Source organism: Zea mays, chromosome 5 (assembly GCF_902167145.1).
Source record: "Zea mays cultivar B73 chromosome 5, Zm-B73-REFERENCE-NAM-5.0, whole genome shotgun sequence".
Taxonomy (NCBI): Eukaryota; Viridiplantae; Streptophyta; class Magnoliopsida; order Poales; family Poaceae; genus Zea; species Zea mays.
The window spans coordinates 223,017,203-223,089,291 of record NC_050100.1 but is presented as its reverse complement, the minus strand read 5'-3'; the positions used below and the strand labels follow the sequence as shown (position 1 = coordinate 223,089,291).

Below are 72,089 nucleotides of genomic sequence, written 5' to 3'. Positions count from 1 at the left end.
ATACACGAATAATCGAAAGAAAAGTTCGAGTTAACCGTCTTTCGTTTGTCGTAGTCGTTGTCGTCGTTGTCCTTGTGGGAAGAAGTGGACTCATCACGGTCGTCGTAGTAGACGATCTCCTTAATGCGCCTTGTCTTCTTCTTCTTCCCATCTTTTCGTCTATGACCCGAGCCCGAGTCGGTAGGCTTGTCATCCTTTGGCTTGTTGAGGAAAGACTCCTTCTCTTTATCGTTGATCACAATACCCTTCCCCTTAGGATCCATCTCTTCAGGCGGTTAGTCCCTTTGCGAAGAGAACGACTCCGATACCAATTGAGAGCACCTAGAGGGGGGGTGAATAGGTGATCCTGTAACACTTCAAAAACTTAAGCCACAAAACTTGGTTAATTGTTAGCACAATAATTGCCAAGTGGCTAAAGAGGAATCCTCAACAAAACACAATAACCAACAAAGATCAATCACAAAGATGGCACGGTGGTTATCCCGTGGTTTGGCCAAGACCAACGCTTGCCTACTCCACGTTGTGGCGTCCCAACGGACGAGGGTTGCAATCAACCCCTCTCAAGCGGTCCAAAGACCCACTTGAATACCACGGTGTTTTGTTTGCTTTACTCAATCCCGTTTGCGAGGAATCTCCACAGATTGGAGCCTCTCGCCCTTACACTTAAAGTTCACAAAGAAGCACGGAGCAAGGGAGGGATTAGCAACACACTCAAGACAAGAAATCACAGCAACACCACGCACACAAGTCGCAACGAGAGCTCACAACACAACTCAATGAGTTCACCACTCAACTAGAGCTCTAATCGCTATTGCAAAGAATCAAAGGCGCGGAATCGATGTCTTGGTGCTTAGGAATGCTTAGGAGATGCTTGGTGTGCTCCTCCATGCGCCTAGGGGTCCCTTTTATAGCCCCAAGGCAACTAGGAGCCGTTGAGAGCAATCTAGGAAGGCTGATCTTGCCTTCTGTCGACTGGCGCACCGGACAGTCCGGTGCACGATTTCTTTCCAAAAATGGCGCAGTCGACCGTTGGCAGCCTGAGAGCCGTTGGCGCACCGGACATGTCCGGTGCACACCGGACAGTCCGGTGCCCCCTTCTAGCCGTTGGCTTGGCCACATGTCCCGCGCAAATCGCGCGGCCGACCATTGGCCCGGCCAACCGTTGGCTCACCGGACAGTCCGGTGCACACCAGACAGTCCGATGAATTATAGCCGTACGTCGCCGGTGAATTCCCGAGAGCGGCACCTTCGCTCGAGCCAGCCTGGCGCACCGGACACTGTCCGGTGCACCACCGAACAGTCCGGTGCTCCCAGACTCAGCAGAGTCTTGGCTGCTCGAGCCAAGACATTTCCAATTGGATTTTTCCTGTTTCCAGCACTTAGACATAATACATTAGTCCATAAAACAATGTACTAAGTCTGAGAAACATACCTTTATCCTTGATTTGTACTTTGTCCATCTTTTTACACTTAGGCACTTGTGTTGGATACTAAATCACCAAAATACTTAAAAATGGCCCAAGGGCACATTTCCCTTTCAGTAAGTCAGAAGTGAAACTGCAATTCTGAATCTGCCATTATGCTTGAAGCATAGTGTAGCAACAACTAACAATATCGTCATTAGCCACTTGCACCTTCAAAGGCGATTGAACCACTGTCACCCCTTGCAAGACTGGACCCAGTTTCTCACTAAGGAAAGTATGGGAGCTCCCACTATCCACAAAAATAATCAAAGGGTGTCCTTGGATAGCACCCTGTAACTTCAATGTCTGATAACTTTTAGAACCACCCCAAGCCGACTGTGTCAAAGACATGAATACTTTTTTTGAAAGCGAAGGATTTTTATTCATTCAAGAACAGTACATCAAGATGATACAAGTCCTTGAAAGTCACTTCCGGCCTCTACCCATAAGAGCACACAGCCTAACGGAATCTAAAAACACACACTAGTGGCTTTCAATCCGAAGACTAGACCGCCAACCATGCTCCCGGGAAAAAAACTCCTTGGCCACTTGAGTCAAATGTTGCGTAGCCATTACCAAAAAATTGCATGAGTCCTGCCTCTGTAGCATAGCCCATGCGCGAAGCCTCTGAGTTACAGTAAAAATGACCTGAAAGGAGATAAAAGAAATTTTGTTTTAAAAAATTAACTCATTTCTACCTAGCCAGATAGACCAACATACGGTTGCTGCCCCAAGTAGAGCTAGACCTTTATGGTCATTTCCGAAGACATGAATACTTGTTCAGTCTTTGGTTCCGAAGATTCATCCTCCTGATTGTCTTCATTTGTTTCAGACAAGAGATCCCACACTTCTTCCATCGCATGTAATTGAGCAGTAGCTGCACATTTGTGTCCATAACTCCATTTGTCAGCACATCGATCACAAAGTCCTCGAGCTCTTCTATACCTCCTCAGAGAGTCCAGTTTGTCAGCCGATGCCCACTTCTCAGGATGAGAAGTAGCCTTAGACGCCTCAGGTCCTTTGTCCCACTTGGGTGAAGTTGTTGACACCTTAATGAATGGTTTGGTCCTCGACTCTTCATAAGTTCCACGTCCAGCTGCCACCGCATCTTCCTGCACTATGGCGAGAGAACACACAGTATCCAAGTTTGTGGGCCGTTGAATCATAATGACAGACTTAATCTCAGCTCTCAACCCATCCACAAAACGCATTGTGTAGTACAATGGGTCTGCGTTAGCCTCGTAAGCTGACAAATGATCCACCAATACAGAGAATTGTTCAACATAATCGGCAACAGAACCCACTTGTCAAATACAAAAGCTGTCGAATCAATGATTCGTGTTGTTCTCGCACGAATCTGTCATGCACCTGAGCACAAAATTCAGCCCACGACAGATGTCGGACGCGGTGGCCTACTGATTGAAGCCAACCCGCCGCACGCCCTTTGAAATGCATCATTGCGACTCTAAGCCACATAGCAGGATGCACATCGTACATATCAAAATAGTTCTCACTAAGGGTCTTCCATAACTGGGGATTGTCGCTATCGAACTGAGGAAAGTTCACACGAGGCAAACTACCATGCAACTCCCGATCATTCCCCGACGCTAGCGTGTCATCCACACGACATAGCGGAGGCTCGTGGTACATACCCTTGATCGGGATGCGAGTGTGGGGGAAATTTTGACCCCACTCGCGCTCTCGGTGGTGAGTGTGGACGCGATGGCCATCTGGCCCCGTCAGCGGTCTATATCCCGACAGGTACGCGTCCGAGTGCCGACTCGAACTGATGAAGAAGACCAGGTTGGGTGGAGTCGTGGCCGAACGTCTTCCGTTCCATAAATTTGTTGGCTCGCTGAACCTCCAAAACCAAATTCTCTATACGCTTCTCCATGATTGGCTTCCATCCATCAATTTCGTCGTGGTCCATCTTGAGGGGTATGAGACGAGCCTCGATCTTCTGCTCCGATTCCTCCACACGACACTCGAGCGCGTCACAACATCCACTCATCGCATCGGTTAAGCGCGACTCCATTTGCGCCATTTCGTCGAGCACCTTCTGCATGGCTGCCTCCATGCCCGCCACTGAAGTAGAACGTGGCCGGCGCCCTGGGATATGGGCGATCTGCTCTAGGAGTCCACTCGTCTGATACCAGATGTTAGCAGGGAAGAAGGGATTTGGAGAGAAGAGGAGAGAAGAATGGCGACGAATTCAGTTATTTATCATATGTCCATGTATCTTCTTCCAAAAACCACTATTAAAAAGCTAGATGCCAAAAGAAGAAGATTTCTTTGGCAAGGTGGTGGAGAAAAAAAGTATCACTTGGTAAATTGGAACAAAGTTTGTCACACAAAGAAAAATGGAGGTTTGGGTATTAAAAATCTAGAAGCTTTAAACATAAGCCTTCTTTGTAAATGGTGGTGGAAGATTGAAAATGAATCGAGTCTTTGGCAAAATTCAATCATCAAGAAATACTTCCATGGAAAAGACTTATCTCTACAACTATTAAGAGCAAAGTGTAGACTGCCCCCGCCCTCACCAGCCCATGCCGCGAAACCCGCGCACGACCCCCCCCCCCCCCCCCCCCCCCCCCGCGCGATTCACCGCCCGCCCGCGGATCCAGCGTCGCCATAGCAGCACCCCGCGCCCGGCTCCGTCTTCCTCCTCCTCATCCTCGACGTTGTCGTAGCAGCACCCCGCGCTCGGCTCCGTTCGTCGGCGAACCCTCTTCCCCCGCCCCACCGCAGTCCCGGCCAAGAGATCCGGCCGACCCCGGTGAGCTCTCTCGCCGCGCGCACACCTCGCCGAGTGTAACCGCTTTCCTCGTATGGCCCGTGCCTCGCAGGTCGCTCGGACTCGGAGGCTGGCGAGCCGCTCGTTCTGGGCGCCGGGATGCTGCTCGTCCATCTCCGCGCGGCGGACCGGTGGGAGCGCGTGGCCGCGGTGCTGCCCGGGAGGACGGTGGCCGACGTCGCGGCGCACTACGACGACCTGGAGGTCGCTGTCGGCTCCATTGAGGCCAGCTTCGTGCCCTTCCCCCGCTACGGCGGCTGCGGCGGTGGCGCTGTTAGCTGTGTATGCGATCGTACACGCAGATGAGCAAGGAGGGCGAGGTTCTCGCCACTACGCCCAACAGGTGTTTGATGAATTGCTTCAACCTCATACATAGTGCTTTCAGCTGGGATGCAGTTCCACATCGGCAACCTTGGCCACCACCACATTTGCACTGTGAGTTTGGGTGTGGCCATGCTAATTTACGTCCAATCCCATGGCCGTCTTTCACCATAGGGGTTTATGAGGTTCTCAAGTTATACACTGGTAACTACAATCAGTATGTTCTAACTCACTCTGAGCTTGAAGAGAATCAAATGAAGCAGTACAAATGGGAGCAGGAACTCATCAACGAAGTACTGCCAGTAGAAAGTTGTCGACCTGTGTCATGTGTGCCTGTGGATTTTGCAGACTCTGATGGGTGCACATAGGCGAATGCTTGCTCGTCGCCACCTTGCGGTTGCTGCTATGATGAGGAATTGAAAATGCATGGTCGGAAGTGGACACAGGTACTACACTGCATCTTTGAGGTACTGTCCAGCAACATGAGCTCCTCATTCTCATTTATTCATGATCGTCACATATTTTTATAAGTGACAAATGGCAGCCAAGGTTGTCAGGTGTTCAGACATTAGATCGCAGACTGGCAGTCAAAGTAGCTAATGGGCAGATGATCTCCTGTCCTCATCACTTGCCAGATGCTGAGTGGTTTATATCAGGCTACCAGGCGCATGACATCACTTGCCAGGTGCAGGACAATGGATTAACACAGCAGTTAAGCAGTTCTACCGATGAGCTGAAGAATGCAGTCAAGGATAATTTCCAAAAGAACAACCAATTTCTGGTGTCCATGTCCAGTACTGAGCAGGCATCTTTGAGCCAGTCGGCACAACACTTGGCGAACAACTACCTGATGACGCCCAAGTCTACTCATGAGAAGAAAGTTGTGCCCAGGTCGTTGCCATCTTGTGCAGCAGTGCAGCCCAAGAAGTCTAAAATGCCAAGCTTGGTAGCCAAGTTCTTGGGACTTGACGGATTGCCCTCGCCGAAAGGCAAATATACAGTGAAAGACGACAAGATCAAGACAACGAGTTCACTAAGAGCTATGTTCGATATCGAGAGGCCCAAGCCAAAGAGGCTACTGCAACAATTATTTAGACAGAAGTCTGGTTCTGGTACTGAGATGCCTCGGCCAGAGAGGTCCCACGAGAGCAATTTCGTGTCCAAAGGAATTTTGCCGGTTCACAGAACATCATCGTCTTCATGTACTACCAGAGCGATTCAAGAGGCTGATGTCGAGCCTAAACCTGTAGCTTCGATTCTCTACACACTTGTAGAAGCTGGTCCTACACCATCAGCGGCTTGGGGGCAAGCCGCATTTTAAGGAGTGGGGAATGTTAGCTCCGCTACACAGGAAGCACAGAGGATGCGTCGGCGTCAAGCAAGGAGTTGTTGTCAGCAAAGGAAACTGAAGACACGAGCAACCTAAAGACAGATGAAGAAAGGGCGCGGAAAGCTGGAGTTCGCGAGAATAGGCCAAGGTGGAAAAAGAAACTTAATACAAAGTATCATGGGCCAACTTGGGCCGTGTAATAGGCACAATAATATTTCTAGATGGACCTGGGCCGCGTACTAGGCAGCAACCATGTGATAAAAGGGACATTACGATACGGAAGGAAGATAACAAAGAACAGAAAGCTGATTTCCGTCGCAAACTATCTCTCTTCTCTGCATTCCATTCGCCTTCTTCGTCTCCAATTCTCTTCCTCTCTACCACTACGCTAACAGGCGCGTCGCAGTGGCCCACCGGGTTCACGTTCGAGTGGGACGTCGACGCCGGCGGGACGGGCTTTAAGCGCTCCTGCCACGTGGTTGGCGGCGGCAAGCGCGAGCGCGGGCCAGACCACGAGCGCAAGAAGGGCATCCCCTGGACGGAGGAGGAGCACAAGTAAGCAAGCACAACCCCAGTTAGTTGATCCTCGATCTCACTTGCGCGCTAATCTCGCTTGGTCGCCTCCCTACCGTAGGCTGTTCTTGCTGTTTTGTAATGTTTGTTTTCTTTAACTTCATTTTGTCTGCTGCATGTTGTCCTTAATCCACATATTTGTTTGCATCAGTACTTCTGATGCATGATAAGCCCCAAGTTTAATACCTTTCCGGTTGAATTTTGCCTGCAAATTCATTTTCCACTTTTATGCATAATAATAACCAGGCTTTCTGTGATTTTGTTGCGATAAAAAATGAAATAAGGCACATGGCCATGCTTTGCTCTTTACCTGATCACCTGTTTTACCTTGTGTATTGCAGGCAGCTGACTGGCAATCAAGTTTTTCTAATCCACCAAGGAGGATCATAATACTGATATCACGCCTTCTCAGTGATGCACATCGGTATATTTTGCGATGCCTGAGCAACCATGGAACCGTCTCACATTGTACTGTACTAACAGCTATTTCAGAGGTGCTTAATCCCTGCAAGAGTATGATGTGTGTAGTCTAGATTGCTTTTGAATTGCCTGAATTCTGCCATAAAATTTATGTCTTATCATACATATTTCCCTATAGTATATTTGGATGAATTTACGAATTTTTTGCTTACTTCTCTTTTGAAAAGCAGAAATATTCTTGTCAGATTCAAATAGATTCTGTAGGCGGCACTTCTTGTATCTGAACTGTTTGATCATTTTATCTTCTCAGTTATAGTCTTGCAGCAACTTGCATAGTTGCATGTTCCTAGCGGATTTGCCACACTTTCTGTTTGCCTAAGATTAGGTATAGTAAGGTTAGGCACCACCAACCAAACAGGCCATGTATGACAATACCTTATTCATTGTTTACTATATGCTTGAGGGATATGGTTTCTTTGTAATCCACGATAACTTCAGCATCACTGAGAAAAATGCTACATAACTGTTTATCATACTATCGCTATTCATCTTGTTTTTGAAAGTGTGCTTGAAACTATATCGATATACTGCCTTCTTTTTTTTGCAAGGACCTTGAATCATTTGGGAAATTTAATGCAGATTGGACACTCAGCATATGTTGATTCTCCACTCGGGCCAGATGCGTTTCGGGAATATGAAACCTTACTTATTCAGGACCATGATGAGCTTCTTAAGAAGTCTGAGAATTTAGACAGACATAAAGAAAGCATTCATAAAGAGGCGAGTGATTTTACCTCTGACGTTGATAATTATTCTAAGTGGGGTTCTGGGGTGCATTATGGCTCTAATTCTGAATTCAGCCCAACGAAAAGGGATTTTTTTGATGACGAAATGGGCCAGGTAGAAGCAAGAGGGAGAAGACTGTTTGTAGCTGTGCGTCACTTTCCGATGATTTTCTCTCCTATTTCCTCAAGGGTTTTTGTTTTGCCCTCTGAAGGCATAATTGCTGACTCAAGCCTGTCGAATCATCATGAGGATTCCCTTGGCTCTGGTTGTCGGTGTTTTGGGTCCGACCGCACACCCGAGGTTGCCCCTCAAGGTGTTTTTAGGAGTAGGACGGTGTCGACGACTGTAGCAAAATGGTTCGTGCCAGATGCACGTGGGACAGTGGACAATGTTTACAGGTTCGGGCCGCTTAGAGACGCGTAACACCCTACGTCCTGGTGAGTATGCTTGGTGAATGAGGTTACAAGAGAGCTCTCTGAATTGAGAATGCAGAGAGTTGGAGTGGGTGGCTAAGTAAGAGGGTCGATCGTTCTGAAGGGGTGCCCCCTAGGCCTTATATACTCGACCGTGGGGCAATACACGTGGATATGATAACAATGTGTAGCTAAAAGATAGTGAACTGTTTGAGTTTATCTCTTTGTGGTTCTGCCGACTTATCCTCGCATGGCTCCGTTGCATGGGGGCTCCAGCGCGGGAAAGTCGGATCTCTGTTGTGGTCGCTCACTCGACGTCGTGGGCCGTCCGGGCTTGCACCAATCCGGCCCCATGTCGATCTGCTTTGCTGGTTGTCCCTCCCCAGGCCCACGAAAGAATGACCTTACGATTTATTGGGCCCTTGGGCCTTTCGTGAGGTCTTTTACTCCTTTAGTGGACCCAGGGGATATCTATCCCCCACAAGCCCCCGATCTTTGGGTTAATTTAGAGGTAATCAGCCCAAAGATCTCAGGTCCAGCTTGCAGGCGATTTGAAGAAAACGACTTCTTATTGTCTCCTCCTGCTTTGATCACTTGTAAATCGAAGCTTTGTTTCGTGTTTGTGCCTTAGAGGTCGGCATTTTGTTTTGTAGGACCCCGAACTTCATTGGGGTGTAGCCCTCGAGCTTCGAGTAGATTTTTAGAAAATAATCTACTCGAAGGTCTTCACCAGAAATTACTTCCATTTTTACTCCTGCGTTTTGGTCGAGGGCCAGTCTTGTCTTTAATCTTGCCCCATGCCTTAGAAGTCGGCACTATCTTGGCTGGGAATGATGATCCATGGGGTGCACCGGAGGTGCACCCAATGGGTGTAGCCCCCGACCTTCGAGTGGATTTTTGAGGATAATCCATTCGAAGGTCTTCCTTTTGTGTCTTTTTGCTGAAGATTATCCTTTCTGCTTGTAAAAATCGGCATGATGCCATCTGCATTATGCTTTGGAGGTCAGCATTATGTCATCAATATTATGCTTCAGAGGTCAGCATGTATTTTGTCTTTTGCAGCCGAGTTCGCAATCCGTCCGTATCTTGCTAGGTAGTGTAATTTATTTGCTCTGTGACTGATTGGACATTTGATGGACGTTCTCTGTCTAGTCTTCACGTCGCTTCTATTGGCCATATTTTGTACTTCACTGGCTATATTTGGCTTTCCTCTGATCCTTACTGATATCTCATTTTTGTCTTGAGGTATTCACTGCGTGCCCTGCACAGATGTGACCGTTTTGAAAAATATACTGATAATTCCTGGGCGTCCCCCCCAATGGGTGTGGGCAAGGGACGGCTTGGTACGCTGAGTGTTTTAGCCGGCTGCTTCTGAGTAGTAATGTGATGTGACGGCGGGTGTAATCATATCCTCCGCGCTGTTGACTGGAGTCCCAATGGGTGTTGTGTTGCGTGAAACGGCGTCAGCTGCCTGGCGTGTCTTCAGACGGGTTGAAGTGCTTATTGAATGCTTTGCGACTGTTTAGTGACCGCGGTTGGAGGTGAGCGGTTGCCTTCTCCTTCTATAAATAACGTCGTTGTCTCTCCGGCTTTTTCACATCTATTCCTGTTCTCTGTTGCTTGCCTTTCTTCTCTCCCTTTCGCTTCCACCATGGGCAAAAACAACAAGCGCAAGCGTGAGCCAACTCCTCCATCAGAGGATTTTGGTGACTCGGAGTACTCAGAGGAGGAGTTCTCCTCTGAGTCTGAGGGGTCTCCGGCTCCCATCCCCCTGCGTGAGTCGTCTGACGACTCAGACGACTCCCAGGGGCTCGCGGTGGAGGTCTGGACGTATATCCGGGCCGTCGAGCGCTCCGGGCTCGAGGGCTCGGATGAGTCGGAGTACTCCTCGGATGAGGAGGACTCGGACGGCGGCGGCGAGGACGAGGACGAGGACGACGACGACGACGAAGGCGGTGGCGGCGGTGACGGTGACGGCAGCGGCAGGGGCGGTGGCAGCGGCAGCAAGGACGGTGACGGCGGCGGCAGCAGGGGCGGCAGCGGCGGTGGCGGCAGCAGCAGAGGCAGCACCAGGGGCGGCAGCGGCGGCGGCAGCAACAGGGCCAGTGGCTAGATGCCACTGGTCTTTTAGATATTAGTATAGTATAGTTAGAATAATGTAGTAGTATTTAGTTGTGTAGAGTAGTATAGTGTAGTGTAGTAGTAGTAGCAGTAATGTAATGTAATGTAATGTAATGTAGTAGTAGTAATAGGGAAGTATCAACTCATAAAGAGTTGATTTGTAAGTATGTTATCTTCCCTTAAATGAATGAAATGATGTTGGTTTCTCTGTGATGATTACTCTTTGATATTCATAACTCGAAGTTCTTGAATCATTCCTCTTCCCGGCTTTTTCGTGAAGTTGATTCTGAGTTACTTGAAGACGACGTCGGGGCCTTAGAGGTAATTGTCGAGCGACTGAACACGATGTCGGAGTTTTAGAGATAACTGTCGAGTGACCTGAGGGCGACGCCAGCGTTTTAGGGGTAGCGCCGAGCGACTTGAAGGCGATGCCAGCGTTTTAGAGGTAACGCCGAGCGACTTGAAGACGATGTCAGTGTTTTAGAGGTAACGCCGAGTGACTGGAGGGCGACGTCAGCGTTTTAGAGGTAACGCCGAGTGACTTAAACACGATATCAGCGTTTTAGAGGTAACGCCGAGTGACTGGAGGGCGACGTCAGCGTTTTAGAGGTAACGCCGAGTGACTTGAACACGATATCAGCGTTTTAGAGGTAACGCCGAGTGACTGGAGGGCGACGTCAGCGTTTTACAGGTAACGCCGAGTGATAGCAGGCTGCGTGGGCCACTTTGAGGATAATAGCTGAGCGATGAGGTGGCGCACCGGTGTTCTGGAAATAACTGCCGGGTGCTGACTGGGCACTTTTTGAAACGGTATCTGGCTCGAGAATATCCCATAAATGTTGCGCTTTTAGCCGCCTCTGCTTTCCGTGCCCTAGTTCTTGCTTTCTCGCTTCCGAATCCTCTCTGCAATTCGCCTCCCACTCTGCTCGCCGGTAGAATCGAAATGGCGCCCAAGAGGAAAACCTCGAGTTCGTCTGCCGTGGTAATTCCTCCAATCGACCCCAACAACCAGTTGCCTTTCGCAGGTAACCACATGTCTGTCATCTCTGAACCCGAACTTCTCCACCTCGTGTCCATTTCTCCCTTTTTCCGCGGCCTCCTTGATTTCTACCATCTTAACTTGACTCATCTGAACCCCAATTCTATCCTGCAAATCTCCATTTTCGTTCCTTTATGTGAAGCCTTTCTTGGCGTGCTGCCACATTTCGGTTTGTGGAAGTACTTGTATCACTGTCGCCCTGGGATGGTCGGGGGACAACATCAGTTGGTTGGGGGTGCCAGCTTGGAGATGCGCCGTGGGAGGAAGACTGGGTATCTCGAGATCCCTCTCAAAGACAGTATCAAGGGGTGGCGCTTGGAGTGGTTCATAGTTGAGAATTATGGAAACTCTCTCCCCCCTCGGTCGGGAAGACAGCCGGATGTTCGCACCTCTAGCTGGACTGAGTCCCCCACAGATCAGGAGGTAGCTGAGGCAGGTGCTTTGCTGGCTGAAGTTGGATTGTTGAAGGAGAGGGGTCTGACTGCTGAAGCTGTTGTTGCTGATTTTGTCTTCAAGAATATTCAACCGCTCAAAGACAGGGCGCATCCGGCTTATCTGTATCGAGGCCTAGCCGACTCAACTCGGGTTACCAACAGAAGAATTCCCTCTGCAGACTTGGTGAGCCGACTTGAGATGATCCTTAGAGGCAAGGTGTCTAATGTTGGTGCCCCAGTGGCATACTCGGCCTGGAACCTGCCTCCTCCCAAAGCCTTCACCCTTTTGTGTCGAATCCACCTGTCACTGATGGCAGTTTGCGTCTTAGAGTGCGACCCTCTGCTGAAGAGGTTAGTGCCTTGGTTGCCTCGCTCGGGGAGATCCCTGATGATGAACGGCAGGTCCACTTTGAGGTGCCCCTGAATCCTAGCGATGCGGAGATAAGTGCTATGCTTGATTTGCTGGCTGAGGACTCTTTTGATGCTGCTCCTGCTGGGACATCGGTGGTGGCGCCCCTCCCGGAGGCTGATACAACTTTGGATATTCAGAAACCTGCCAGTACTCGCCCGAGGCGCCCTTGCCGAGCCAGTTAACCTGATCCTTCTGCTGATGAGCAGAAAAAGAAAAAGAGACGCCTCCGGCGAGTATCCAGTTTAGATCGGGATGTTGGTACCTCGGTTCCTGCTGCTGAAGAAATGCATGTGGCTGAATTTACTGATGCTGATCCCAATGGGTGTACCCAATCTGCTGCTGATCCCAATGTGGGTGCTCCATCTGTTGTTGATCCCAATGGGTGTGCTGCTTGTGTTGCTAATGTGGACGACGAGGAGGAAGAAGATGAAGTTCCTTTGACTCGGAAAAACAGTCGGCAGTTCATTGCTAGCGGTGAAAGTAGTGGAGTTCCTTCTCCTGCTTTGTCTGCCCTCATTGGTCTACAAGAACTGTCCCTGGCCAATTTTGATCAGACTCTTGAGGATATGGTTCCAGAGGATTTGTTATCGGAGCCAGCAGATGATGGTGTGATGGAGGTTTGTGCTGATGTGCTTGATGCTGGGTTGAGGTCATCCCGTGCCTCGTCGACCTTGGAGCGCGATCTCGAGGGTCGGGAGACTGACTTGGATCGTCCCGGTCCTATGGAAGTAACTGAGGGCCCATCAGCCTTAGAGGTGGCTACCGCAGAGAACTTGGACCCCAAGGATGGTGTTGACACGTGCCCAGCCCCCGAGGATGTCGCCGGGGATGACTTGGTTCGGGTGGGAAGTGTAAGCCACTGCCCAGCCCCCGAGGGTGCTGCCGGGGATGATTCGGCTCAAGTGGGCAGTGCAAACTATGACCCAGCCCCCGAGGGTGTTCGAGTGGGGTCTCCCTCCTATACTTCCATGGACGTTCATGCGGGATCGCCTCCACACTCTGGCTGTATGGTGGTAGCCCAAGCCTTGGACTAGGGGGTCGCTTTAGAGGGCAGCGTCCCTGTTGATGGTACCGAGCTGGTTCCTGCTAGTTTGTTGCAAGCTGCTTCGGGCGGTGGCCTTACGCCTGGTTATCAATTGATCTCTCCTGATTTGGGGATCCCTTCGTTCTTTTCCAACCTCCAGGTACTGTGATGTATTTTAGCTTGGTTTTTACGTTGCAAGAACTGATGTCATTACACTCATCTGTTCTCCTCATCAGGCTTTGGTGGATGGGATGGCTAGCCAGCTGAGTTTACAGGGTGCTTCTGTCCCAGAAGTAGCTTCATCTCTTGCATGTTGGAATCTAGTGTCACTTCAACGTCGTGTCTCTGAATTGGAGGCGACCAACGCTGGTTAGTGTTTTTTTGCTTCTTTTTGTCTTCACTGTAAACTGCTTTACATTCTGACCCCTTTTTGTTTGATTGTCTCCTGCTAGGAATGACTCGGCAGATTTCCACTCTTGAGGAAAAACATTCCCGAGATCAGGCTGAATTGGTCCAGCGATGCACTGACTTTGATGAAAAGTACTCTCAGAGCCATACTGAACTGGGTCAGGTCTCTGCTGCCTTAGATGACGCCAATGCACTGAGTTCTTCTCTTCATGCCCAGCTCAATTCTGAAAAGGTGATTTGTGAAACTGTGCCTTGTCTTGTTGTGCTCCTATTACTTGCTTGGTTTTTGAGGGAGTTGACTTTTGTTTGCAGGAAGAAAAACGTATCCTTGCTGCTTCTCGCGACAGTCTTGACAGATTGTATCGTGATTCTAGCAACTCGCTGACTATCCTGGAGAGGAGTCATCGCTTCACCATGGAAGAGTTGGACAACCAACGCTGTAAGCTGCAGGAATCTTCGGATGAGGTGACTCAGCTCAAGCAGCTGATATCAGCGAAGGACGCTACCATCAAAGAACTCCGAGCCTCCAAGAAATCCATCGCCCAGGAGTTAGAAACCGCTCGACTGGCTGCCAAGGTCGCCAAAGAAACTTCTGTTACTCTCAGAGCCCAACGCGATAGAGCCATGGACAAGGCTATTCGGGCGGGGCGAATCTTGATGAGGAGACCCGACGTGGTTGTTCCCGAAGATATAAGGGCTGATGTGAGTGCTGCCCCTGATTCTTCGAGTCGTCCTTCCTCATCGATTGCTCCTGAGAAAAATATCACAAAATAGAGAAACATTTTGCGTGCTTTGAGCGCGCGATTAGCATGGTCAGACATTTGTTAGAAGACGTCATTTCAGTACTTAAACAACATTGTTATTCTCGTATTGTTTCAGAATTCATCAGTCTGTAAATTTGCAGTAGTAAAATGATGCGCGATGGTTTTGAAATTTGTTTGTGGGATATAGAAGTCATCCTTATATGAGTAGTTGTAATCACGTCAGATCGCCTTAAGTTGCTGCTGACTTAAGTCGATTGCTTTTATTAATAGGGCGTAGTGGTCACCCTGAATTGCGTAGGCGTGAGCATGTTGCGCCGGCTTAAGTCGCTGCCGACTTTAGCCGATTGCTCTGTTAGCAGGGTATAGTGGTCACCCCGAGTTAAGTAAGCGTGAGCATGCTGCACCGCCTTAAGTCATTGCCGACTTAAGCCGATTGCTCCGTTAGCAGGGCATAGTGGTCACCCTGAGTTAAGTAAGCGTGAGCATGTTGCACCGCCTTAAGTCGTTGCCGACTTAAGCCGATTGCTCCGTTTGCAGGGCATAGTGGTCACCCCGAGTTAAGTAAGCGTGAGCATGTTGCACCGCCTTAAGTCGTTGCCGACTTAAGCCGATTGCTCCGTTAGCAGGGCATAGTGGTCACCCCGAGTTAAGTAAGCGTGAGCATGTTGCACCGCCTTAAGTCGTTGCCGACTTAAGCCGATTGCTCCGTTAGCAGGGCATAGTGGTCACCCCGAGTTAAGTAAGAATGCAAGTCAATCGTGAACAAGCTGAGTATCTTTGAAACCCCTTTTTTTATTGATGACATATTTCCATCTTACAGAGTACATCGTCGTCCCGATAGCTTTTGAAATACAGCTAGGGGTAAAACTTCCTGAGGTGTTCTATGTTCCAGGAGTTCCCGACTTCTGTGCCATCCATCTGAGTGAGACGATACGACCCGGGCCGAGTGACTTCTGCTACTATGAAGGGTCCTTCCCATAAGGGCGATAACTTGTGCTGTCCCTCCCCCGTTAGAATTCGGCGGAGGACGAGATCTCCTACTGAGAAGGATCACTATCGCACAGCCTTGTCGTGATTAGGACTGGACGAAAAACTCGTAGCTCGTTAACTCGCTCGACTCGACTCAATAGTGGCTCGACTCGACTCGACTCGTTTATAATTTGTAACGAGTTGAGCTTGTATTTCAACTCGTTACGATAACGAGCCAGCTCGAGCTGGCTCGCGAGCCAAACGAGTTGGAGTAATTAGTCAAATTACAATAATCTCGGATCCAAAATAGTTAATCTTGTACTCTACTATAGTTAATCTTGTTCTTTGTTGAGCGTGGAATCTTAAGTTGCAAACTCTATTCTTTTTTCTAAATAGATCTCCTTCTTTTCTTTTGCTACATGTTTTTATATCCGTTCGTAGACACTATACATGGTATTATCGAGCTGGCTCGCGAGCTAAACGAGCCAGCTCGAGTTGGCAAACGAGTCGAGCCGAGTTGGATCTTCAACTCGTTAACATAACGAGTCGAGCCGAGCCAGCTCGTTATCTTAACGAGCCAACTCGAGTCGAGTCGAGCCGAGTCGAGCCAGCTCGATATCCACCTCTAGTCGTGATAGCGCCTTAGAGTCTGCTGGTACCGTGCTGATTGGATTACCGCATTCAGCCGTTCTTCTTCAAGTATATCAATGTCCTCCAGCCTGGTGGCCTTGACTTCTGCTATGTTTTCGAAGATCAACCTTGGCGCCCCAAACTTGAGATCGGCGGGTAGCACTGCCTCCGACCCATAGACCATGAAGAAAGGAGTGTTTCCATGCAGAGCTCGGCTAGGTTGGGTTCTTAGGCTCCAAACAACATAGGGCAATTCCCTTATCCATTTTCCTGCGAATTTTTCATTCTTATCGAAGACCTTTTTCCTGAGTGCCTCCAGTATCATCCCGTTGGCTCGCTCAACCTGCCCGTTGGCTCTTGGATGTGCTACATATGCATACTTGATCTGAATGCTTTTTTGCTCGCAGAAGTCGAAGAACTCTGAACTTGTGAAGTTGGATCCTAGGTCAGTTATGATGCTGTTTGGTATCCCGAATCTGAACATTATGTCCTGTATGAATTCCACAGCCTTAGCTGAGGTTAAAGAAGCGATGGGCTTGAACTCTATCCATTTAGTGAATTTGTCGATCGCTACCAATACATGAGTGTATCCTCCTTGAGCTTTCTTGAAAGGTCCAATCATATCCAGTCCCCAGCATGCGAAAGGCCAAGTTACTGGTATGGTCTGCAGTTGCTGTGCTGGCAGATGTTGTTGTTTTGACAAGTATTGGCAAGCTTCGCACCTCTGAACTAACTCGGCTGCATCACTCTTCGTTGTTGGCTAATAGAATCCTGACCTGAAGACCTTCCCGACTAGTGTTCTGGATGCTGCATGTATTCCACATTGCCCAGCATGGACCTCCTCCAGAAGTCGTTTCCCAGTATATGAGAGAATGCACTTCATGAGGACGACTGATGCACCTCTTCTGTACAATGTCTCCCCAATGAGTGTGTAATGAGCCGACTGTCTGGCAATGCGCTCGGCTGAATTCTTGTCATCTGGTTCCTCTTCATTCTTTATATACTTGATGATTGGCCTTCTCCAGTCATCAGAGTCTGACTCGGGTTGATCTATAATATTACACTCTTCTGCTTGATCCATTGAGATGCTTGGCTGTAGTATTTCTTGCACAAAGACTCCAGGTGGGACCTGAGTTCGACTGGATCCTAGCTTGGACAATACATCGGCTGCTGTGTTCCGATCTCTTTCTACATGATGAAATTCCAGGCCCTCAAATTTATCTTCCAGCTTTCGGACGGCAGTGCAATATCTTCCCATTGAATCACTTGAACAATCCCACTCTTTGTTTATCTAGCTAATGACTACCAGAGAGTCTCCGTACACCATCAATCTCTTGATACCCAATGATATGGCGATGTTCAATCCATGGATCAGAGCTTCATACTCGGCTGCATTGTTGGAGGCCAGAAATAGCAACTGGAGGGCATATTTGAGGTGCTCACCTCCAGGTGCGGTGAAGAGAATTCCCGCTCCTGCTCCCTGTAATTTCAGCGAGCCATCAAAATACATTCACCACACTTCTACAGTCTCTGGGTTATCTGGTACTTGCTGTTCCGTCCACTTTGATACGAAATCAACCAGTGCTTGAGTTTTGATGGCGGTACGAGGTCAGAATTCGATGTCATGAGATCCCAGCTCACAAGCCCACTTGGCTATTCGGCCAATGGCTTCCTTGTTGTGAAGAATATCCCCTATCGGAAAACCAGTGACTACTATGACTTTGTGGTCATCAAAGTAGTGACGTAGCTTGCGGGCAGTTAGAAGTACTGCATATAATAGCTTCTGAACTTGAGGATACTTTTTCTTTGAGGGGCCCAGAACTTCACTGATGAAGTAAACAGGATGCTGCACTGGGTAGGCATGTCCTTCTTCTGCTCGCTCGACTACCAACGCGGTGCTTACCACGTGAGTCGTGCAAGAGATATATAGTAGCAGATCTTCAGCTGGTTGAGTTGATGTGGCTCGCCGGGGTGGCTTCAGTACTGGTGGTGTGGTCAAGAATTTCTTCAGTGCATCTAGAGCTTCCTGTGCCTCCGAAGTCCACTGAAACTTATCCACCTTCTTGAGTAGCTTGTAAAATGGTAGACCTTTCTCCCCCAGCCTGGATATAAATCTGTCCAGTAAGTCGTTGAACCTTCCTTTGTGATCGAGGTGCTTCCATCTTCATGATAGCTTCAATTTTATCCGGATTAGCCTCAATTCCCCGGTGGCTGAAAATAAACCCGAGTAACTTTCCTGCTGGTACCCCGAAAACACATTTTTGGGGATTAAGCTTCCATCTGTACCGTCTTAGACTATTGAAAACCAGCTGTAAGTCTTCGATGAAGTTTTCTGAATTCTCTGTTTTGATTACCACATCATCTACGTAGGCCTCCACACGCTTGCCCCAGTGATCGGCTAAGCACGTTTGAATGGCTCTCTGATAAGTTGCTCCAGCGTTTTTGAGGCCGAACGGCATGGAGGTATAACAGAAAGCACCAAACGGAGTGATGAACGCTGTTTTTTCCTCGTCTTCTTTCGCCAAACTAATCTGATGGTATCCGGAATAGCAATCCAAGAAAGACAGCACAGAACATCCAGCGGTGGAGTCCACCACCTGATCTATCCTTGGGAGCCCGAAGGGATCCTTCGGACAGTGTTTGTTGAGATCAGTATAGTCGATGCACATGCGCCAATCCACTTTATTCTTTTTGAGTACAAGAACAGGGTTGGCTAACCACTCGGGGTGTAACACCTCTCTAATAAATCCAGCCACGACCAAGCGAGCTAACTCGGTGCGAATGGCCTCTCTCTTGTCGGGCGTGAAACGACGTAGCTTTTGCCGAATCGGCCTTGCCTGGGGATAGACCTTCAGTTTGTGCTCGGCCAGTTCTCTTGGGACTCCCGGCATATCCACAGGTTGCCATGCGAATACATCTCGGTTATCTTGCAGAAACTGGACGAGCGCGCTTTCCTATTTGTCGTCCAGGCTGGAGCTGATGATGGCGGTCTTGCGTTCATCAGCGAACCCCAGGTTGATCCTCTTGGTTTCTTCAGTCGACCGCATAGAGGTCGCGGCCTGAGCTTCGTTTGCCGGTACTGCGAGGTCCTCCTCAGGCTTAGAGTTCGCCTGTGTTGAAGAAACCGTCGACGGCTTGGTGGTGAGGGCTGCCTGGATGGCCACTCGGAAACACTCTGCGGCGCCTTGGAAGTCGGCGCGCACAGTTATGATTCCTTGCGGTCCTGGCATCTTCAGTATCATGTATGTGTAATGTGGAATGGCCATGAATTTGGCCAATCCCGGCCTCCCGATGATGGCGTTGTACCCACAGTCGAAGTTCGCCACTTCGAACCTCAGGAACTCGGTTATGTAGTTCTCCGGAGTTCCGAAGGTGACAGGCATGTAGATGTGGCCCAGTGGGTATTCCCCTTCCGTCGGCACGATGCCGAAGAAAGGAGTGTACGACTCGTGGAGCTCTTTGAGGTGAACTCCCAAGCCTTGGAGTGTCCGAGGGAAGGTGACGTTGATGCTGCTCCCCCCGTCCACTAGCACCTTCTTCACCCGGCTCTCTCGGATCACAGGATCGACGAGGAGCGGGTATTTGCCTGGATGGTCGAAGTTGAGCCATTGATCCTCCCGAGTGAAAGTGATCGGGTGCTCCGACCACCGGTATGGGGCAGGAGGACCGGTGGTCGCCACCAGTATTTGGCGGTCGTTGAGCTTTTGTTGTCTTTTGTTCTCCTGCGACCCATGTCCGCTGAAGATGACGTTGACCTCCCTGTCAACGCGCGGGAAAGCTCCTCCTCCTCCCTCCTCCTGCTGATGGGGTTGTCGTGGTTCATCTGGTCCTCCCCTCGGTGGAGGAGGAGGTAGAGGTTGGAAGGGTCGACCGTGCCCGACAGAGTGCTTGAAGTCCCGGCAGTTACGAAGAGTGTGGCGCATGTCCTTGTGGTATGGGCACTGGGCGTCGAGGATGTCGTCCAGCGTGCGCTCGCCTCCGCGAGGTCCTCCTCGGGCGCGAGAGGCAGGTGGTCCGGGGCGTGCACTTCTTCGCGAGGCCTCTTCTCCCAGCGTTTGTCGGGTTGCTGGTTCGTGTCGCGTCGTGGTGCTGCCGGCGCGGGCTTTGCTCCTCCGATGAGGTCCTGGGCCCACTCGTCGGCGGTGATGTAGAGGTCGGCTTCCCGGAACAGCTCCTCGGAAGTAGTCGGTGCCTTCTATAATATGGCTCGGACGAAAGCCGAGTCATTGGATCCTCGGTAGAAGTCCTCGATCACGACCGCCTCCGTGACCTCGGGGATACGATTTCTCATGGTCTAGAACCTTTTGAGGTACGACCGGAGAGTTTCGTCCCCCCGACGCTTGATGGATTTGAGATCCCATGGTTGCGCCGGTTTGTCGGAGAGGGACTGGAAATTGGCGGTGAAGCGTCGACTGAAGTCACCCCAGTCGTCGATGCAGTGTCGGGGTAGATGTCGCAGCCATTGCAGCGCGTCTTGCCCAAGGACGATGGGTAAGTACGCGGTCATCACGTCTTCGGATGCCCCGGCAGCTCGAGCAGCGGTGGTGTAGATGGCTAGCCAACCCCCTGGATCCTGCTTAGGTTCATATTTGTCGACATTGGATACCTTGAAGTTGGGAGGCCATTGGATGGCCCTAAGGCGCGGAGTAAGAGCAGACACTCCGCAGGTGTCCTCCTGTTGTCAGGGATGGTGTCTGTCCCGGGGAGGGGAGTAGTTGTTGTGGTTCCTCGACCGTCCCCGGGTAGTACCGCCAGTTGAAGCCGTTGCCGACTCAGTTCTGGTGGCCTGGCTCCGAGCTGGGATGCCATGATCCCTGTCGTACTCCTCCCGGCGGCGGATCTCGTTCTCATGCCGCCGTTCACGCGAAGCATTGATGGAGCTTCGTGCGTCTCGGCGACTGTTGATGGCGTGTCGTAGATCGTTCGGCGGGTGAGCAAGCGGTAGAAGATGGTTGGCCGCCTGGGTGAATAGTCGTCGGTAGCCCTCAACGTCGGGAGTCCGAGGGAGTCCATCGGCTATCCGAGCTAGTACTCCTCCGACTTCACTCGACGTGTTCATGGCTCGGGCAAAGTCGGGGTTCAAGTTGCGCCCGAAGAATGGATTCTCCCGGCGTTGCCTTGCATCTTGCTCGGCTTGTTCCTGAGCCCGGCGGCGATCACGTCGTCGGGAGTTCCTTCGTTCTCTAAAGACGCGTTCTTCCGGAGTTTCTCCTATCTCCGAGACCTCGTCTTGCGAGACAGGTTGTTCTGGATCCCGTTCTCCGGCCGCGTGATGTCGTCGAACGTTCCTGCGCCGGTTCCTCCGTCGGCGGGATTCTCGTTGAGGCGGTTCTTCTCCGGGTGCGGTCGGCTCGTCGTCGGAGACGGTGGGCGACTCCACTCTCCCGATGAAGAGGACGTCGGGGTAGAATGGTGCTGTTGTCGTGACGACCTTCTTTCTGTTCTCCTTTGAGGGCGGAGGAACGGAAAGAACAACTTGCTTCCCCTTGGTCTCCTTTTTCTTCGCGATCTGTGTCCATTCTTTTGTCAGGGAAGTAGACAGTGGAGTTCTCCGGGTCAGCGGGCCCTCGGCCTCTGACTTTCCGGAGACGATCTTTTTCCGGAGAGCTGGAGGTTGCGCTTCTCCGACATTTTCGGAGTTTGTTGGAGGAGACTTCTTTTCCGGCGGATCCGCAATGCGGTGCAGAGTTCCCTCTTCATCTGCTACGGATGAGATTGTTCCGAAGCAGAATACGGATCCGGGACGGAGGGTGATCTTGCTGTGAAAGGTGACGGCCATTGAGCTAGCTTGGATCGTCGACACACCCCCTACCTAGCGCGCCAGCTGTCGGTGTTTTGGGTCCGACCGCACACCCGGGGTTGCCCCTCAAGGTGTTTTTAGGAGTAGGACGGTGTCGACGACTGTAGCAAAATGGTTCGTGCCAGATGCACGCGGGACAGTGGACAATGTTTACAGGTTCGGGCCGCTTAGAGACGCGTAACACCCTACGTCCTGGTGAGTATGCTTGGTGAATGAGGTTACAAGAGAGCTCTCTGAATTGAGAATGCAGAGAGTTGGAGTGGGTGGCTAAGTAAGAGGGTCGATCGTTCTGAAGGGGTGCCCCCTAGGCCTTATATACTCGACCGTGGGGCAATACATGTGGATATGATAACAATGTGTAGCTAAAAGATAGTGAACTGTTTGAGTTTATCTCTTTGTGGTTCTGCCGACTTATCCTCGCATGGCTCCGTTGCATGGGGGCTCCAGCGCGGGAAAGTCAGATCTCTGTTGTGGTCGCTCGCTCGACGTCGTGGGCCGTCCGGGCTTGCACCAATCCGGCCCCATGTCGATCTGCTTTGCTGGTTGTCCCTCCCTAGGCCCACGAAAGAATGACCTTACGATTTATTGGGCCCTTGGGCCTTTCGTGAGGTCTTTTACTCCTTTAGTGGACCCAGGGGATATCTATCCCCCACACTGGTTTACCCTCCATATCTACTGGTAAACCTTTTGATAGTGACGAGGTACCACCAGGAGTGACATTGACTGCCCAGTTTCTGTACCATTTGGCCAATAAGGTAATGATTTACACATCGAGATTATTCTCTTGTGACTTTTATCTGTTCTTTAAAGTCATACACTTTGTTGATCTCAATTCTTCATTGTAAAATGTGTGCAGATGGACCTAAAGCTTGATATATTTTCACTTGGTGATACATCAAAGGTCATTGGAAAGCTGATGATGGATATGAAAAGCTAAAATCGTCCCATTATTTTACCTAATGTCCTGTAACTAATTGACATCAGAGTTTGGCATAAGTGCATTGTTTGGAATACTGGACATAGGAGCGTTAAAGATTGGTGATCTGGATTATGGTGGTACAGTGCTAGGAATGCACTTGGAGTTCAATGCTTAGGGAATGAGTTTTCTTCGTACCTCAGGACACTTCAGATGGTTGTTGTAGTTCATATATGCACCGTCGACATTGTTATACAACAATGTTACATTTGCACGGAACTGAACGCTTCTATTTTAATGAGCTTTTATTGCTTTGTTTCGACGCGGCATCATGGCTTTTGGAACCAAGTTGTTAAAGCTGCATTTTGGATATTGAATCAGTTGTTTCTGGAACGTTTTGCAGATCACCAGCAAGATTGAAATCTCCTAATGTTTCTGTAAGTTCCCTTCATCATTTTGATAATAATTTTTTGTTATTTTGTTGCCTATTTTTATATCTACTAAAATGTCAATGTAGCCAGCAAATGGTGAAGCAGCAAGCCCCAAGAAGCAGAGCCCATCTGGCTCACGCTCTCCTGATGTAAAATGATTCTACTCTTATTTGTTGTAGTTGTAAATGGCAAACACAGCTGAACTGACAACAATCGGTCAAAATTTGCAGGCGAAGCCTGAATAAAATTGCTATGCTGTTAAAGGATTCCAGATGGAGTCAGGAGCTCTTCTTTTCTTAACATTTGTCAAAATTTGTTGTAATTATATGGCCATAATCAATTTGGATTTGGTTTATCATGAAACTTGTTTTAGTTCAACAATAAATCTAGGTATAATATTGTACTGGTTGCAATTTGTAATGGTTTAAAGGTCATGGATCAACTTTCTTAATTGTTACTTGATTGTTCTTGCTTGTTCTTGCATATCCCTGCTATTTGTTTGATGGCTACCATTGTTACTTGATTGTTCTTGCATTTCCCTGCTATTTGTTTGATAGGAAATTGTGCATCACATTGTTCTTTGACACTGAATTGGCCAGGTTCAGTGTAATTTTAAGTGCAGGGCTGCACAATGAAACATCGGTTCAGTCTACAAACAGCACATGTTGAGTGTACTCTCACTAAAACACATGTTCAGTCATACACAGGTTCAGTCAACATTGCAGGTTTAGGTTAGTAACTGAACCTTGTGCATGTATATTCTGTTTTTTGTCAGGCCTTGTTGATTAAAGTGATTAGTTTTGTGTACTCTAGAAGAGAAACCTTCAATGCTTACTGGTGACTTATTATTATTGTTAGAGATAAATCTGTACAGCCCCATAGGGCTTCTATATTTTTGGTATGATTCTATTTATGGTAGAGATAGAGTTTGTTGCCATTAGGTTGGGCTTTGTAGTGCAATGGTTAATTTTATCACATGCCTCTCTTTCTATCAGGATTGATCTTTACACATACAATCAATCAGCTTCCAGTATCGGCTCCTTAACCTGACTAAATTGTTTTGCTTATTAAAAATTGCAAATTGTTCCTATTCAAGTTGGGCAAACACCCCACTCTTGCAGTACTTTATCTCATTGCTAACTCGAGGGAAGCTCAATGCCTTTCAGTCTCTTGAGCTATCTGCACTACAGGAACGTAAAGCATTTTCGGCGGGAAATTGGTTTGCAGAAGATAAGCCGGAGGGAAGCAGTGCAGAAGATAATCACCCGAGTTGTTGCAGTGTTGAGCGCCAACGAAGAAAAGTAAACAAGCGACGCAAAAAAGGATCTGTGGATGTCCAGCTGCGTCGGGAGGTGGCTACATCAACAAATGAAAAATAAAAAAGTGAACTGTGGACATCCGGCGCGTTGGCTACAACCAGATATGAAAAATCATGCGCAAAAAAAGCAACGATATGATTTGGTTGTTGAGATTTTACAGATTATCATCTAAAATTAGAGTTTGTTGTATACACCCATCCATTAGGAACTTGTCTATATTTTTTACAACCCTAAGACTCTAAATTTTGCTAGGATTTATACCTAGGCTGTTGGAGTTGCTTTAATTTGTTGTATTCCTTATTCTACTCAGATGTAGTGGTTATGATATGTTGGGTAATCATCGGCAAGCCTACTTACTTGTGTCTATCTTTTGATGAAAGTTGTTATGATTATCTTTAACTTTTGTAGTGTTGTTGCATGTTGTATTGACCTTTATCATCTTAGGGCTTGTTTGTTTCGCTATCAATCCATGTGGATTGGGTGAGATTAGGTGAGTTTAAATCCTAAATAAACCAAAACCGTTCATATTTTTTTTTCAATCTCATCTAATCCATATGAGATTGAAATAACCGAACAAGACCTTAAGAGGAATATAACAGTGTTGTTAAGATCATGCAATTTTATATATGCCTAATTTAGGACGAGAAGTCATATCATGATATATTGTTTGATTTACGATACCACACATATTACGATTTCATGTGTTTTCCGTGGCAACACACGGACATAGACCTAGTACAATATAAAAGTGAGAAACTCTGACTCCCTGTATGGAAAGACTTGATGAAAATCAGAGCTTTCTACCTGAAAGGTAGACAAATCACAACTAAGTGTGGAGATAAGTCCAGATTCTGGCAAGACAACTGGGTAAATGAGAGACCTTTATGTACAATTGATCCCGAATTATATGAGATTTGTGATGACAAGTTTATTCTAGTTAAAGATGCAAGAATAAAAAATTGGCAATTGTCCTTCAGAAGATGTCTAAATAATGAAAATGAGATTCGATGGATATCACTTTGCGGTGATTGTGAGAACTTCGAGTTTCAAAATTTTCCTGACATTGTTCAGTGGAAATGGGAAGGGAAGAAAACCTTTACAGTTAAATCAATGTATAACAGTTTGTCAAACAACATCTCTGGCCCTAACATGCAACATATCTGGAAAGCCAAAATCCCCCCAAAAATTAAAATTTTCATGTGGTTACTTGAAAACAAAGCCCTTTTAACCAGAGATAACATGATTAAAAGAAAGTGGAAAGGTGACCAGACTTGCAGTTTTTGTTCACAGGATGAAACTATTGATCACCTTTTCTTTAGATGCTCGGTTGCTAAGGTTATCTGGGGTGTGGTTGCGAAATGCCTTAACACAAATTATATTCGTAGAAATATTGATCAATGTTTTGTATGGCTTCATTACCATCTTAAGATCGATAAAATTACGCACGTTGTGCTAATATCTGCTATCTGCTGGGCGATATGGAAAGCCAGAAATAAAATGTGCTTTGATGAGATTCTGATTAAATCCCCTAATGGGATTATTTATCACATTGGTGCTTTGATCTCGTCTTGGGCAGGACTTAGCAAAAAAGAACTGCAGGATCTTCTTCAAGAGGGAGCGAGACTTCTGGTGCAAGCTGCAAGCTCTAGAGTGGGGAGACAGATCATGGGTCCTGGTGATGCGATGGAGGACTGACGCGCTTTGTGTATGCTTCGTTTCAGAATGCTGGCGGTTGTGAAGTGTCTATTTTTTTTATCTAAATACAGTCTTTAGATATCTTTTGTGGTCATCGAACCTTGTTGCATGTCGCTTTCTTGTTCTACCTGTCATGGTCCATATATCATGTGGAAAACTATCCCTTGCCCCCTCCTATCATTTTACACGGTTTGGTCATGTAATCTGAATCAGATTCTCTGATCAGACTAGGTGCTATTGCTATTTGTTGTATGTGCATCAGAAAAACTTTTGTATTTCTGTTATGATATAATAGAAATGGGGTAATCCTCTTGTCAAAAAAAAAAGAATGGCGACGAATTGGTATTCTGTTATTTCTTATCCCCTCTGTCTTCATACGTCTGATTTATAGTGAACTTCTTTAGCTATTACAAGGCCACTACACGGCCCACATTGGCCCAATATATTTTGTATTCCCTTTCATTTTGTGTTCACCATTTCCATGTCATCACGCCCCTGGCCATCAGTCTCCAGCTTCTGGACATCTTCAGCTTCTTCAGTAGTCAGTGCTCCTTTGCTCACACTGCGGTGGCTACAGTCACCATGGGCAAAGCCATGGGAACTGGTTCCGACATTGGTCGGGCTGGTGCAGGTGCAATACCCCCGTCCCAACCAATGGGTGCTAGCAGGGGCATGGGTATGGGCCCTGGACCCCTGGTGTCAATGCTGGTGTCGGTGTTGGTGCCGGTTATGGTGGTGGAATGGGAATGAACCGGCCAATGGGCATGGGAATGGGAATGAATCAATAACAAACTAGTAACTTACTCGCACCCTGTGCGAGTGGTAGTCTACACGGTTAAAACATGGCTATTTTAGATATATAGGGTATCAATATATTCCAATATATACATGTAGAAGTACCAGAAAAATCTGAATAGAAAGTTGTTCGTAGCAATAGAACAATCCAATCTAAGAATATAGCAACATAAACATCCATATTTTTGTGGAACACTCGTACATATTGCCACATAAATTTCATAGAAGAGGAGCATCCCAATTCCCCCACTCGAGATCTTTAGTCTAGAACAACTGTGACGCTTTGTCATCGAGTGATCAATATGTGTTTGTTCAATTTGGATCATTGTCCATTCGATCCTGTAGCTGGTAAAAAAACGACGTGGATGTGTTGAGCAGCGAGATTTGATCTTCACTCTATATGTAAGAATTTTAGGAACTATCAACCATTTAGATATAGAGCATAAAACAATTATCCCTTTTTCTTAATATATTCAATTCAGTCGTCGTGCGGAAGGTCACAACTCTATATCCGGATGCTTGCTGAATGCCTTCTTTTTATCTTCACTGGAGTGCGGTAGGCATACGTAAAACTAAAAAACCAGGCAGCACTACTACTAAACTGGTACCCATGAAGTTCGGTTCATAGCAAAAAGACATGACTTGCCAATCCAATTTGCACATCGTCCACGCCAGTCGATAAAATTCAATAATACAAAATCCATCATTTCTGCATATTCCCAAAAAGAAGACGTCGCTATGCACGGCCTCCACTTCCTTATCTCCCCCGCAACGTCGGAGAGCTGCTGGAGCTATCAGAGTGTCTCTCGTATCAAGCCGGAACAAAGCCACTGGTAAGATTCCCGCCTCGCTCCTGCCAAACATGCGGCGGCGGGGACACAACCTGCTCTAGCACGACGACGGGTTGAGCCTCAGTGTCAACCTAGGTCCTCGATGACTCGGTAGGAGAGGTTTGGAGCAGTGGCGTCGAGGGTTGGGCCACATGGCAGCAGCGGTGGTGCGGCGCTGACGCTGAGGAAGGAGAGACGTCGGCTGGTCGACCTCCACCTTCTCTTGGAGCACGGGCCCCTAGGGGTCGGTGACGGCGGCCGCGACGTGGCGGTGGAACGTGAGGAGATGCGAGTATGCACGCAGCACGGAGGATAGGAACCGTAGCGCATATGGCGAGGCTGGTCATGCTGGCCATCGGCGCGAGGATGGAGGAGTAGGTGGCTACAATGGCTGTGGCCGTGGTGGAATTGGGAGAGGGGGCGCAACAAATAAGAGGGAGTGGGCGGAGGGATAGGAAGGGTAGCCAAATGGATTGGACGTTGGTAGAAGATCGGATGGCTGTCAACAAAGAGACTGACGTGGACACGCTGGTTGGCCCGTTTTGCGTCCGGCTTTAATATATAGGCGTCGAGGGCTGGGTCACATGGCAGCAGCGGTGGTGCGGCGCTGACGCTGTGGAAGGAGAGACGTCGGCTGGTCGACCTCCACCTTCTCTTGGAGCACGGCCCCCTAGGGGTCGGTGACGGTGGCCGCGGCGTGGAGGCAGAACGTGAGGAGATGTGTGTATGCACGCAGCATGGAGGACAAGAACCACAACGCATATTGCGAGGCTGGTCATGCTGGCCGTCGGCGCGAGGATGGAGGAGTAGGTGGCTACAGTGGCTGTGGCCGTGGTGGAGTTGGGAGAGGGGGCGCAACATATAAGAGGGAGTGGGCGGAGGGATAGGAAGGGTAGCCGAATGGATTGGCCGTTGGTAGAAGATCGGATGACTGTCAACAAAGAGACTGAAGTGGACACGCTTTAATATATAGAAATGAGAATGGGGATGAACCAACAACCGATGGGGATGGGGATGAACCAGCAGCCGGTAGGGATGGGGATGAGCCAACAATCGATGAGAGGAATGAACATGGGGATGGGGATGAACCAGGGAATGCCGATGCATCCTCCTTTGGGGATGGGTCCTGGTGGAATGCCCGGTGTTGGCTACAATCAGATGGGCACAACATACGGTGGTCAGCAGACATACGAAGGATACATGTGAGGAGGGGCTATACAGTCTAGTCTGCACACTAGGGTGGGATGTTGAGAAACAGTTTAGGAGGCATATGTATTTTGCTGTGTATGATTTCTTGTTTCTTTTGAGGGTGGGGTGAGAAGGGTGTAGCTTTCTTCACTATTCTTTTACAATCCATGTTGGATACTGTACCTACTAAATAGCAAATAGTAGCAAACATGTGAAACAAGGGCGGTGCTACAACTACTGTGTTGTGTTGGATGCAAAAGCCTTGTGATATTACAGAGCTCCCATGTAGTTGTATACTTTGCTATAGGCAGCCCCTTTTTAGTGAACATATTATTTGTTTCAGTATTCTTGCCGGATGGATAGTAAACTGCCGCATCATTTGGTTGGAATTCTCACGTTTTTGCATCTATGTTTGCACGCGACATTTGTCATGCGCTGTACATATCATTCTTCTTGTATTAACCACTACAGATGAACTAACTACGATGGCTTGGAGCTAGCTGGTAGAGTCATCAATCCGAACTTCTGAAGGAAAACAATCGGTCAAAAACTAATCATGTTGGTACTGAAAATTGGGATGAAGTATGAACAGCTTGTGCGGAACGTTTTTTGAGTGGATTGACTGAAATGAATATACAAGACATGTATGAGCATGTTTGATTACCTATCTTTAGTGGGAGATGGCTCTAGTGTTTACTGATAACTCTCGACGAGTTTCCACTGTCTCTACACTCACATGTTATTCCCTCCATTTATTTTTAATTGTCGCTAGATAATTTAATTTTACACTATCCAGCGACATCTAAAACGAAACGGAGGAAGTACTTCATCGATGTTATAAGTTGTTCCGAATTCCGATCTTTATACATATATTTAGGTGTAAAGTAAAAAAATTATATCCACAAAATCTAAATAATTTATACATTAGAAGCATGAGGAGTACTATTTATGGCCATTACTTATGTTTTTTAAAGTGAAAAGATGCAAATTGAGCTAGATCCTCGATCGGGGATAGGGATGTCAATTGAGCGGATATGATACAGATACATGGTTCGCGAATCCATACCTGCAAGATAAAACTCAATCCATATCGGTACCCATATAGTTTTGTGGGTATGAATCTGTACCCGTACCCATCGGGTATCCGCTACCCGACAGATATCTGTTACCCGTCAGCGCCTACTACAATAGTAGCATTCAACAGCAAACAACATTTTTGTTACATTTCAAAAAAAAAAACATTCCAGCAACATATAAAAATAAAAAATTTGGAAATTTAGGGTAATGTATTGAATTAGGATGACCCATATGTTAGATACCTACCGGGTAACAAGTATGAATACTGGATATCCATACCCGCTAAAAAAATTATCCACGAATATATTACGATAGAGGTTGTTGTGGCTCACATGTTAGTTATCGAGAAAGGAGAGAGAAGGGTGGACGGGTCTAGTGGACCACAAGAATTAATATGTGAGCCACATCAACTCGTTATGATGTAATATAAACATGAACATAGAGTGAACTCTTAACAGATATATTTTAAAAGTTTATGTACCGAATATACACAATTAAACAAGTTTAACGATTGGAAGTGCACTTTATTTATGAAAAAAAACTTGTGAAGGAAAAAAGGCCAACTTCCATCCAAATATGAAACCTGAAAACTGATAAAAATAATCGGCCGTTCAGAGACAATCCAACGGCTTGCCCTCGTTCTTTAAAATCCGTGTTCACCATTCTCCCCCTAATAAATCACACAGGTCTCCGGCGAAGTCTCCTCCCGACCGCCCTCCGCATCTCGTCGACGACGAAAGGAAAACCTCACAAATCCTCTGGATGCGGGGTCTAGCCGCCTCCGCCCTGTAGCACCAGTCGGATCGAAGAAGCACAAGCGCTTCGGGTCGGCGCGCACCTCTCCCTCATGGTGGCGGCGCGAGGGGCCCGATCTGGGGGCTCGGTTGCGGCGGCGGCGCTGGTCTCGGTTCTTCTCGTGGGTTGCCTCGTCGCGGGCGGCCAGGGGGCGGAGATCCGTCGCCAGAAAAACGTGCAGGCTGCGCTCCGGGCCAAGTGGGCTGGCACGCCGCTGCTGCTCGAAGCCAGGTGAGTTTGCTTTTGGCTCTGTTCACTGGTGGTTTGGGCCACTATGCTTGATAGTGGCATGCCAATTTGAGTTCACATTTTTTGAGTTTATTTAGTAAGTTTACTAGTTACCAGGGTTTTAGATTTGAGTGAGTTGAATAGCTGATATCAGTGGAACTCACAGCGGTTCGGTTCCTTGTTTTTATTTGGACTATGTGACACTTAGTGATAGACTGGCGCCAACTGACACAGACAGACTCATGATTTAGTAGAAAACCTCCCCTGGGTCACCTTCAGTGATCCTTTCAGAACTGAATCATACTTGATTGCAATGGAGGTTTATGTTATCTATTATCTTTACAGTGGTGTAAAAAATATTAAAACCTACGGAACGGTAGACATCACATGTGTGTTGTGAGAGTATTTCATTAGCATAGTAGTAGATGCAATAACCACCACTGTGATTCATAAAGGTAACATAGTATAGTCAGATGTTTTGTTTAAACATTGAAAGATGACTTAAACCTGGACGAAATTAAGATTGTTTATTTAATATAAATTCTGGCAGCCATAACCATTTGTATTTAATAAGTACCCTGTAGTCAAATTATGCTTCCAGCCTTGCAGACTATCTGACATTGAGTTGAGGCACTCGGTCAGATCCTAGATATTGGAGTACCCCATTTGCACTGATGTATGCAACAGATTGTATTTTATGCTCTGGAGAAGCATCTGTGAACTGACCCAAAATTCTACAAATTCTTTTTTTGAACGTAATGGCAGGAGCTCTGCCTTTCCATTAAGAAGAAGATTAGAATTGACACAGTTTTAAGGAAAAACCGGGCCCAAAACCTACACAGAGTGCCCAAACAAACAGGCAGCGGCAACCCCCACACAAAGCCCATCCAGAGTCATCGTCGCCAAGCTCCACACAAGGTACTAGCAGCTCCGGCTTTGCCAGACGGGCCGCACATGGCCAAAAGAAACACGACAACGTCTACACCTAAAACCTGACACAGAAGGAGGAAGATCGTGACCATCCATCGTTGCCAAGCCTCAACACACCCACACGAGGCAGCTCCGATTATCCACCAACGGTCTTGATCCAACACCCACCTCTGGCTTTTGCTCGACCTCCCAAACAATCCAGACCACGAGGAAGGGGGTTCACCGCATGTCATCGTTGCCGAGCCATATCCCCTAACGTGGTAGCTTCGACTTCACGTTGCAAAAACCCACCTCCACCCGCAATCCAGACGCCAAGAAGCGAAAGCATCAACCGCAGGCAACGTCGAGGCCGAGATGAACTTCAAACGTGACGCCTTTAGGAATGGAGTGACGTTAAGGACGCCACCGTCACATGTACGAGATAGACCGGTCTTTCGCCCATGGAAGACAGAGCAATGTGACGCCCTCAACAGGGGTAAGTGGCACCCACAGGCGTCACCGTCGCTGAGGATTTCGCCCAAGATGCCCTCCAGCACATCGTTAGGCCAGAACCCCAGGTCAAAGCATGCAGCCTCCGCCGTCGCCACCGCCCTGGCCTGTGCGCAACCCCTCCAAATGGGTACCGACGCGCCAGATGCCTCAGCAGCCGCAAAGCTGCGTCGACCGCCATCCCCTCCGACTGGTCACATGGAACCAGGGAACACCTTGCCGTGTGCGCCACATTGCTGCCCGCCAGAGACGAATCCGGCTGTCGCCACACTGCAACCGCGGCCAACGAAACCAGCTGCCGCAGGGCACACCGCCACCGTTGCGCACCAACTTGCACGTCAACAGCAGGCCATGAAGCGCCGCCACTGCGCACCAACTTGCATGTCAACAGCAGGCCACGAACCGTAGCCATGACCGGCACCTTGGCACACCACCGCGGGACGCCACCACAACCGAACCAAGGAGGCACCGGTCACCAGCCTCGTCGCCGCAGCAAGCCGCGGCGCACCCTGGCCATGGGCGCAGTCACTCGCCGCGATCGTCGCCACGACCACCGACTGTGGGCCACGTCGCCACAACAGGGGATCACCGTCGAAAGGAGGAGGGAAGCCCGCTGCGCATCGGATCCGGAGCAGCCACGCAGCACGCGTCGCCATAGCAGGCCCCTACCACCACCATAGATCCCCGGCGCACAAAGGTCGGGGAGAGCAGATCTGGGCCCCCCATGGGGCGGATCTTGCCGGGCACGCCGGAGGGCACCACAACGCCATTGCTGGGACCAACAAAGAGAGCGTGAGGAGAGGAAGGAAGCATGCTTATTAAAGCGGTAAAACGATAAAACGTTAGGAACCACCTTTTCAACATTTAAACGTTGAAACATCTTTTCAGACTTGGCCTAAAACAACACGATAGAATATGTTCATACTCATAAGTTGATTATTTAAGTTCACAAAATAAATAGCATAAAAGGAAACATATCAAGTTCAACACACAAATCTATGCAATTATGCAAGTTAGAACTTGCATCTTGGATCAGTAAACATCATCCAACTCATCAATATCAAGAGCATGATCATCCATGTCTTGATCATCACCATCTTTTCCACTGTTGCTTGCTGGAAACAATGTATGTGCTGGAAACAGAGCCTAACAATTGAGTGACTAACAGCCTTGATTCATAATATCATATGTCTAGATCAGTAGATCACTTACCAAATAGAGCAACTGCAGGAGACGTTGGAACTTCATGGTTGTAGCTGGGACTCTGGAATGCAGCTGTAGGCAACGTTGGCTGCTAGAGGACCTGGCGGGCGACGGGCCGACGTCATTGGCGACCGACTCTGAATGTGGGAGAGCGGAGGGGGTGCTCGGGCACTGGAAGAGGGAGGCGGGTGTTGGAGGACACCGTCCTGGCGGCGCTGGAGGTGGAGGAGGGGGTGGAGGAGAGGAGGGAGGTGGGTGACAACGTAGCAGGCGCTGGAGGATAGGGCTGGGCAAAAAACCCGTAACCCGAACCCGAAATACCCGAAACCCGAATTTTGTTCGGGAATTTCGGGTAGCAACTTGCAAAACCCAAATTTATTTCGGATAATTCGGGTATCACAATCGGGTACCCGAAATACCCGAATTACCCGAACTTTCATGTGTCATGTACTAATGTCATGCTTAATTATTAATTTGTACATTTATAATTATGTGTAAGTGTGCATAACTTGTGATTGTAGATTGCTTGTGTTTTATATGTCCATGTATATCATTATTCAAACTATATTTTTATACTAATTTAATAGGGTGTATGTGTTTTTATGAAACCGACACAATAGTTCGGGTAGTTCGGGAATACCCGAACCCGAACCCGAAATTTCGGGTACCCGAATTTTTGGGTATTGCAAAACCCGTTGTAATTTCGGGTATCGATTCCCAAAACCCGAATTACCCGACCCGAAATTTTCGGGTAACCCGAACGCCCACCCCTACTGGAGGAGACTGTCCGCGATCCTAGCTGCGCTTCACAGGTTAAGACCTAGTTTTTTGGGCCTTCGAGAGGCCCAACAATGTAAAACGTCCAAAACATGTCCAAAACGCTTAAACGACGCGAAATGGACGTTTAAACGCGTTTCACGGACGTTCTACGCGATTATGTTAAAACGTTCGGACGTTCTAGCCTATAACCACGTTTTATCATTTAAACGACACTTAAACGCCGTTTAAGCGACATTTTTAATAACAATGGAAGGAAGAGGAGGAGAAGGGGGGGGGGGCGGAGCCTCACCGCCGCCTTCCTTCTAGCGGCCGCTCGGGCAATGGCAAGGCGGGGGGAGGCCTGGGGAAGCGGCGTCACACAGGGGTCGGGGCTTCGCCCGGGACAGAGAGAGAAGGGGAGAAAAGGCCCCGCCGCCGCCATCCTAGGGATCCGCGCGGCTGCCGGCGGTCCCTTGCAGCGGCAGCGAGGGGGAGGGATAAGGGGGAGGGGGCGGCGGCGGTTAGGGTTTGGGTCGTCTCCCATGTCGCCCGAGCGGGAGGGGCGACGCGGGGCCTTGGTGCTATCACGTATTAGAGGAAACAGAGATGAGAAACGATCAAACTCTACAAAATCTTCACATTTATAATCTAAATATAATTAACGATGGCATATTGTCATATGCTTATTTATTTATTTATACATTGGAGAAACCAAATAAGGAAGGCAGTTGACTCTTGTATGCTTCTGATTTTGCTCTGCAGGTTGCAGGAAACAAAAAAATAATACTGTAGTACTTGTTAATTGAAATTTTCAGCATTGGTGTTGGTTGATCAATTTTACTTGTTATGTTCCAAACAACACCTAATGATCCTTATGTTTACTATGTTTGTTAGTGAATTGCTTTCGACAGAATGGAAGGATCTATTTTGGGATTTTATTGACCTCTGGAAGGATCTAGAGAAAGGCTCTGAATGTTTAACAGCAAAATGCTGTGCCCAGAAGATTGTTGAGGATGCCCACATACTACTCAATGAACCGCTCTCTTCAATTTTTGAGTTTTCTCTTACCCTTCGATCAGCATCACCAAAATTAGTGCTTTACCGGCAACTTGCAAAGGAGTCATTATCTTCGTTTCCTATTGATGATTCACCAGAGAACATTTCTGGTCATGGCACTGGAAAAACTTTTGATGGGGCTGTGGATCCTGGCTCTTCTGGAGGAACTTGCTGCTGGGTAGACACTGGGAATGTTCTATTGTTCAATTCAGCCGATCTGCATGAATGGCTTGGGGGATTGGGCAAGCTGTAAGTCCTTCCCTTTTCCTTTAAACTTCCCCTTTTCTCAAGCCGTAAGATGACAACTCAGAAGATTTGTTGAACAGAGCTATGGATTCTACTGAACAGCCTGAACTCTTTGAATTTGACCATATATATCGTCGCACAAATATTACTGCTCCAGTTGCTATATTTTATGGGGCTGTTGGGACAAAATGCTTCAAAGAGCTGCATGTTCAACTAGTAGAAGCATCAAAGCAGGTAACATACACTTGCCTGTTTTGTGGTGTACTTCAGGGCATATGAAGTCATGAGGAAATAATAAACACAAGAAAATGGTCTAGTACAAGGTCATTATTTGTTTGTTAACTATCCTTCAGCATATAATGATATAGAGGTGTTTCTACGACTTTTTCAACATGCAAACACCGATAGCCTATGTTTCGTTAGAGTTCACCTTTCGCACATGGCAAGAGAACGTAATGAATTTGTCACATGAGCAGTAATTGACATGAATATTTTATTATTTATACTTACATTAATCATGCCATACCCTTATGACTGTGTGGTATCTTGTTTTTACTTAAGATCCTTTCTCTTTCTACATGTATTTGACCAGAAGGAATCACATATGGGTTTATGAACAATCATGATAATCTGTTGAGGGCCCAACACTTCTTCAGTTTGTTTTTTCTATTTTCTAATAGTGACACTGTTTGATCTCGAAAATCAATCATGACTGAATATCTCTTCTAGATTTTGCATGCAAATTTTATTTGGCTACTTGCTATCAAGGATTTCAAGTCAATAAGTCGAGTCGAGTCGACAAGGTACCGACTTGGTGACTAGTCGATAAGTCGGTCGACTAGTCGTCGACTTGCCAATATAGTGGCTGTTTTGCCTATATAATGGCTTCATATAGACAATATAGCATTTATATATGAAGAAAGAGCATGTTTTACCTCATTTGAAGCCTGAAATTGAACTAAACTGAAATAAACAACAAGTCTTACCTCATTTCAAGCCTCAAACTGAACCAAATCAGCGATAAGTCAAACTCATAAGTCATAACAGCCATATAGTTCAAATTGGAAACAAATAGAAATAAAATATAGTTCAAACTTGAAAGGAAATAAGCTCCATTAGATAGCTAAGTTGTTGCTGCAGCTAGATAGATACTAGATAGATGGTCCCCCAAAATATCTCCTAAATCAAGATCATCCATTGCATTTTCTCCCAAATCAAGAAAATATATTGTGTAATGGGCCTTTGGGCTTTTTGGGCTGAATTGGGGCACAAGTCGGTCGACTTGCCAGACCAAGTCGACGACTAGTCGACTGAGAATTTCCAGTCGTTGACAAGTCGCCCGACTTGCCAGAAAAGTCGAGCCGGGTCCCCAAGTCGAGCTCCCAGGACCGACTGGACGACTAGTCGCCGACTAATCGCCGACTAGTCGACGACTTGAAAACAGGGCTTGCTATGAGTATCTACTATGTGTTTCCTTTGGTTCCTCTTCATTCTTCGCTTGCCTAATTTTACTTTATGTGCTGCTGTTCATAGGGAAAAATCAGGTATGCTCTGCGTCCTGTCCTACCATCTGGATGTGAGACTACGTCCACCTTTTGTGGTTCAGTTGGTGCTGTAGATGCAGTCACCTTGAGTGGTTATGGGGTGGAGCTTGCCCTAAAAAACATGGAATACAAAGCTATGGATGACACTGCTATAAAGAAGGGTAATTCGACTAGCTGTTTTCTTTGCACCAGACAGCACATTGGTTTCTGTTTAGTTCTTTCTGAAAATGAAAAATCAGTATCGAGTTAACAAGTAAATATGTATTGCGTGGAAATGCAGCGAGCAGAAAGGGAAAAACCCTACAGTCTACTCCTTTCTGTGAAATAGTTTATTTAAGTACAAAATATTATTTCTCTGGCTGACGGAGCCCTGCAATCCACTGATTAAGCACTGTTATTTCTTTCCTTTTCAGGTGTTCCTCTAGAAGATCCTAAAACAGAGGACCTCAGTCAAGAAGTCAGAGGGTTTATATTTTCCAAGATTTTGGTTCGTTCAATTCAGAGATCTATGTTCTACTTCTATTGAGTCTAGGAGCACAAGCTTTGTCAGGGTCATATCCAGAATTCAGATATAAAAAAACTTGACCTGCGGGGGGTAAGACAGCCCCCGGGTATTGTATTAAGAAGAAGACCTTCTCACACAGGTCAAGAAAATCCCCGAACCCCTGCCCCACCCATACACAGCGGCATCGAAGCCCATGTGAGAACGACCACGACCGGGGCTGAGCCTTAGACCTGTGCTTTGGCGTGGGACAGACGAGGGGATTTTTTTAACCACAGCCTGAAATTCGCTCCCACGGGGAGTCGAACCCAGGACCTGAGGAGTGCTACTCAGACCACCTAACCAACTCAGCTAGAGGCCCTTTCGCCAGAATTCAGATATGGAGAGGGGGCAGTCTATAAACGTTGACAAAAAAAATTTAGGATAACAATGTCAAAAATTAATATCAGTTTAAAAATATTAAACTTAATGTTGGCTTAAAAACTATAAATCATATTTAATTTTTTTTATTTCATTTCAGACAAGTGCTAATTGAAGATAAAATGGAACATTGTTTAAAACTAGTGATTTACATTATACTTATTATATTAGGAGTTGGTCTCTAGTATGCTTAGTGTACTGGTGCTCCTGCTCATTTTCTTTTGTTGGGTGGTGTGTTGAGTTGTATGAGGTTCTTTAACACCTCACCCCATCCTTTTTTTTGAAAAAACGCAGGAGAACTGCGCCTCAATATATTAAGAAGAAGAGATAAATCCAGATCAAAGAGATCTGGACAGATTACAAGGCCTCCTCAGGGAGGCCAGAAACACAGGAAACTGAAAAAATCCATCAAACTAAACAACTCCCTAGTCTCCAGAAATTAGGGCAGCAAGGTATGAAAGACCCTTAGCCCCGACCATCTCCCAAGACTGCCTCTCCTCCCTGGCTAACTTAATGGACAGATCTAAACTAGGAGTACAACCATCAAAAACACAACTATTACGATGCTTCCATGTTATCCATGCTCCTAAGGCCACAAGAGAATTAAGTCCTTTACCATGGATACCAGAAGCCAACCCAGAAATCTGCTCCCACGAAGCCATAAATGAAGAATGTCCTGGCTGGGGAGTCAGACTCTGAAACCCAAACGGTTTAAGAAGAGTAAACAAGAACACTCTTGTGAACACACAGGAGACGAGGATGTGATCAATAGTTTCAGCTTCCTGGTCACAAAAGAGGCACCTAGCTGGATGATCCAAGCCTCTCTTTGCAAGCCTGTCAGCGGTCCAGCATCTCTTGTTAGCCACCAGCCAAAGAAAGAACCGACACTTTGGAGGTGCCCAGGTTTTCCAAATCAGGTGATAGTGACCAAAGGACGTTGACCCAGCAAAGAGGCCCTCATAAGCCGACTTAGCCGAGTATTTACCATCTGCCGCAATACTAAAAATATGCTTATCCTCCACTTCAGGCTGCAACACTATTTCTGAAAGAAGCTCCCAAAGATTCAGATAATCCACTAGAATTCCCACAGACAGAGCACCCTTTATATCAGATATCCATTTTCTGTTGGCAAGAGCCTCAAGCACAGTTCTTCTATTTGCAATCCTTTTAGGAATGATGGCAAATAACCTAGGCGCCAGACTACACAATATAATGATACACTTGATATAATGATACGCAGCTCTCCTGCGTAATATAATGATACACAGCTCTCCTGCGTATTCGAAAAAAAACATTATACTTATTATATTTACTCATGTAGAATTGTACAATAAGAAGATATAACTTGAGAAAAACACAATACAAAAATGCATTTTTTAACTAAACTTTTGTTACCTTAGTTGAGGTGTTAATTTTCCTAGATTATTAGTACACCTAATGAGCAGTAGTAGAATGTACTAATCAACTTTTTTTTGGGGGGTGGGGGGGGGGGGGGGGGGCTGTCTGCCCCCCTTGTCTCTGCCCCTGACCTTTGTGATGCATAAATGAAGGAGTGTTAATATTATTTATATGTTCTATTGATTTCTAGGAACGCAAGCCAGAGCTAAATGCTGAGATAATGGCCTTCAGAGATTATCTGTTGTCATCGGCAGTGTCTGATACACTTGAAGTCTGGGAACTCAAAGGTATTGTTGCCTACTTGCCATAAATCGATAGGTGTTCCTCAGGTTTATATCATATTTTGTTTTGTCCAACAGCAATGCATCATTTTTTTTGTATGGGAAAATTGTGAGTGCATCATTCTGTATTATTAAAGCACCTTTTTCATTTATGGCATGCTCCACACCACAGATCTGGGTCATCAGACAGCACAGCGAATCGTTCAAGCATCAGACCCTTTACAGTCAATGCAGGAAATCAATCAAAATTTCCCAAGTATAGTTTCTTCACTATCACGAATGAAGGTAATGTTACATCTTTCTCACTTTAAAGCTTGCCTTTGTTTCTCTACTTTATTTCCAATACATTAATTGAAATTATGAAGTGGATTCGGCTGTTACAACAATATCATGCTTGTACAGCTTGACGATTCCATCAAAGACGAAATTATTGCAAATCAGCGGATGGTTCCACCTGGCAAGTCATTGATGGCTTTGAATGGTGCTTTGATCAATATCGAGGATCTTGATCTTTACCTGTATGTTATACCTTACTTCCTGGATAGTGTTCTTTCTTATTTTTACTCTTTGATTTAACTTTGCTTGGTTCAAAGTGTGATAGAGTGAATTACAGAGAAACCCTAGCAGCTACAGGGGTACAAGTGTATAGAACCCTAGTGGGCCAGGCCCATATACACATACGCTAACACCCCCATAGTCGAAACTCTAGCCACTGCAGATGTTGAGACTGGATCGAAACTCCGTGAACACCACCGACGGAAGCCCCTTGGTGAAGACGTCGGCGAATTGGGAGGTGGTCGGGACGTGAAGAACGCGAACAACTCCACAGGCGACCCATTGGCGGACGAAGTGGAGGTCGATTTCGACATGCTCTGTGCGTGTTGGACGGGGTTGGTGGAGAGGTAGACGGCGCGCCGGTGGCGGGAGAGACGAGCGCCATGGGTGCTGGAAAACCCGGCGGCGTGCCAGCCGTGGAAGAGATGGGCGCCAGAGCGGCACGGTAGGAGAGAGGGAGGGGAGGGAAGGCCTCACCGGCGGTGGAGGAGAGGATAGGGGGCGGCGGCCTGCCCGCCATGGAGGATGGGGAGGGGCGGCGGCGGCTGGAGGAGTGGGTGGGGTGGGCGGCGGCCGGAAGGAGGACGTAAGGCTGATACCATGTGATAGAGTGAATTACAGAGAAACCCTAGCAGCTACAGGGGTACAAGTGTATAGAACCCTAGTGGGCCAGGCCCATATACACGTACGCTAACACAAAGCACCTTAGCTATTTGTTTTTTTGCCTTGTGCATATGCCAAAAATAAACTCTAGTCAGTGTACCCTTAAACACCTGGCTAGGGATTCCACGCTGCGTCTGTTAGAGGCTATGCAGCCACTAATGAATTATCGCAATTCTGGCGATTTCAATCTTATAATGTAAGAAAAATATTGGACATGATATCGATATTATATCGCCTCTTTTAAAGGGAAATGCCACATAACCAAACCTCCACCCACAACTTCACAGCCAAACCAACTGAAAGAACATACACCCAACCAGCTGTTCTCCAAATTTCTGTTAATTCATTCAGGAGGTTCTGTTGTTTTTTTTGTAAAGTATGTATGATAGCTCTTGCCAATTTGTTCACCTTTTCTCTCCACCAGCTTCTCACATTTCTTCGGCTCCGTACCCTTTGCTTGTTGTCAAGCTACTCTTCACCATCGTACTTGTATCTATCTCTTGAACATGCAGCAGTGGTGCGTATTTTTGTATAAGAAAAAGGGGCAAGAGCCCACACAACACTCACCTATCCACACCCACTCAAGAAAACCTTACAATTTCACCTTTTCCTAGACAGACAACAACCTGTACCACACAGACACCGAGACACGTAGGACTCCGTCACATTGGCCATGAGGTAAGAAATACCCTGGGCCCTGTCCTGAACCCAAAGATGCATTTCCTCCTTAGCGAGAAGGAATGCAGGATTGCTCTAGCTAAGTTGGCCGGTGCTCCATTGAAAACACAGTGGTTCCTATGGTTCCAAATGGACCAAGCCCTTAAGTCCTTTTCTGGCCATACCATCAACCTCATTGCTTATCCTTGCCTGCTGATCATGCTGTCCAACCAAGACGAGGAAAGTGAACCATAATGGCATTGCAAAGGCATAAGAAAGCAGCAGGTGCTGAACCCCCTTCCATCGTCCTTGCACTTCTGTCCCGATAAGATATTCTACCTGGCACACAGTTTCCGTATTTGTTGATATGTTGTGTTTTCATCTTCTTTGAGACTTCAGTATCTGATTCACTAAAATGAACATCAATTTTGCTATCTGTCATGTGATAAGTAAAGCAGACATTTTGTTATGGTTTATTCGACAGGTTAATGGATATGGTCCATGGAGAATTATCCCTGGCTGATCAGTTCGTCCGGTTAAAGGTGAAGTTTAAAAATATATTCGGAGGACCATTTTTTATCTCACTCCAGCTTCTTTTTTTAATGCATCAATGCTTGTTCCAGAGCTCTATTTTATGATGCTACTATTTAGCTTATATGTTTCAATTTAATAGGCCTTTTCTCATGTTATAGTTTTTTTCCATATGAATTCTGCCACTGGTGGTGCCTTTAAATACTTCAAATCGTTTCGGTTTGGTAATGCAATATTCAGCATAGTAACTCACTTGAATTCTGATATTAACAGGACTACAGTACATCTTATTTATAAAAGGCTAAACAACATTTCTGTTCTGTAGTTAGGATTTGCAATGTTTATTTCTCCGTTTCCAAATGGCCTCATTGGCTATCATATTTGTTTTTAATGATAATGATAAAAAACACAAAAGTGCAGGATAAAGTCCTGTAAAAATAACAATAAACTCACCTATGTAAAATCATATTGATATTCAGCATGCATGTAGCATATTTTATCATCTGATTATGAGATTGCATTACTCCTGATTTTTCGGCAAATTCTATCATTCTTTGAAAGAGATAGTGATTATGTGGAATGAGTGATTGATGTGATGGCAGATATTCATATATTTATATTTATATTTATATTTATATATAGGCTGAGGAGATCTTGTGGTTTACAGAAACACCACCAATCCAGGATCTCATATCTCTACAGGATGAGATCTTGTGGTTTATAGAAACGCCATTAATCAAGGGGGAACATATCCTGTGCTCATGGAGCTCTTGTGCTCATATGAGCACTTTAAATCTGGTGCCTTCATTTCTCATCCAAGTGTGAATAGACATTTCCTAGTTTCTTCTGTGTGCCACCCTTGTTGCGCCGCGCCGCCTGTCTCTTCTGTGTGCCGCTGCTGCCCTCACCCCCTGGATGAGAAATGAAGGCACCAGATTTAAAGTGCTCATATGAGCACAAGAGCTCCATGAGCACAGGATACGTTCCCTAATCAAGGACCTCATCTCTCTTTAACACACTAAGACTGTCTTGAGTGTCTTCAGCAGCTTACCCATTGCATCTCCTATCTCATCTCTTATTTCAAACTTCAGTATGTGACCGGTGCAGTCTACAGTACAAAACAATGTTTTACACGACCATATGCATGATCTGTTGGAGACAACCTAACCATATAAGGTTGGGCTGGCCGATTGAACATGCCAGGCTCAAGGCCCACACGCACGTGCATACAACAGTCTAACAATCCTGACAGTCGAAGCTTTGGTGGAATAGATGGATGTTGAGACTAGATCGGAACTTCGTGAAAACCGACGGAGGCAGCTCCTTGATGAAGATGTCGGCGAACTGAGACATTGTTGGGATGTCAAGGATATGGACATCACCAAGTGTAGTATGCTCTCAGACAAAATGGAGATTGATTTCCACATGTTTAGTGCGTTGGTGCTGAACGAGGTTGGAGGACATGTAGATTACGCTGATGTTGTCGCAGTACACCAAAGTTGTCTTGCGTAGAGGAGTGTGTAGCTCAGACAAGAGTTGGCATAGCTAGGTGACTTCAACAACGACATTGGTGACTACTCGATACTTAGCCTGAACACTAGAACAGGAATATGTATTCTAGCGCTTGGGCGATCATGAGATCAGATTGCATCGAGGAACACCGTATGGCCGGAGGTTGAGTAACAGGTGTTACGACACTCCGCCCAATCAACATTGGAGTGTGTGTGGGTGTGTGAGTTAGTTTGGCTTGTATGAGGTTTTCTTATCCTCACCTTTTTTCCTCTTAATATAATGATACGCAGCTCTCCTGCGTTTTCGAAAAAAAAAACATTGGAGTAAACGACCAAGTTAGACTGAGAGTAGGGCACACAAATAGGCCCATATGCAGCGTGTCACAGACGTAGTGCAGAATACGCTTGAGAGCGGTGAGATGAGGCTCCCATGGTTCGTTCATATGAAGGCAGACTTGTTGAGCTGCATAGGAGATATCGGGTCTGGTGAAGGTGATATACTGAAGAGCACCCAAGAGGCTACAGAAGTTTGTAGGATCAGACATTGGTGCGTCGTTGGTAGAGAACTTCGGATTCACATCAATAGGCGTAGAGCAGGGCTTGCAGTTAGCCATGCCAGCACGATCAATGATCTCAACCATATACCGACTCTGGGAGAGAAAGAGACCCGAGTGTTGGGGCGAAGGCGAAGACGCCACCCTTCACTCGAAGTCTTCGCCGTAGTTGTTGGTCCAACGGAGACAAGACAACGGGCAGGGACACCCTTCGCCCCATACGACATCGGACGAAGACCCGTGACGAGGTCATCCCACCGTGCGGCCTCGTCCAGCATGGAGGCCCACGTGTGATCCGGCCCATTGTAACAGGCCCTGCGTGGCCGCCTCGCGTTACGAGCCTAATTTGTAAAGGCATCCCTGTAATTACAGTCTGTAACCCCGCTTTATGGGAATATTCTGGGGATAACCTAGGTGTCTGAGGGCACATGCGTCCTTAACACAGGACGCTGGGCGCTCAGATACCTATAAATACCCCCGCACAGTGCCCTTGAGAGGCTAGATTAACAGAGCTATTGCCATCTTGCGCGAGAACCCTGTTTACGTCACTACACACCCCCGTTGGATCCCCTTGCGACAGAGAGCAAGTTCCAACACCGAGCTTGTGTGTTATGCATACATGGAAAAAAGATGAAGTGCCTACATCCTTCATGGAGAGCTCCCGCTAAAGGGCAACAATGATTTGCTTGAGTAATCCCGTAGAGGAGGCTGTCAGCCCAATGCTGACATAAAGTAGGCGATATGTAGTATCTGTCCCACGACGATAGATGAAGAAGGACGTGCCTGACTTGGCTAGGCAAACATGTTGTCCCATGCACGTGATGCCTATTTCACTCCATAGAGAAGACCGTTGAGGTGACACACTATAATTAGGATGTCTGAAGTCCTCAAATCCAGAAGGCTGAGCACAATAAACTATCTCGGACAAAGTACCGTGGAGGAATGCATTATTGACATCAAGCTGATGGATAGGCGAGGGAGCCATAGAGAGGAAAATTCGTACAATTCCTGGCTTGATAGGATTGAATGTCTGAACAATAGAATTCTGAGGGCTGCAACCCAAAAGCTTGGGGTATGCTGGCCTAAAACAACATAGAGTGAACAATATTGTTAGTGGTGCGTATAATGCTTTCAACTCTATCGTTTTTGGCGGAAGTGTAGGGACACAATATTCGAAGGTGAATGCCATGGGATCAGAAGGAAGTGTGGGCGTTGAAGCTGTCGAACTCATGGTCGTTGTCACATTGGACTCCCATAATGGTGACCCCAAACTGTGTGCGAACATAAGGGAAAAACTTAGAAATGGTGATAAAATTGTCAAATTTAAGGCGCAAAGGAAACATCCACAGGTAACGAGAGCTATCATCAAGAATAACCAGAAATGCTAGTGATAGATGTTTTTCTCGAACATGCAGGAGAACTGCGCATCATTATATTAAGAGGAAAAAAAGTCTAAGTTGGACCGAAACGAACAATACAAACTGACATAGCCACCTAAGGCGGCCATACACAAAAGAATCCATGAAACTAGAGAAAAACAACTCAACCAACTAGACTCAACTAAAGACCTGGGATAGGGACAGTAAGAAGGGAGAGCTCCTTAGCCCCTGCCATCACAATGAGTTAACTGAAAATTATGTGTAGCCTGGGAAGATAACACATGAAACAGTAGGTGAGTATGACAACCTAGTTGACACGCATGATAGAGAGTAGTGCTAGCACATCTATTACAAGAAATGACTAATGAATGTGCTAGTCTAGACAAAAATGTCCATGGTGCCCAAGATGTTGATGCCAAAGCGAAGTTGAGGTGGACGCATGGAGAGCAGCCGTTTGGAGGCGCAAGGGGTAGAGGGGTTTGGAGTTGTCACATCGGACGATTTCCCTTCTAGTAGGAATATCCTTCGCAGAACAACGAAATGTGTCAAATTCCATAGAAAAACTATCACAGGTGAATTGCAGAATAAATAAGATCTTTAATAAGGTTCAGAGGCACAAGAACAATATTAAGATAAAGTTGTGAAGAAAGGTGTAACGCCAGTGGAAGTAACTAGAATTAGATTCCCATTACCGACAACGATGTTGGAAGGAGAATGACAAGGAGTAGAAGTGTGTGAGAGGATACCAGCGTTAGAGGTCATATGATTAGTGGCGCTAGGATCGGAAGACCATTCATGTTACGGTGGCCACAATAGAGATATGGTCTAGAAATTGGCCACTAGGGCCTGTGTATCCATCCTAGAGTTGCTGTTGGACCGGACGACACAACGAGGGCAGGGTGCCCCATTGACCAGCCCCTGCCCGTGTTGACTAGCGAGTAGAACGTGGGGTTCCGAGCCACATATGGATGAACTCAGGCCACATGTTGTAGATGGTGGGCCAGGCGCCATTGGGGGCCTGTTCGACAGCGCCCCCGGGAACAACATAGCCAACGTTGTCACCGACAGAGCCCTAGGTGGTGCAGTGTCTTGCTCATCGCATTTGTCGCGTTTCTGTTAGGAGTTGCCGTCGAACCCGTCTTCATAGTTGCCCCAGAGGATGCCTATGGACGGCGTTGGAGCGCCTATGTCCAATGAACGACTGGCGGAGTGGTTGACGGTAGGTGGGGGTTGGCAGCTTGGGGCCTCCTGTTCCGGAGGTAGCAAGGGCCGTGGCGGGGGAGGCCTTGTCCATGGTAAGCTTCTTTATGCGCAGGTCGTTGCGCAATTGCATGGAGGGAATTGGGTTGCTGCGGCGGAGGTTGAGGCCGAGGGTGGTGAAGCGCTCGTTGAGGCCTTAGATGATGTTGAGGACGAGGGTGTGGTCGATGATGTGTTCGTCGAGGCCACGAAGGTCCTCGACCATCCACTTGTGCGGTGGCAATACTCGACGACTGAGAGATCACCTTGCTGGAAGGAGCGGAACTCCTAGTCGGCATAACAGGCGTGGGTGGTACTGTTCGCGAGGAACTAGGACTTGATGGCAAGCCAGGTCACATGGGCGGTGGCGCCGGTGCCGGCAGGGTCGTCGGAGATGGTGCCGAAGAGCCAGGTGTAGACAACACAGTCCATGCACACTCAGTCTAGGGAGTGAGGAGTGCACTCATCATAGTGGACATGGCGCTCCAAGGAGAGCTTTCTCAAGGTGAGGAGGAACGACTCGTGCCGTAGAAGCTCACGTCAAGAAGCAGTGGCATGAAAAGACACAAATGTTTTGTATGGTGACGACCTAGGTGTGTAGGTTTAGAAGGGTCGTGGCCTCATGTTGAAGAAGCGCTGCATTGAGATGAGGAAGATAGCTGTCGGCATAAGTGCGTCGAGATGTGGCTCCTCACTGTGTGGATCCGTGGCCGTGCACTCACGTGTAGCGCAATTGAGGGCGTCACAAAAGCGGATATTGGCTGCGTTGTGCTTGGTTTGAGCAATGGCAGCCCCGCGTTCTGCCTCCGCAGCGCGGGCAAGGGCAGCATCATGATCGGCCTTGGCCGTGCGCTCACGCTCCTTTTGTGCAGCGCAAGCATCCTCGACGCGCTGGAGGGCAGCAGCAGCGGAATCCGTAGGGGTGGAGCAGGTGATGGGCCGCGGAATGAAGCAGCGCCAATGATGGGTAGGAAGAACCTAGGCTATTGATACCGTGAAAGAAATTGTGATTGTGTGGAATGAATGATTGATTAGATGAGATGCCAGATTATATATGTATATATATAGGGGACGTATTTGGTGCAAACCAACCCCTCTATGCAACCGTGCAAACTTTTAATCTGAACCACATGATGTTGATCCAAGTGGACGTGCGGTGGAGTGGGAGGGGGGATTTGAAAAAAGTGTGATTAGCAGCGGGTGGTTAAGTGTAAAATTATCCACGCCTCTGTGTCCCTTAGATCAACATCATGTGGCCCAGATTAGAAGTTTGCATGGTGCCATGGTTACACGGAGGAGCTGGTTTACACCAGATATGTTCCCATATATATATATATATATATATATATAGGATGAGATCTTGTGGTTTATAGAAACACCACCAGTTAAGGATCTCCTCATATCTCTATAGGCTGAGGAGATTTTGTGGTTTATAGAAACACCACCAATCAATGATCTCCTCATATGTATCTTACCAAGTACAAACTAACCATGTAAGGATGGGCTGGCCAGTTGAACATGCCAGGCTCAAGGCCCACGCACAGGTGTATACAACAATGTCTAACATTCTTTCTACTATTTGAGAGGTATTTTCACTTTCTTGCTGTTTGAGTTATTTTCTAAATGATGTCTAATGTTTACTAGTTGCCTCAAAGTGCTGTCCTCAAGATCCTGTCAGCTCCTCCACCAGCAGAATCTAATTCTTTCCGTGTGGACTTCCGGTCTTCTCATGTGCATTACCTTAATAACTTGGAGGAAGATGCCATGTATAGAAGATGGAGAAGCAACATCCAGGAGGTTTTTTCTCTTCTCAATTCTTGGTGTCATTGAGCGGGAATTATCATTTGAATTTTGGTTTTCCAAGAACATAAGGAATTGCAATATATGTTTTCATGCTTTTAGGCGTGTATCAATTCAGTATTATATCCTCATCTTTCTGTTAACAAGAAGTCTAAATTGATTTTTCTGTATAGATGTCCTTGATAGAATTGCACATATAATTTTCACTCGTATTGTAGATATTGTTTCACCCTGATATTAGTTTTTTTAGAGCATCTCCAAGAGCTCCGTAGAAAATGACTCATCAAAATCAGTTTTGAGGGACATCTAAAAACTTAGTGGGGGTAGATTTTAATCCTTTCTCCAACAGATCCCTTAAAGCGATAGATTGTTTCTGGGGAGCCCAAAAAACCCCTCATTTGTAGAGTTTTAAGGGCTATGAAAAAGTTGAAAGCGTTTTAGGGTGAGACTTCTGGGAAACTCTTGGAGATGCTCTTAGTTTGCATGATCATATACTTAATTCCTTGTTTGGTATCCCTATCTAACTTGGCAGGCTAGTTTTCTTTGTTTATGCTGCTCAATCTACTTGGCTACTGGTTTTTCTTTTTCTGTGTTCCCTGGCCATGTTATCACACAACTACCAACCAGTTTTACCTTATGTAATTTCAACGATTGTAACTCCCCTCTTTTTCTTTGTAGCTCTTGATGCCGGTCTTCCCTGGTCAGATGCGGTACATCCGTAAAAATCTGTTCCACTCTGTTTATGTGCTTGATCCTGCTTCAGCCTGTGGTGCAGAGGCTAGTCTCTTGCTTACATTTTTTAAGTTCTAGCTCTTTGTTTGCCTGCACTAGCACTACTATTGTTTACTGACATTGAGTATGTATTTCGGTTTCCTCTTAAAACTATGCAGACCATTGACATGATGGTATCTCTATATCAAGATAGTGTCCCTATAAGGTTTGGTATCATAATGTATTCTTCAAGATTCATCAATGTTGTTGAAGGAAGTGATGGCACTCTTACAAATAATGATGGAGAAGACACTTCCATTTTGGTAATCATATCTATTTTTCTTACTGCAGTCTTTGAGTTCTTTGCTTTGATAAATGGAACAGGGAACCTGCTCTATATTATATCATATCATAAAACCACCTTATGTTGGGGTCATTGTTTACCGTCTTTCCGTTCCTATTAATACCTTTTAGGTATATGAAATAATGATCAGAGTGTACATCCACATTTCCTCCATATCATCATCAAGATGTCTGTTTTTTATTTTTTAGGAATCATGCCCTCTAGCATACTAGGTTTTCTTGTACGAAATTGGACCAACATAAATTGATTAGATACTTTTGTGTAATTAAAGATACTTATGTGCTATCTTTGCTAATTTTCCTCTCTATATACAGATAACAAGGCTTTTCTTGTACATCAAAGAAACATACTCAACACAGTTGGCATTCCAATTTCTCGGCAATGTGAGTGAACCAATTGAGTTTCCAGTTATAATTGAGATAAAGAGCCAGTTCTTAAAGATAATTTGTAGCTGCTGATAAATAATTGTGTGGTTTGGTTATTTTGATTATTTCTGTGATAAATAATTGTGTATTCTATATGAATTTGATGCCTGCAGAATTGACCTTTACATATAAGTAAGCTTGGTTTTAGCATAAGATTCTTACCTTTGCGGTAGTATTTTTCCGTTCTGAATATTAAATGACATGCAGGAGGCATTCAGTTGTACCCTGAATAGAATTATTAAACAAGTTACTGCATATTCACTCATCTCTTTCAGCTTAACTGACAGGTTAAAAAATGTTCTCATGTACATGAGGTGTCAGCATGCCTACTGTTGATGAACTGACACCTTTCTCATTTATTTGTCACTGAAAAATGGAAATAAAAAACTTGATAGTTGTTTTGTTATAAAAAACTTGACTGTTGGTGAACTGGCACCTTTCACCTATAGGCGCTAGTCAATTAGAGGCCAATTGCCAAAGATTTTTCTTAGATATTTTGCATTGTTTCCATAAAATAGGATCACAATTGATTCTTGATTAGGAGGTTTTCATAAAAAATAAGGATAATTTACCTAGGGGTCAAATAAGACTTTCTATATAAGGAGCGGAGATGTATCAATCTAAAAAACTCGGTCGGTAGGGGAAAGACCGCCCCACGATATTATATTAAAAAGAAGCTCAATCGGAGCCCCAACCGAGAAAGGTCACGAAAGCTAGCCCCCTGTGTAGCATGAGGGTCCGCCCCCTATAGGTCAGATCTTTACTCGTGCTTTGAGCCCTCCCAGTCCCTACACGAGGTTGGGCCCCCCATAAGCCAGTCCATCTCATATGCACGCAACCGGGGGAACCAGCAAGTGATCTTTTTTAACCTCTGCGGCTCAGCCTAAAATTCGCTCACACTGGGATTCAAACTCAGGACCTAAGGAGTGCTACTCAGACCACCTAACCAACTCAGTTAGAGGCCCTTTCGCGAGATGTATGAATCTAATCAAGCAAGGTAATTATCTTGCCTGGCCTCAAGGGCCATCTCCCTTCTCTCTCCCTCGCCTACTCCCTGTATGCAACCACGATGCGACAGCTGTGCGTCACTAGGGTACATGCTTTGGACATCGATCTCCTACCAGTACAACTTACGTAGCCGCGGTAGGATTCCAGATCTTACCAATATGGTATCAGAGATGCTAAATGACGATGGCTTTGAGAAGCAACCACCTCCACCACCATCGGCCGTTGACGCCACTGCGAAGGCCCTAGCGAACATCACCACACAACTGGTCAATCTCTCCACCCACATATCATCACTAAGCACTAGCAGGTGTTTTCCTCTACGGGTGCCACTGTCATGGGGCGGCAGCCCAGAGCATGGAGGTCTCAGGGTTAGGCTCAGGGTTAGGATTAGTGGATAAAAAATAGATTAGATAAGATTGAGTTAGTTACTTGGAATTATATTAGATAAGATTGAGTTAGTTACTTGTGATTAGAATAAATAAGTTTGAGTTAGTTACTTGGGGGCCAAGTCTTCCTATTTATATAAGGATGGGTTGTACCTCCTTAAGGGGAGAATCAATCAATGAAGAAGAATTAGTCCGAGACCTCTTTAATACTCTAGTCTTCCCCCAAGCCGACTCCGCCCGGCTATCTTCCCGGCGCTGTTTATCCCCTTATGAACTAGAATCAATAACAACCACACTCGGGGTTTTCCTCTACCGGCCACTTCCAGGTGCTGGAACGCGTCGGGCAGGTGGCCTATCGCTTCCAGCTTCTAGAGGACGCTCGTCTCCATGACATGAAATTTATTGGTGGATATTTTGTTGATGTATGAGTCAAACGAAACAGCTAACTAACTAGCTATGTGTTTGTTCGACAAGAATACCAGATTACTTTATAAATTCGGCAAGAATACAGATCTGTTTGTTTAGCAATTCTGACAAGAGATGAAAATTTATGGTTATCGACTTCAAATTGGAATAATGCCATTTTGTTCCTGGAACCATATTATTGTTCTTTCATGAAAAACACAATCCAGTTCTTTGCGTTGTCTTGTTAGTTTTTTCTCAAAAATGCATGCCCCCTCCTGCCATTTTCACCCACGCGAGTTTTGGAGAGATTAACTATGTGCCACATTAATTATTTGACACTGCCTGTTTTTGTTCTGAAACTTTGTATTATTGCTATCTTCCACAGATACATAAATCAAGGAATGGTGAAGATGACTACAATGAAGAGCTTGTTGAGGCTCATCATGTTGAAGGGGCATTTGTTGATTCACTATTGTAAGCATGTTTACTGAACTATGCTGCTTGTGTTCCTAATTATATGTCACTTTAGCTATGTCGTAAGTAACTTTTATAAATTTCTTGACTAAAGGGCGTACCCAGTGCCGTAGGCTTCCCGCACTGTGCGGGGTCTGGGGAAGGGTATCTTTAAGCGCCAAGCCTTACCCGCATAATATGCGGAGGCTGGGGCTCGAACCCGGGACCTTCCGGTTACAGACGGTAGGCTCTACCGCTGCACCAGGCCCGCCCTTCTATAAATTTCTTGACTACAACATTAAATTAGTTTTTCATTAAATTCTCCATGAAATGTCTTGACAGTGCATTTATGTGAACCTGTAGTTGTTATTTTTATAAAAACTACTCAAACCTAGAGAAGTTTCACTTAGGAAAAAGATGAAGTGACGTATAACGGTATAATTCATAACTGACGAAGCATGTTGTTGGAGATTACTGACCTAACATGTTATTATATCTTTTTCATTCTTGTTTACGGCAATATTTAGATCAACTGCTAAATCTCATCCACAAGATGTGCTGCTAAAGTTGCAAAAAGAGAACATGTACAAGCAGGAAGCTGAAGAAAGCTCTCATTTTGTTCACAAGCTTGGGTTGTATAGACTCCAGTGTTGTCTGTTGATGAACGGACTTGTCCATGAAGCAAGTGAGGTATAATTACTTATCCAAATTCAAGTTTAATAAATCAATAAAGTATAATTACTTATCCAAATTCAAGTTTAATAAATCGAGAAGCATCTGGCTTATGAATGTTTAAATTTAAAACAGCAACTGATTGGTTTTCTTGGTAACAATAAGGCACATATGATCTTTTGAAGAAATTACTAATATGTGCACTTTTTTTCTATCATTTATACTCCCCAAAGGAAGCGACCATGAATGCTATGAATGATGAACTTCCTAGGATTCAAGAACAAGTTTATTATGGGCATATCCAGTCCCATACAGATATTTTAGAGAAGTTTTTGTCAGAAAATAGCTACAAGCGGTACAACCCATCAGTAAGTACAAATATTTCTGAAAAGTACACTCCACTCATTTTCACTCCAATAATGATGTTATTTTCCTTCAGATTACTGGCAAGAATGCAGAGAAGAAATTTGTTTCGCTCTTTGCATCGTACCATCAGGACAGCTTTATATTTAATGACATGAAGTACTTACAGTCTCCTGGAAGTATGCTTTGTATCACTCTTTTTTTATTATTATGTCATCCTTCGTAAAGATTATTGCTGTTCACATATAGCTGTTACATTTTTCTGCAGCTACAGATGATGCAAAACCTGTTACTCATCTACTTGCCATTGATCTTTCATCAAAAGTTGGAACAAAATTGCTTTATGAGGCCATACTTTACCTGGTAGATGCAGCAGATTTCTTTTGTACCTATTTAATGTGCTGTTCATGATGTTTCCGTTGACATTGTCTTGTTTTTTTGCCATACAGATGGACGGATCTGATAGAGCTCGTGTTGGTCTGCTACTTTATGTCCACACTGGTGGTTCATCACCTATTTTACTTCTGAAAGATATTTTCGATAGAACTATTTCTTCTTTCAGGTTTGATCCTCGTACATTTATCCCCTGGGGAAAGGCTGCACTTTACAGACAATTGTTTATGTTCTTAACATTTCATACTTCGTTTTTTAATCTAATCTAGTGGGTTTCTTGTGATAGCTATAAAGAAAAGGTATTAGTCTTCCTGCATGGGCTCTTGAAATTTTATGATGCCCAACCTTTGCCCGCCTCATCTGTTGCTGATGATTGGACTAGAACTATGATGGAAAAGGTCTATACCTTAGCTGCTGAAACTGCTTTGCCTGTTGATGACTATAAAGCGTGGTTTAAAAGTTTCTCTGCTGATACAGTTCTCAAAGGGATGGATAAGGTCTGTATCTGTGTTTTCCCACTCTTTGCATATTCTCTCTTAAGTCTAACCATGTGCAATTCATATATTAGCCGTATTAACCAAATTAATATTGCCACTACAGAAAACCAACTTGTTCTCACTCACCGCACAGTTTTTTTAACATTTCAGTTTTTTTCTCTAACATTTTCCTAATTTTCCTTTGGTGTCTTATCATTTTTTTCTCAGAACTGTAACATTTGCTTCTTTATTGTTGCAGTTATCTGACTTCTTATTTGGGCAATTGGGGCTTGTGTTTGGTAGTAATGCTGTGATCACCAATGGACGGGTAAGCTTTAAGGTCCTTGTCTAAATCAGTTTAATGGTCCAGAATTAATGGTGACTGGAGATATGTCATTATTTATTATTAGTATTGCTTGCTATGAATCACCAATGGATGGGTAAGCTTTATGGTTCTTGTCTAAATCAGCTTAATGGCTCATAGTTCTTGGTGCAGTTTATTTCTCGTGTATTTGTGGGAAAAATAAAGGAAAAAGAAAAAAAATCTTGGTCAGTTTACTAGTGATACATTATTTGATTATCTTGACTTATGTGCTCAAGATGATAACTAATTCTGTCACAAGGTTTATATTAACTGATTTCTAAAGCAGCTAATGTAGTTTGGTATGTCATGTCATATTTTTCAGGTTTTTATTATGAATGAAGGGAAATCATTTCTAGCCAATGATTTAGGTCTCCTTGAGTCTATGGAGTATGATTTGAGAACGAAATACATATTTGAAATAATTGAAGAGGTTGAGTTTGCCAGTGTTGACCCTGATGACCTAACAAAGTAAGTATCAGGCATGCTATAATCCATTGCCTTTTTTGTAAATCTTTAATTTGGTGTATTTTTAAATAGTTATCAGTTCTACATACCTGACTTTACTATACTTTCTGTTCCTCTGTAGTCAACCATTTGGTATGGATACCTCACAAGTTTCTGGATTTTTGTTCGCATTTTTGCTTGCTTCCTTTTCTATCTTTTAGGCGACAGTTAAACATGTTCACTGTATTTGCTATACAGAAATGGTTTGGTCTCGAAGGAACACTTATCTTGAATGATAAGAATAAAATACGATGTCACATCCTTTTGTTTTTTTTGATAATCCTAATCTATGTACTTTCTTTGCAGCCAATTCTACAGCGACATTGCCATGTTGATCTCATCGTCGATGTCTGTTCGTGAAAGGACATCTGAAAGAGCCCATTTTGAGATTTTACATGCGGAACATAGGTATTTCTATTTGTTTTGCAAGAACAAACCACTTTCAGGAGGAACCAAGGAACATACTTGGCTGGAAACTAGCTCGTTCCCTTAAAACGCTACAGAATTTGACAAGTAGGAAGTCAACAAAATCAGTAAAGAAACTTGGTAGAAACTGAATCATTATAATTTAGAGGAATGACCCAATATAAAGTTGCCCTCAAACTCGACTGTGGGTTGAATTGGTTATCACAATTAAATAAAATAATTGTTGTTCCCTCTCATTCCACATCCGAGAGCTAAGAGAGCCTTGACTTGAGGGGGAATGTTGGTCTTGGAATATAATATAAACGAATTGTTTATCTCTTATCAGATTAAGCTTTTGAGTTTGACTGGTTGGTGCATGCAACTCTAACATGGTATCAGAGCCAGATGTCTCGAGTTCGAACCCTACCAGAGGCTTCATTTGTGCCTCCACCCTTTTGTTTCCACATTTGTGCCTTTCTCTCTCGCTGCACGTGAGTGGTGATGTTGAAGTGTATAAGTCGATTTCCTACCATCTCCCATCAACTTAAGCCGGTGATAATTCAGATATCTATTTGTTGGTTGTAGGGACTACAATGTATGGGGCTCTTACATGGTTGCCCCTAATCGAGGATATGGCTCTGTTTATATCCTTGTTTTTTAAAATATGCATGTATCCCCCTCATTTTTAAACGAACGAACAGTGTGCCCCTATTCCATTATCAACACTTAATGGTGTTAACTCAGTCTATAAAAGATGTTTATACCCGCCCCTCCTTTTATCAACTATTTGCAAATTTGCACCCACTCTGATATGAAAGTTTGAATGTAATTCTGATATAAATCTAACCATAAATTTTGAAAATCAATGTTTCAACTTTGAATTTTAAAATATTTCGAAATTGATGAAAAGTAAATTAAATTTGACATTATTTTACTTATAATTTAGAAAAATATTTTGGTTATAATTTTGAAAATATTGTAATTATAATATATTTTTCAAAACTATAATAAAATATTATCAAATTTTAATGTCAAATTTAATTTATTTCTATTAGTTTTGAAATATTTTAAAATTAAAGTTGAAATATTTTTTCCAAAATTTATGTTACAATTATATTTCAAACTTACATATCAAAGTTGAGGCAAATTTGCAAATAGATGATAGGGGGGAGACAATGGTGCAAGGGTATGAATGTCTTTTTATGGGCTGAGTTAACACCATTAAGTGTTAACGGAATAGGGTATTATGGTTTATTCGTTTAAAAAAGGGGGGCATACATGTAAACTTTAAAACACAAGGGTAAAAACGGAGTTGCATCCCCGAGTAGGGGCGACCATGCAATCCCCCACAATATATAGGCCTAGGGTTTTCCCCAAACCCTAATAGGCTACATGGGCTTGGCTGGGCCTATAACACAACCAACAATGCACAACCATAACACAATTACAATCTAACATCCCTCACAGTCAAAATCTCTAGCCACGACAAATGTTGAGACTGGACTGAAACTCCAAGAACACCGAGAATGGAAGACCCTTGGTGAAGATATATGTGAACTACGAGCTTGTTGGGATGTGGAGGACACGAACGTCCCCAACGACAATGCGTTCACGGACAAAATGAAGATCAATCTCAACATGCTTTGTGCGCTGGTGCTCGGCCGGGTTCATGGAGAGGTAGGCGGCGCGGTATATGAGTGTACTCTTGGTGAGCGAGATGTGGAGCTCCTGGAGGAGCCGTCGGAGCCAACTCGCTTCAGCCACGCCATCAGCGACGATCCGGTACTCAGCCTCAGGCGCTGGGGCGGAAGACCATGGGCTAACGCTTGGAGGACCAGGAGATGAGGTTGTTTCCAAGGAACACATCGTATCCTGAGGTGGATTTGCGGGTTTTTGGGCACCCTGTCTAGTCAGTGTCACTGTAGATGATTAGCTCGTGGATGGAGGAGCGTCGAAGAAGCCCGTAGTCGAGTATACGTACTATGATGGTACTGGAGGATCTGCTTGACAACTGTAAGTGTGGCTCCTATGGATCATGCATGTAGAGGTATACCTGCTAGACTGTATAGGTGATGTCGGGCTTGGTGAAGGTGGGGTACTGGATGACACCTGTAAGTCTCCGGTAGGTAGTGGGGTCAGTGTCACTGACAGGAGGGCCATCACCGGAAACCTTCGCCTGTTTGTCCACCGGTGTCGCACACGGCTTAAATCTTGCATGCCAACACGCTCCAACACATCTGAGGTGTACTGCTGCTGCTGAAGAAACATGCCATCCGGGCGATGCTTGACAACAATGTAGGAGAGATGGTGAGGATGGGGGCCGTAATAGAGGAGCCAATGGCCACAGAAGCCCAAGAGTAGTCATGAATGGGAGGGGAAGAGGAGGAAGAGTGGACACCGGCCGTGGGGAAGGTTGGCGGTTGCCTAGCGCTGGCCATGGGGCAGGCAGCGGCTGCCCAGGGGCTGCTAGGGTGAGAGGTTATCTGATACCATGTCAGAGGATAATAATTCAATTGTCTATTGATTGGGTGTTGGGATTACAATATATAGTCCTAGGTTTCCTCCTAACCCTAATAGGCTACATGGGCTGGGCTAGGCCCATAACAACAGCCAACACATACACAGCCATAACACAATTACAATCTAACACTAGGCTCCCTTCGTAACTACTCCATGCGTTCCAGTGTTTTGACTTTTCTAGACACATAATAAAAGCTACATATCTAAACATAGCATTCATTTAGATGCATATTAAAAGCTATGTACCTAAAGAAGCTTGAACTACTTATAATTTGGAACGGAGGGCTTTAGACAGCCTTTAGACATTGAAACTGATGAGAATTACAAAATAGTCCACAAATTGGGCACAAATGCAGAGCTTTCCTTCTCAACTTAGCTTTAAGTCACATACACTGAGTTTGTGTTTCAACCTGCATATAGTTTGGACCATTCTTGAATCTTACTTGATAACTTACCGCTTGCATTGATTTTGAGAAAAAAACTTAACATTTAATTTCTCTGCCATGCAGTGCTATCAAATTGAATAATGCAAATTCAAGTATTCACATTGATGCTGTCATTGATCCGCTAAGTCCCACTGGGCAAAAACTTGCCCCACTTCTACGCATACTCTGGAAACAAATTCAGCCGAGCATGAGGATTGTACTTAATCCTATTGTATGTAATCTTATTCTTCTTAGTTTATTATTTTAGATCCTTTCAGATCCTTTCCTGCAATTTCTGTGTAGTTTGAAGAACTGAATTATTAGTCTGAGGATGGATCAAAGGCTATTGAATATTAGGCCGCTTAATTGACTCGGTTGTTATTAAAGCTTGGTAATGCAAAATGCGGTTTGATAGCCTGAACATTTTATTATTGCACATGCTGTTCCATTACCCGCAACATTTGCTTTTGACTGAGTAGTGAAGATGGATTGTATTATTAAATGAGTCAGTAATAGAGCTAGGTTACACATTGGTTATTGCATGCCATGGCTTGCATTCATATTGCTATAAACATATTTTTATTCATATGTTTGATCTGCATCTTGAGCAAATCATTGTCCTACATACAACTTCACCCCAAATGTTATTTGTTTGGAATCTTGAAAAATTACTGTTAATTTTTTAAATCCATAAATAATTGGTACATCTACGCTTGTATAATCATAAAAGATGACTCTCTAATCTTTTCTATATTTGATTTGATGTAAGCATTTCTTGATGATTTCAGAGTTCCCTCGCAGATCTTCCTTTAAAAAACTTCTACAGATTTGTTCTTCCATCCATGGTAAGGCTGCATATATTTAATGATTAGTATGTTACCACTAATTACCTGCAGTAATGCTTAACCACTTGATATGTAGGATGATTTTAGCAGTACAGATCATTCTGTACACGGACCTAAAGCTTTCTTTGCAAATATGCCACTGTCAAAAACACTTACAATGAACATAGATGTTCCAGAACCATGGCTTGTTGAATCAGTTATTGCCATGTAAGTTCAAATATCGAACAATCATCAGAAATGATTTTTATGCCGCAGTATCATCAGTTTCTTGTGCTTATTTTCCATGTGCAGCCATGATTTAGACAACATTCTTTTAGAGAATCTTGGCGATGTCAGAACTTTGCAGGCAGTATTTGAACTTGAAGCTCTCCTCTTGACAGGTATGATCATTTTATGATCATTATTTGATTCCACTGAATTTCTTAGCAAACAAATGCCATTTCTTCAGGTCATTGCATGGAAAAGGACCGGGACCCTCCCCGTGGTCTGCAGTTTATCCTTGGTACTAAACAAAGACCACACTTAGTAGACACACTTGTCATGGCCAACTTGGGTTACTGGCAGATGAAAGTCTCCCCTGGTGTATGGTACCTACAATTGGCTCCTGGTCGTAGTGCCGATCTGTATGAGCTACCTCCGAAACTCATTGCCATTGATAGCTTGAGAGGCAAACTAATGCATATTGAAGTGCAAAAGAAGAAAGGCAAGGAGCATGAGGACTTGCTAAATGCTGCCGATGACTACCACTTCCAGGAAAAGACGGTCTGTTTCTTGTTTAGTTACTGGGATACCTTTGAAATTCTACACATCACTTATTTTACCTTTTTTTTTGAAATGCAGGATAACAAAGGCTGGAATAAGAACCTTTTGAAATGGGCTTCTAGTCTTATCACTGGTGATGCTTCATCAAAAAGTAAAGCTGATAAAACCACTGTAAGTAATCCTACTTTAGTACTTTTAGCTAAGTTCATCTTACTACATATACTGTAAACAGGGCATATAACAGCAAAACTAGGTACTCCCTCTGTTCTTTTTTATTTGTCGCATTTTAGTACAAAAATGAACTAGCGGACGAAAAATATTCGAGAACAGAGGTAGTACTATTCTTGAAGTTTGGATCTTTCAAAAAATTCAAGATTTTCTATTCAGGATACTTCCAAAAATTCAAGAATTAATGTAGGACAGTAGAAAAGGTGTGAGGATGAGCCCCTCGTTTCCCACCCCGTGTCAAGTCCCCAGCCCCTCGCCTCCCACCCCCAGCCCCTCGTCTCCCCTCCCCAGCCCAGCCACCTCCCTCCAGGACACCAACGGCCCCCACCTCGACTCCTCGCCGGACCTCATCCCGAACCCGGCGACCACCCCCTCAAATCTCCCTCCCTTCCGGCCTCAGGATCTTCAATGCACACCGTTTTGGCTTCCCAGAGTGGGCGGGCAAAGTCTCAAAGATGGAAGGACGCCAGCCCTGTCCCTTCGAGTTCCAGCGGCTCAGGGACGGTGTCCCGGTCCTATAGAGAGGTTGTGCTCGTCATTGGTGGGAGAGCGAACCCTTCCCCACCGATCGTTGACGTTCCCTCTCCACCGAAGGTTGCCCACCGGTTGATATCGATAGAGAAGACGGGTTGTAGGCGTCCGACAATGCAGTCTGAGACGCCAGCGCTTCCTTCTCACTCTGAAGGCGAATGGCAGGAGGTGGTGCATAGGAGAGCTAGACGTGCTGCATCTGATCCTCGTCGATGGTCCCCAAAGGATCTCCGAGGAAGATGCTTTAATTGTCTGTCTCCCTCCCACTTCGTTGCTACCTGTAGACGACCCACACGTTGTTTGGTGTGCCAAGGTATCGGCCACCGAGCTTCTGCGTTCTCGTTCTAGGCAGATACAAAGAAGACAGTGAGGTCGCACCGTGCGCGCCAGAGTTCTCGCGTTCCGGTGTGGCAGCGCTTAATAAGGATGCAAGGTTCCAGCTCTCAAGGAGGCGATTTCCAGACGTTCAAGCGCAAGGAATCGGTGTGGAAGCGAATCTCCCTGTTGCAGTCGGCCACCAGGGACGACTATCATTCACCCCTGTTGTTGGCGTTGGGCTCCGGGGAGGCTGCTCCGCCAGTTCATCATAGAAAGAGAAAGAGGCGTCGGGAAGCGGTGATGCAACAATTATCACCAGCTTCTGTATCATCTAAAGATCCTGTTGCTCCGACGACTTCGGAGGAGGTTACAACGGAGGAGCAGAAAAACGATCAACAAGTCAGGCCCATGTTCCCTCCCTCCTGTGTGCTGGAATTCTCGGCGGAGATGGCGCGAGAGGACGTAGCACTGCGGAAGGCGCTGTTTGTCACAATAGTTGGTACCAGGCCAGAGGTCCTAGGGGCCGAGATCATCGATGAAGTTGCTCGAAGTTTTGACGTCGAGGTGGGTGCAATGTCCATTCATCAGGCAATGCCCGAGGATTTCATTTTGTTCTTGCCGGATGAGAGAGTAGCTTCAAGGGTGTTCAATGGTGGAAGAATATTCAGAGGACCACAATTTGATCTCATGTTTAAGAGGTGGACGCGTTGTGCAAATGCGGCTACGACATCGCTCCCGGCCTTGGTTAATGTGGAGATCAGGGGCATTCCGGCCCATGCATGGTCTAGAACTACAACAGATCATCTGTTGCGAGACTCGTGCATTATTTCCGAGTTGCACCCGGCGACAGCATTAAAGCCTGACCTATTGTCCTTTGTGTTGAGGGCGTGGTGTCTAGATCCGAGGAATCTCCATCGTGACATGACTCTCATCATCTCGGAACCGGGGTCTGCGGCAGGAGAAAAGCGTTGTTTGTCCTACAAGATCAACCTGATGGTCACCCCAGTCGAAGCCTCGAAAAAAGACGCTAGCCCCTGGATGCCGAGTTAGCCGAAGTCGAGGTGGCCGTGGTCGGGAGACACACAGCAGTAGCATGTTCTTCGGGTGGGGTCGGCGTTCGAGTGTCAACGATCGACAGGGTGACATAACAAAGGAGCACCAACAGGCCGAACTTCTTGCTTCTTCGATCGGCCGGACGTCAATGAGCCCTTCCAGGGAGGCTGACGACAGCACGCGCATCTGCGCTGGTCATGGTGGCTGCGCCCGTGGCAGAATAGAAGGGGTAACAACGGATCCGACTGGGAAGGCCACGACAGCAACGGATCCAGCCTGGAGACGGCGATCCGGCAAAAGGGACGACAGATCTAGCCGGGAAGGCCGCAGCAACGTGGATCCAACCGAGAAGGCCGCGGCAGCGACGGAACCAACGATGGCGGTGATGAAGAGGGTGGGCGACGGGGCGGGTCCAGCCGGGCAGGGGCCTGCGTCGGACCTGGTAGGAAGGGTTGACGCCAGTGACAGGAGAAGCTCAAAGTTAGGGGGGTGCTGCTGGCGCATCAGCGCGGGCAGGGAGGAAGAAGCACGACGGCCAGGGCATCGCCGATCAGAGCAGGCGCGGGCACGCGCGACCCAGTGTCGGGGGCGATGGCGAGTGAGCACAGGCGTCGCCGCTGCTGGGGAGGCATCCATCCCTAGGCGTAGCCGACGACGCAGCTGGAGGCGTCCTGGCAGCGCGTGTGCGAGTAGCGGTGAGGAAGGCCATCGGGGAAGCTGCTGGCGGCAGCTTGGGGCTGGGCCGGCACAGAGGAGGCCAGCGCGGTCGGAGGAGGGAAGGAGGCCGACCGCCGACGAGCAGGACACCCGCGGGAAGGCCCAACGGCAGGGACTGGCCCTGGCATGGGCGGATCTGAGCCGTCGGGGGTTGGGCGGTGCCACGAGGAAGGAGATGGAGAGGTGGCTGATGGGGAGTGGCCACCACGCCGTGGTCGAGGAAGGGGGGCCGTGGCCGCGCCTCCGTGCGTCGGCGGGGAGGGGCGGTTGTGCCGCCAGGGAGCAAAGGAGGTTGGGGGCGGGGCAAACGATCGCGCTCGCGTCGCGAACGTGGAAGGCGGTGGAGGCTGGGCGGCGGGGCGGATCGGAGCCTGCGAGCAGAGGAGAGGGAACGCCGGCGGCCGAATCTGGGGGAGGAAGTGGAGGGCCGGCGGCTAGGTTGGTGGCCGCCCCCTAGGAGGGAACTCCTGGGGGCGGCGACGTTGGAGCAGGGCCGACGGCAGTGGTGGGTTAGAGGAAGGAAACCCTAATATGATACAATGTAGGATTGTGTAATGCTTGATTTATTCATAGAGAAGGGGTTACAATATATAGACTCACAAGAGACCCTAACACTAATGGGCCGGCAGCCCAACTGTGGTGTCGGCCCACACACACATGTCAACCACCAAGCAGAGGCATCAGCAGGACTGAACTGAACTGAAACCAAATAGTCATTCACTCTAGAAACACCCGAAACATTTACATGATCTTTCCTAGCCACTAGAATTCCACCACTGGCCCCATCGCCTCTTTGTATCTTTTCCTAGGGATATTTTTATTTATGCTTGTTGTTGGCCACCATAGGGTGGTTATTGTACTGGTCCTCTTGGACCTTAATTCCTCTCTTCGTAATATAAAGACGCTCAGCTCTCCTACGTTTTTCGAGAAAAATAGAAGGACGAAAAACAAAATTGGCAAAGTCAGACCCAAGTATTCAAATGACCAAGAAACGATCAACATCCTGCATTTTTGTTTCTTGCAAGCATACCACATCAACAGCAGGAGATAAAACCTCGGCCCTAACAGCATCCTGACGAACCGAGGCATTAAGCCCCCTAACATTCCATATTAGTATTTTAGAAGGATCCATCAGCAACACTGCAACAACAACGACCGAACACCCTTCACTGGGCTGAACCATCCAAACCAGGAGCCTCTTCCGGGAAAGACCAACCGAAGAGAGGCCAGAGCATTAATTTGTACCTGGAGCAAAGCTTTGATGAAAATACGAGCATAACCATCAAGTGCCTGCTGGCTCAAGGATTCTCCATCATCAATCACCCCCAAGGTCTTCAAGATGGTCTTCTTGCAGCGGTTGATAGGAGTCAGACGTTGATGGCATTCCACCCCGATGCCAGCAACCCTCCTGCTGCGCCTAGGTGTAGCCACCCGCCCCATATGCCTCCTCTTTCTCCTTGGGGGGGGGGGGGGGGGGGGGGGGCTGGGAATCTCCAGCACATGATCCACCTTGTTGACAATTTTGGACATGAAATTGGAAGTCCTCAGCGAAGCCGACGGGGACCCAGGGGTCTCAGCCACAGCACCTGGCTGTGCAGGAGATCCATCAGAGGCTGCTGCCTCGACCCTTTTTGCTCCTCGCCGTCGATGAAATCATAAAAATTATTTGTAGGGAAACAATTATCCTATCCGTAGAAGTAAACTTAATATAGTTCCTTGGATGCATGTATAATTTATGACTATTTTCAACATTTGGTGCATAGAGGAATACCTTACAAGTTTTCTATATCTTTATTCAGGACCGTAAGGATGCAAGACAAGGGGAGACCATAAATATATTCTCTGTTGCTTCTGGGCATCTGTATGTCTCCATTTAGGGGTTGACAAGTCTTGTCTCTCCTATGTTCTTTTTTTTCTTCTTAATATAATGACACGCAGCTCTCCTGCGTTTGTTCAAAAAAAATGTCTCTATTTCTAGGATGTTTTATCTATTTTCCTTACCAATACACACACGCATGCACTACAGCTGAGTGCAATCCCATCTGGGGACGACACGTTCTATTCTGTAAAAACGTAGGGGTTCTTTAGAGTAGTTTGAGAGGGGGTGACATTGCACTCAAATACTCAACCATAGAGGGTGGATCCAATGGACAATATTTGATGTTAGCACCCTAATCCTTTTTACACTAGATATGTTGCCTACATCATTTTCTGTAGTCATACTATGTTCCCAGTCACTCGCTATTGGTCACTAATACCTTAAGGGCGTGTTTGAGAGTAAGTGGAATGGAGGGGATTGATGGGGCTAGAATCCTTCACTATTCAAATAGTGAAGGATTCTAGCCCCATCAATCCCCTCCATTCCACTTGCTCCCAAACAAGCCCTAATGGTCTAGTTGCCCTCGTCATTGAGGAACACATGACTGAATGAAACAGAGCATAACTCAGGTGGCTGAGGGTGTAGATGTATGCCCAGACCACCCGAGGCGAATTTGGGTGCCTATTTTCTTATTATAGATCCACCTAGTTCCTTCTAGGTTGGTCTAGGTCCCCCCCCCCCCCCCCCCCCCCCATTCCACCCACCATACTGAACAGAAACAAAACATAACTTGCATGAAGTTTAATGTCACCAGAAGCCTAGAGCTTAGTCCTAATTATTTCACCTGAAGTTTGCAACATACTGTATTCGCTACCCAACAAACATGTCTGAAAAGCGATGAGGACATGTAGTTTAGCTGCGCGTTTTCTTGTTGCAGGTATGAGCGTTTCCTCAAAATAATGATTTTGAGTGTTCTAAAAAAGACACAGAGGCCAGTGAAGTTTTGGTTCATTAAGAATTATCTATCTCCACAGTTCAAGGTATATGAGCTACCTTTGAGTTTATTAATCACTTAAGATTGGGTGTCTATTTTCTAACCATCCCGCTGCCAGGATGTCATACCGCACATGGCTCGGGAATATGAATTCGAGTATGAGCTCGTCACATATAAATGGCCAACATGGTTACACAAGCAGAAAGAGAAGCAAAGGATTATATGGGCATATAAGATCTTATTTCTGGATGTCATTTTTCCACTTTCACTGAGGAAGGTACCCCCCCCCTGCTGTTCTAATCAGCTTGTGATGTGTGCAATTCCATCACTCTTTTTTAGAACATTAAAATAATCTGACCACGTTCTAAAAACTTTTCCCATGATACTCTCTGTGTAGGTGATTTTTGTTGATGCTGATCAAATTGTGAGAGCAGACATGGGAGAATTGTATGACATGAACCTGAAGGGTCGCCCGCTTGCATATACTCCATTCTGTGATAACAACAAGGATATGGATGGTTTTCGATTTTGGAAGCAAGTTAGTCACTGATTTATAATAAATCATGTTACTACGCAAACAATTGTTCATGATAATAATATAAAAGTGGATTTGTTTTCTCAAGTTTTTCGTTGACACTTTCTTTTATCCTCTGAAGGGTTTTTGGAAAGATCATCTGCGAGGAAGACCGTACCATATCAGGTAGGTGATATTTTCTGTCAATTATACTGTGATTAAACTGTTTCTAGTGCTGTTATAAAACAATGTGCTTGGTGATATTCCAGTGCGCTTTATGTTGTTGATTTGGCCAAATTTCGGCAAACTGCTTCTGGGGATACTCTTCGTGTCTTCTATGAACAACTCAGCAAGGACCCCAATAGTCTCTCCAATCTTGATCAGGTAAATGACTTGCTAATGCATCTATTTGACCTTACACAAAATAGATGGATGGGCCCATCATTGTTGGGTACAAACTGGGTTTTTATTTTATCATTGTTGGGTACAAACTGGGTTTTTATTTTAGATAAAAAAAGACAAGACAGAACTCTTGAATGATTGGATTGATTATAATGCTTAGATGTCTTGCATTGAGACTCTCAGCGTTATATATAGGGTACAGAAGCTTGGAGACAAGACACCTGGCCAGATACATATGGTAGTACCAGATCAGAATATCCCACTTACCAAATATACTCTAACAAGAACAACAAGAGGATGAAAAGAATAAAGATAATATTTGATCAGCTTCTGTAAAATTTAGAAGCAATGTTGCAACTGGTCCAGCTTATTAGACGTTGCTAAACTTTAAATCTCTATGAGTCATATGGACTTAGGAAAATTAGAATGTTCACAAAGTTGACTATTGCACTGGGATTCTTCTTGTAAAAAAGTTCAAGTTATAAGTGATCATCACCTCCTACTTCAGGGACAAGTCCTGCTAGTGATGAAAGCAATGGGCGAAAATTATCTCACCTCCAACTCACACTTACCTCATCACATACAAACTGCATATATATGCCAGTTCTCAGTTCTCATTGGTATTAGCTACTTCATATTTCTGGGGGTGTGCCAGGATTTTTGCCAAATCCAAAGCAAGTACACAAGCATGATTTGTTATTTTGGACATGGCTGACATTTGAAGATTCTGTTTTTTTTTTCTGTTTCATGTTACATAATTATTTCTGTATAAATGGATGTTGCAATGCTTACTTGGAACACATTAATATTCAGGATCTCCCGAATTATGCCCAACATACGGTGCCTATATTCTCTCTTCCTCAAGAATGGCTGTGGTGTGAATCTTGGTGTGGAAATGCCACAAAAGCAAGAGCAAAGACCATTGATCTATGCAACAATCCAATGACAAAGGAGCCAAAGCTTCAGGTAAAATTATGTACCAGTGGATTTTTTTTTTGTCTTGATCTGCTAAACTTGTACTGCCTCTTTCCAGGGTGCTAGAAGAATAGTTCCGGAGTGGACTGGTCTTGACAGTGAAGCACGGCAGTTCACTGCACGAATCTTGGGTGATGATGTCGAGCCTGCAGATGCCACACCTCCGCCATCGGAGGCACCGAAGCCTGAAGATGATCAGGATGTGAAAGATGAGCTATGATCGCAAGATGTTTCCAGGCTTGGTCTTACTGAATGAAAGTTTGGTGACTCGACAGTCATCAGTTCAGAACACAGGCACACAGCTAGTGGAGCGCAGAGGGATAGTTTAACGCAGGTGCAAATTTGTCAAAACACTACACCTGGAATCCTAGACTACGTTGATTCAGGTATTTCGTTTACAGTAAGGCCTTGTTCGTTTGTGTCGGATTGGTGGGTCGGAATGATTTCTAGCCGGGTTGCTTTTCTAATTTATATAAACTTTAATTAGCTGGAATAATTCCGGGTGCAATCCGATGTAAACGAACAAGGTCTAATAGTTTCAAGACCTTTAACCAAATCATATGGCGGGGAAGCTGCGTCCAGTAATAGGTTAACAAGGCAGCCAGCTGGGGTGTAGAACTCTGTCTGCTCTCAGCTGCATACACATAGACTGTAATGGTCAACAATTTAAGATCTCCTTGAGACATTGTAAAATTTATCGGCTGCCAGTCGAAAGGCAACAGCGAAGCTGGCAGCTGAAATGCCCGAGAATTTTGTAGCACTCAGCAAACGGATTTTTTAAACACTCAGTAAGTCAATAATGCCTGTCGCATGTAACAGCAGGCTATTGTGGGCATGGCAGCTAACCGTTATACTAAAAAAAAATGCCAAGTGCTTTATCAGTTGGGTTTAACACACGCCGTTGTCTGTCCAGTGAAGTTCGAATTTCGCCATGACAGCAGGTGTTGTTGATCTTGCTGACATTTTGGTGCGGTGCAGCAGTAAGAAGACACAAAGTGTTTGTTATCTCGAGGCTCCAGCCAGCACAGGCCCATCGGCACAAAGCACGCACACCCACATGCTCCCTTCAGAATTTCAGCTCGTTTGACTTGATGCATTCTGCAGCAGTAGCTAGCGTGGTCCCTACTGGATCCGTTGGCCACGGTTTTCTCCTTTTGAGAATCCCACGGTCGCCTCGAGTCGACGCGTCCTGAGGTCAACGAGTTAAAGGAACTGCTAGGCCCATGCTTGTACGCTACTATACGTTGGCGCGTACGCAGCAGCAGCAGTACTGGCATACGGACGGCGTTGTGCGCCACTGTGACATGAGAGCTCGGCAAAGGCGCCAACAGTGGAAGAGAGCACAGGTCCCGTGCCGTGACGAACTCGATCAATGCATTCAGATATCCGACACCTGAGTTCTGTACTGCAGCCTGCAGGCGCCTGCCACTCGTAATCAAATCCCGTAATCACATGCATTCACCCTACCAGACACACAAAAAAAAAACTTCATCATCGACCCCCTTGCAAGAAAAAACTATCAATGACCCGATCATAAAAAAAAGTCATTTTTATTACCATCATAAGCATCATGTGTATTTTTATTTTAATCTACAACACTGCATGTGTACTCAACTTTTTTTTTTGTTCCTGTGGACCACTAGTGCATCTCTGAATCGTTAATGAGAGCATATCTACAGACTTAACAGTTTTTGCAAACTCACTGTTCCCACATGTCTTCACTTTGTGAGGAGATTCACCACCACTCACTCTCTCACTCTCCTCTTCATTATCTCTCTGTAGTTCATCCCTCTCTCACTCTAGCAAGGAAGGGAGGAGGATTGGAAGGAGATGGCCAGCAAAAAGACCATAGGGATCAAGTAGAAGACCACAAGATGAGGATTGAGAAGGAGGAGCCTTCTCTCCCTAGCAAGAAAGAGCTAGAAAGGTATTTCAAGAAGAGTGACAACGGAGAAGGGGGTGGATCCATATTCTTCCACTCATTTAAAATCTTGGCAACATCTCCTACTCCTTTGTGCAAGTTGATCTCGACCACCAAATCCTAGATGCACAAGAATAAAGTTAATACATCATCTTCGCAAAAAAAAAGTGAGGTGACCATGTTTTTATAGTGCAAAAGAGCGCAAGAATGAAGCTAATGTGTCATCTTTGCTAAAAGGGAGGGGGATAGTGTCTCCATAGGGCAAAAGAGCCCATGAATAAAACTAAATGGTTCGCCGAACAACCTATTCATCATCGTCGTGGTCTTCGGCAAGGGGATCCATTGTACCCAATATTGTTCATTTTTGTTATCGATGTGCTAGGTTTTCCGGTTACCAAGGCAAAGTGTGAAGGCCTCTTACAACCCCTAGCTTTACGGGTGCAGCGTCGGTTTTCTCTCTACGCTGATGATGTGGTGATTTTCTTAAGGCCAGCAGCTTGGACATTAGCATTGTTTTGAATATTCTTTAGTTATTTGGGCAGGCATAAGATTTGTGCACTAACGTCCAGAAGAGTAGTGCCTATCCCATATGGTGTGGAGAGAAAGAATTAGCTTTGTTGCAAGATATGATGCCTTGTGAAATGGTTGATTTCCCGTGCCGCTACCTAGGCTTACCGATAGCTATTAAGAAACTTACTAGAGATCAAGTATAACCGACTGTTGACAAAATTGCAAATCAATTGCCAGGGTGGAAGGCTGATCTGATGACCAAAGCTAGAAGGAAAATTCATATCCAATCAATTCTCACAGGGATGGTAATATATTTATCCATGGCAGTGGATCTACCAACTTGTGCTCTTAAAGCTATTGATGACATACATCGAGGTTTTCTTTGGTGAGGTCGCAAAATGTAAAAGGGGGACACTGTCAGGTTGCATGGGGAAAGGTACGTCAGCCTCGTAAATTTGGTGGACTTGGTATTTCCAACTTACGGGATCTGACTTGGGCGCTCAGAATAAGATGGCTTTGGTTGGCTAAAACCGAACCTGAACATCCTTGGGCTTCTCTAGCTATTGAAGTTCTTAGTAAACGAAAGGATTTATTCTCTGTGGCAAGGCAAACTGAAATTGGCAAATGTGCCACCACACTCTTTTGGTCTGATCGGTAGCTCATGGGGCATAGAAGTGTGGACCTTGCACCCTGGTTACATAGGTTGATTCCTAAAACATGGGTTCACAAGAGGACAGTGTTGGATCTAACCAGTGCTGGATTTTGGATATACAAGGAGCCCTTACAGTTGGAGCTATTACGAATTATCTTACCTTGTGGGATTTGCTTGAATCAACTCAGTTAAGGCCTGATGTTGCAGATATGCATATCTTTCGTCTTGCTGCCAATGGAAAATACTCAACAAAGGTAGTATACGAGAGTTGTCACAGTTGCATCAACTTATCTTTCTTGTGTCTCAAGAGCCGCCAACTCTTTCTCAAGCTACTGTGAAAAGAATAGAACAAACATCAGCAAAACAGCAATAAGCCAGAAAGCAAAAAACAACAACTTAAAATGAAGCACCCACTTTCAGTATCTGTGTTTTTTTGACTTAGTAAAGAAAAGCTCACGACCCACTTGTTCCAATATTGATGGAAGTATTTTTTTTACTATATTCATTGGTCTTCCTAGAAACTTTTCCGAGAGACTCAATGGGAGAGAACTTATAGCCATCATCTAGTAACTTTGCATGTAGTAGGTCATTGTCTTCCATCATCAAGTGGAATAAAACATGAGTCGAATACACACAACTCATATCATCAGTAATTTGGAGTATGGTTGATAAATCTTCATACCTGTGGCACAACCAACTAAACAAGTTAATCTCCTAACAACACGCACATGCACACTATTGCTATACCATATTATTTTTATTTATAAATTTATGGTAACTAGATAGTATATTTATTTATAAATCGAACTATATTGAACTTATATTGTAATAATAATAAATTATTGGTCAAAGATTTTAAAGTTAAATTTTTTGACATGTGCGAGCATCTTTTAAAAAGTGGAGGAAGTACATATTAGTCAGCTAGGATTTAAATAGGCCGTAAAAGGATGTTTTAGAAACCAAGCTATAAAATCAAACAATAGGGGTGTGCCACCTAGCAGCGAAATAAACTTGGGTAGCTCAACACAAGCAACCGCTCAGGAATAGTGTACAATATAAGATAAGTAGGTCAAATCTATGTGGTGACCCAACTAACCGTTTGATACTATAACTCGCTCTAAACAACAGTTAAAGGAACAAGGCAGATCTCTTTATAAGGTAGAGCTTCGTCTTTTTAAAAAATGGCTTTAATTCTAAATTCTCTATCAAAAGTGCTTTATTTAAAGAGCCAAAGACATAAAAAAACATTTAGTAAAACGACTTTCACGCTGTTTTTTAAACA

At 45.7% G+C, this 72,089-nt stretch overlaps 1 protein-coding gene across 1 annotated transcript; it reads left to right on the top strand.

The window, feature by feature from the left end:
• Positions 1 to 30,329: 30,329 nt before the first annotated feature.
• Positions 30,330 to 68,569, top strand: LOC103627875 (UDP-glucose:glycoprotein glucosyltransferase). Its single transcript, XM_020538731.2, has 37 exons — positions 30,330 to 30,978; positions 35,251 to 35,661; positions 35,739 to 35,892; positions 37,192 to 37,363; positions 37,616 to 37,689; positions 39,713 to 39,809; positions 39,976 to 40,088; positions 40,206 to 40,321; positions 42,163 to 42,220; positions 48,537 to 48,689; positions 49,371 to 49,469; positions 49,583 to 49,726; positions 50,082 to 50,150; positions 52,377 to 52,465; positions 52,972 to 53,134; positions 53,350 to 53,484; positions 53,556 to 53,658; positions 53,748 to 53,842; positions 53,929 to 54,041; positions 54,159 to 54,369; positions 54,608 to 54,676; positions 55,035 to 55,180; positions 55,523 to 55,624; positions 58,651 to 58,798; positions 59,355 to 59,411; positions 59,488 to 59,618; positions 59,703 to 59,791; positions 59,860 to 60,173; positions 60,252 to 60,344; positions 64,820 to 64,881; positions 65,777 to 65,879; positions 65,952 to 66,110; positions 66,231 to 66,371; positions 66,490 to 66,533; positions 66,617 to 66,731; positions 67,563 to 67,715; positions 67,783 to 68,569. The coding sequence occupies exons 1-37, from the start codon at positions 30,800 to 30,802 to the stop codon at positions 67,942 to 67,944; spliced, it is 4,836 nt and encodes a 1,611-aa protein (XP_020394320.1). The 5' UTR covers positions 30,330 to 30,799; the 3' UTR covers positions 67,945 to 68,569.
• The last annotated feature ends 3,520 nt before the right edge of the window (positions 68,570 to 72,089 follow it).

What these genes read in the sequence shown, in the direction of transcription:
- LOC103627875 (XM_020538731.2), top strand. Translation starts at nt 30,800, where the DNA reads ATGGTGGCGGCGCGAGGGGCCCGATCTGGGGGCTCGGTTGCGGCGGCG. An exon ending in TGACACTGCTATAAAGAAGG is followed by an intron (nt 37,364 to 37,615) that starts GTAATTCGACTA and finishes TTTCCTTTTCAG; the next exon opens with GTGTTCCTCTAGAAGATCCT. An exon ending in CATTCCAATTTCTCGGCAAT is followed by an intron (nt 50,151 to 52,376) that starts GTGAGTGAACCA and finishes TATCTTCCACAG; the next exon opens with ATACATAAATCAAGGAATGG.